General features: G+C 33.1%; 4 protein-coding genes across 9 annotated transcripts; 3 read left to right on the top strand and 1 right to left on the bottom strand.

Moving 5' to 3' along the window:
- The first annotated feature begins 4,897 nt into the window (after window positions 1-4,897).
- LOC120082657 (glycine cleavage system H protein 2, mitochondrial) lies at window positions 4,898-8,217 on the top strand. The gene is made up of 3 exons (XM_039037917.1): window positions 4,898-5,265; window positions 6,475-6,734; window positions 7,813-8,217. Exons 1-3 carry the CDS (start codon window positions 5,187-5,189, stop codon window positions 7,939-7,941), a joined length of 468 nt encoding a protein of 155 aa, XP_038893845.1. The 5' UTR covers window positions 4,898-5,186; the 3' UTR covers window positions 7,942-8,217.
- A 1,041-nt stretch (window positions 8,218-9,258) lies between these two features.
- LOC120083296 (chaperonin 60 subunit alpha 2, chloroplastic) lies at window positions 9,259-18,171 on the top strand. Of its 3 annotated transcripts, none has more exons than XM_039038981.1 (9): window positions 9,259-9,416; window positions 9,490-9,664; window positions 10,212-10,333; window positions 10,433-10,640; window positions 10,725-10,870; window positions 11,012-11,318; window positions 12,480-12,730; window positions 16,953-17,153; window positions 17,473-18,171. In XM_039038981.1, exons 1-9 carry the CDS (start codon window positions 9,351-9,353, stop codon window positions 17,758-17,760), a joined length of 1,764 nt encoding a protein of 587 aa, XP_038894909.1. In that variant the 5' UTR covers window positions 9,259-9,350; the 3' UTR covers window positions 17,761-18,171. The 3 variants fall into 3 exon arrangements, with proteins under 3 accessions (XP_038894909.1, XP_038894910.1, XP_038894911.1); XM_039038982.1 differs by having other exon boundaries at window positions 9,263-9,410; XM_039038983.1 differs by lacking the exon at window positions 9,259-9,416 and having other exon boundaries at window positions 9,638-9,664; window positions 10,212-10,343.
- Window positions 18,172-30,677: 12,506 nt separating this feature from the next.
- On the top strand, window positions 30,678-58,908 carry LOC120082970 (protein NAP1). 4 transcript variants are annotated; one of them, XM_039038426.1, is made up of 24 exons: window positions 30,679-30,968; window positions 31,402-31,839; window positions 31,951-32,025; window positions 32,338-32,418; window positions 33,336-33,416; window positions 33,561-33,643; window positions 34,161-34,245; window positions 36,681-36,806; window positions 36,923-37,030; window positions 38,558-38,602; window positions 38,689-38,831; window positions 43,847-43,979; window positions 44,637-44,747; window positions 44,823-44,901; window positions 45,680-45,873; window positions 46,518-46,663; window positions 49,246-49,327; window positions 49,457-49,567; window positions 53,922-54,047; window positions 54,169-54,308; window positions 55,023-55,119; window positions 56,671-57,662; window positions 57,851-58,063; window positions 58,260-58,908. In XM_039038426.1, exons 2-24 carry the CDS (start codon window positions 31,429-31,431, stop codon window positions 58,750-58,752), a joined length of 4,155 nt encoding a protein of 1,384 aa, XP_038894354.1. In that variant the 5' UTR covers window positions 30,679-30,968; window positions 31,402-31,428; the 3' UTR covers window positions 58,753-58,908. The 4 variants fall into 4 exon arrangements, with proteins under 4 accessions (XP_038894356.1, XP_038894354.1, XP_038894353.1 ...); XM_039038425.1 differs by having other exon boundaries at window positions 49,243-49,327; XM_039038428.1 differs by lacking the exon at window positions 58,260-58,908 and having other exon boundaries at window positions 30,678-30,968; window positions 49,243-49,327; window positions 57,865-58,025.
- Window positions 58,909-59,835: 927 nt separating this feature from the next.
- On the bottom strand, window positions 59,836-62,773 carry LOC120083365 (sulfiredoxin, chloroplastic/mitochondrial). Its single transcript, XM_039039096.1, has 5 exons — window positions 62,619-62,773; window positions 62,364-62,527; window positions 61,127-61,160; window positions 60,376-60,469; window positions 59,836-60,035 (listed from the first exon to the last, which is right to left on the bottom strand). Exons 1-5 carry the CDS (start codon window positions 62,758-62,760, stop codon window positions 60,020-60,022), a joined length of 450 nt encoding a protein of 149 aa, XP_038895024.1. The 5' UTR covers window positions 62,761-62,773; the 3' UTR covers window positions 59,836-60,019.
- Window positions 62,774-72,089: the final 9,316 nt, after the last annotated feature.

The following is a 72,089-nucleotide window of genomic DNA, read 5'->3' as shown; positions in this document are numbered from 1 at the left end:
CCACTGCAATAAAACCTTGCACGATAGTGCCATCGCACTATCAAATGTGCAACTTTTTTGGACAATCTCCAGTTCCTTAAGTCAATATCATGTAGTACGGTTCAGTTTTACAAGGCGATGGGACATCCTGCTGAAAACTGAATTGTTCTCATCACCCTGTCAGAAAGTGCCACTCACCAATGTGAAAACATTGAGAGGACTCATCGTCCGCCATATATTGACATATCGTACAAAATTAGGGCAAGTTATGCATAATAACATTTTATACGGTCCCAAATAACCCTGAAACGCAAAATATTATATTAGAGAATATTGGCTGACTACATGTGTGGTATCCATCACACAAATTTGTCTCTCCACCTAAATTTTTAAATTGATAATTTAGAATTTAAATTAACTAGTATCGTGATATAAAAATTAAATTGAATTAAAACAACATACCGATAACCTAAAGGCTCGTCCTAAGCTAACTGAGCGTTCATTTACATGTTGTAGCTGTGGAGTCATGTTGTTGAAATCGCTCCCAAGCCTTTAGTGCAAAAGTACGAGAGGCCCAAACTATCTCTCGAACCTCAGGTCTTGTTCTTTGCATAGTTATCTATACAACCATGCTAACATGTCACCTACGAATACCACACCCCCAATCATGAAGGGTAGCTAACAGTGGTAGGAACATCAAGTGAAAAATGACTTGATTTATTCTGAAAATAGACTTCCACCCATCATTTGTAGTATATATGCTCGCGCTATATTCTATGACAGTTTCTCGTCTGAATCATCTGTGAGCTCACGAAATTGTGTTCCTAACATATTAAACTTAACCTCAATCCTTTAATCTTTCGTAGTAGGGGTCATACGAGGTACATGTTGACAAACTTCTGACAGTCATCGTACATCATTCCGGTGACTGGCTCACCGTCAAAAGGTAACCCAACAAACTTCTATTCAGAGTGATAGTGCACTCTCCAACAAATATATGAAATGTATGCGCTCGGGCCTCCATCTCCTGACCAAGGCTTGTGATCAGATGCCAGTCCACTGAATAAATCTTAATCTGGCAATCCCATAGAATCCAGATGTGCGCAGTAGCGGTAGTATTCGAGGGTGGAGCAGGATAGTGCGTTGGAGAACTCCTCTCGACGTCTACAAGATATTTCTCCAGTAGTACGATCTCGCCATACAACAGATGATCAATGAATGGACTGGTTGTACAGTATCAACAGGTCCTGGGTTTAAAACCATGATCTGAAAAATATATATATATAATTTATTTATCAATTAAAAAAAATATTTGTTTTCAATTAAAAGAATAATGTACAATTTTAATTAAAAGAAATAATGTACAACTTAATTTAGAAGATATAATGTACATACTAATTAAAAAAACAATGTCACAACTTAATAAAAGAATATTTTAATAATGTTCTTTTGAGGCTAGTATAATTCCACAACTAAATTAAAAGAATATTTTAATAAAGGAAATTGAGATATACAATAAAAAAAATGAGGATCTCGCTCATAATTGTCTTCACTTTTATTTTATTTCCATAGGAATATATATATATATATATATGACCAATGAGAAAAAAAAAACTATTTTTTTTTTTTTATAAATTTCTTTATTATTACTTGAGTTATTTGGGGTTATGATTTGAATATTAAGGAATTAAATATTGATTTATTTTAAAAAGATATTTCAATTTTAAATTGCCAAGTGAGATTTAAAAATTTGATATATTTCCAATTATAATCAATTTTAATATATGTACTTTCATTAAAACTTACTCAATTATAGTTATTAGTTGTAACAAAATTTCGTTTTATTTTGTTAATTTTTATTAATGATTATTAACTTTTTTTTTTCCAGTTGGTATATATATATATATATTATATATATATATATATACTTATATTTCCTACGGGAAAGTAAATAAAGTGAAGACAATTATGAGCGATATCCTCCTCATGAGCGAGATCCTCAAGCATTTCTTTAACAAACTGTCTTCCTAGCGATGCTCACGAGATTCAACCCACATTTCTAGCGAGATTCTCTACGAGATCCTCATCACAAAATTAGCGAGATTTTTCTTTTAGAGCGAGATTCTTATCACAAAATTAGCAATATTTCCTTCACCAACTTTTCTTCCTTGTCGAGGGTTGAAGTTTCGACTTATGTATGTTGAAACTTCAACCTTCGACAACCCTAATATACATATTGTTTCCAAGTTTTTCTTTATTCGTCGAGTTCTCAACGTTAGACCTCTACATTAATCGAATCCTCAACCCTCGACTTCTAGCCTCGAACTCCCAAAACAACAATATTTCTCTAATAAGTTTTAAAACAACAATATTACTCTAATAAGTTTTGAAAACAACAATATTGATGGAAGTTAGCTAAGAGTTCAAATATTTACATTGGAAATATGAAAACTATGAGTAAGAAAATGTGAGAAGCCAAATACAATTTCCAACAACTAAAAATAAAAAATCAAGCATTTTCAAATGAGACCTAAACTTTTAAAATTTATTTTTTGTTTTTTGTTTTTGTTTTTTAAGTCCTCAAATGAGGATAACAATGACCATCCAGATATCTCTATAATGGTCTCAAACTTTATTTTTTTATTCACCCAAAAGACTCCATATCATTGGATACAGTTTTTCTCACTTATATTCTATAGATCTTCTCTTTATCTAGCCAATATGAAACTTTGGTAGCCACTTCAGCCAGACTTATGCATAAAAATTATTTGGTTTTACTATTAAATTTTTCTATTAGTCAATTAATAACACCCTCAATATATCTAACCCTTTTGTTTCTAAACATCTTTTGTTCAAATATCTATTAATCAGTAAAGCTTCTATTGAACAATCTATTAAATAGCAAAATGATAATATCTAAAATGGTTCTTCCTAATCAAAAGTTCAAAAACTGTATCACAATGTTTAAAAGTTCAATAACCTAAATAGAATAAATATGAAACTTCATCTTTCAAAGAATATAAAAAATAAATATGAAACTTCAGGATAAAAACATTTTAATTAATTTTTTGAATATATCATTACTATAGATATGAAACTAGTTCAAATGGTAAATTTCTTATAGGGATCACACTATTATCCATCTGAATAGTAAATTCCAAAAAGATATAAGTTGTTTCTTGTGAATAAAAGTATTGTTCCCACTTTTTTTTTTCTTGGAAAGTATTATTTCCATATTCATAGATAAAAATAAAATCAACGTAAGACCCATTAAAAAAATCAACCTCACCCGTTTTCAAATATATAAAATTGAACAAAAATATTTATAGATGATAGCAAAATATCAGTTTATTTATGATAGACCATGATAGATAGCAGATAGACTGTTATCTTGTGTAAATATTTTTAACAATTTTATCATTTTAAATAATTTTCCTAAAAAACAATTATTCAAACCACATTCTTAGTTTCTAACTTCAACATGACTATTTAAAAAAAAAAATCAAGTTATATTTGTCACTATGATGTTATATCAATTAAAACTCTAAATACATAAGTCTACCCAACTTCCTTTTAAAAAAAATCTGTCCAACTTAAAACGTGATGTGTCGATAATTGATCATGTGATATTTATCAAAATAAAATTTAATAAAAAGTGTAAATTGATGTACTTAGGATCCATTTGAATTCACTTAAGAAAAAAAATATTTTTTCAAAAAACTCATATTTATTTAAACACTTTTGATAAAAATTGATTAAAAAACACTTAAAAATCTATTTTAAGTGATCGTCAAACCTTTCAGTTTCTTCCGAAATGAGTTTGGGTTGACTTGAGAAACAAATATTTTTTTAAAAAAAAAATATTTTTATTCAAATACTTTTGAGAAAAATTATTGAAAATACACTTCAAAAGCTATTAGAGTGATTGTCAAATACTCCTTTTTTTTTTCTTTTCAAAATGACTCGTTTTTAAATTAAATACTTGAAAATGCATTCCAAACACACTCTTATATTTTAAATTAAACATTTAAAAATGTATTCTACACACATTCTTAGTAAACTTTATGATTTAAATTGATATGATTATTATTTTAAAATGGTAATGAATAAAGCATTAAAATAAATTTAGATATACATTTGACATTTTTCCTTTTTATTTTTATTCTACAACTTTTTTCTTGTTAAAATACGATTTTAATCCCTATATTTTGATATTTTGAAATTTGTTCAATTGTAGTTAATACATTTTCAATTGTCCAATTTTAATTTTTCGCACTTTCAATAATTTTTTAATTTAGTCCTCATTATTAGTATATTGTTCATTTTTAAAATTTTTTTTATTGTTTATTATCATTTTACTATAAAGTTTGAAAACATGTTCACATATTGTATTTGTTTGCATGAAAAATATTATATTCAATTTTGGTAAAAAAAAAATAAATTAAGATACTAAATTTAAGATTTATTGAAAGTGCGAAACTAAAATGGACAATCGTTAACATGACTATTTTCAAATAAATGAAAATGAATCAATTTATTTATAAATATAACAAAAATTTACTATTTATTATTAGTAATAGATCGCAATAGATATCTAACAATACTTATTGATACTGATATATATCTATCATAGTCTATTTAAAATTTGTATTAAGATTAGAATGGATCAAACTTCACGATTTAATATTGTATTTTAACCCAATTATTTAAAATATATTTTGAAAAAATCGAAAAGAAAGCCACAATTTTTATTATTTGCTACCAAACAAAGCCACCGATCACCAACAATCACTTTGTACGTGAAGTGGGTTTGTTGTTGTCACATTGACCCACCACCTTGCATCTTGCAGTCACAATCTTCGATGTGGGATTGCTTTTCCAACCTCTATTTTTCTTCATTTCTCTTCCTTGTTGGATTATTTTCAGATTAATGCTTATGATCCCATCCCACATCCAAAAAATGAAATGAAATTGGCCCAAAATACGTAAAATTCGAAGTATAAAACCCAAAAAATGAAATATAGATATATATACATTTTGTATACAAGCATCCCCACCAACCCTACTGCGCTGTGATCCCATATAGCTAATAAAAGCATTTCATGAAACTGTTCTCTTAGTTGCGACGGCAAGCCAAAAGCATTAGCGGCAAAATAAGCTTTTGTTCAGAAAAGGGTTTTTTTTACAGAGTGCTCTAAGTTTCATCAATGGCGTCCAGATTGGTTTGGGCTTCGAGAGCTGCTTCTTATCTCAGGATCTCTATTCCCTATAGAGGGTTTGCTTCTGGTGAGCCGAACCCACGTTTTTTTATGTATTGATTTTCCTCATTCTTTCTCGTTTTATATTAATTTGATGTTAGCGAAAACAAGTGAAACTGATCGATCTGCTTTTGACATTGAAAGATCTCAGTTTCTCATGATGGGTTTTGTTTATTTTTGCCGTTTGTTTGATCAATGGCAGACCCTTTTCAAGAATTGCAGGATTAGTATCGTTTTTTGTTTTTTGGTATGGCTGTCACGTCTCATTGTCTTGTGAATGATTGAGATGATTATATAATGAATATTTGTGGGTAGATCTTTGGCAGATGAATGGATGGTTTTTTAAAAAAAAAAAAAAAACAAGAAAAAAAAAAGTTTTCTTTTAGTATGTTTTCTGTCAGGTGTCTCCCCCATTGATTATCTAATGAATATTTGCCATTCTTCTTTATGATTTTTTGAAATTTGAGTCGGTTTTTTGGTTCACAGATGTCATCTATTCATGGGCATTTGTTGATTATGCATATCTTTTCACCTTCCATTTGAATTATGATGTGATGAATCTCAAATATTAGATATTATATTCTATTCTACTTGCCTTTTTTCTCTCCATTGTATTTCTTTATGTGTTCTTAATTCATTCTTGCCATTCGAACTAACATCTGTGCCTTAGTGAACTTTCTAGCTGCTTACTTCTTCCCTCCATGCACATACCACATTCCCAACAGTATTAATTTTCAATAACTTTCGGTTTGACTTCTATATCCAAAATGTAATAATAATTTTCATTTTCAGAAGTGTGCACTTCATATTCTTGATTTTTGCATCTACTAAACAATATAATCAAAGGGATGGGATGTAGAAGTATAAATCCATATGGGAAGCAAAAGAAGCACTTTTACATATGTACAAATACAAACTATATAGCATTGTCTTATGGAAAGGCAAGCATGTTTTTCTTTTGGACAACTTGTGGGGTGGGAAAATCGAACTAGAAGTCGGATAGTACAAATGAGCTATGCTTATTTTTGGCAGAAAGGCAAGCATGTTAACTCTTACAGACAAAGAAACTCGAGAATAAAATGTTTCATACAGTCACATGATTGCGAAAGGAAGTCCAATATTTCTATTCAAAATGCATTAATATTTATCAAAAAGAAACTATGGGATATCTAACCTTCAATTTTATGTTTAAAACTACATAAGTGTAGAGAAATAACTTGTACCTCCAATTGTGCAGTTGTGAAGGACTTGAAATATGCTACCTCTCATGAATGGGTGAAAGTAGAAGGGGACAAAGCAACTGTTGGCATAACTGATCATGCCCAAGATCATTTAGGTGATGTTGTCTATGTTGAATTACCAGAAGTTGGAACCTCTGTTAAACAGGATGGCAGCTTCGGTGCAGTAGAGAGCGTTAAAGCTACCAGTGATATTAACTCTCCTGTATCAGGGAAAATTATTGAGGTCAATGAAGAGCTCAGCAGTTCCCCTGGTCTGGTGGGTTCCTTGATCTAATATTCTTGCTCTTAATAATCACCTGATTATTGCTCTGGAAAGATTTAAGCTTATTTTCTTTCTTCTTTCCACTTCTAGATGCCTTAAGATGGATTCTATTTAACAATTGACTTGAGTCTTAGTTTTATTACCATTACCTGTCATGTCTTCTTAGAAGAATGGATATAAATACGAGACATGGACAGGACATGACACAGATATAGCAACACGTCATTTTTAAGAATCTAGGACATGGACACGACAATGACACATTTATTAAAAAAAATATATATATTTAAACATATATATCATTTTTATATCAGGAGAAAATCTAAAGTAAATGGATTGATGCATTTATATGTTTAAAAAAACAGTTCAATGTAATTCACACTCAAAATTTATTATTATTGTCAAATATGTGTCTTTTTAGTCTTCTTAACAAGTGCTCTATGCATGTCTAACACATTTGCTGCACTAACAAGTGTTTGATACATGTCCAACAAGCTTTGGAGTGTTTAAGTGTCCGACACGTGTTGGACACGGACACGCTAGCCAAACAAGTGTTTGTGCTTCATTAGCATGTCTGTGTTGGGTGATATAAAGAGATGCACTCGTTTCCTTTTCAGAAAAAGCTTAGAAAGATCTGGTTAATGTAAATGTGTAAGTGGATTATACAACCTTCTTTGACTATATTCCGGAGACAACCTGCCAATACCTTTGGATGTTTTCTTAACAATTACCGTTTCTTTTACTATCCTCCCCCTCTGAGACTATTGAAAACTTTTGAGTCATTTTGTAACTTGATGATTGTAAAATACATACTTACACAGCAATATTCTGGATCACTTCTGTAATTATCCTTTGTTCCTTGTTCTTTGTCCTTTCCTGCATCTTAATGAAACCTTAGAGAAGTTCATTTGTTTAAATCTAACTAAATAGCACTTTTTTTTAGTTTTCTTTGTTTTCTTTGTATATGAGTGATTTTTTTGTCATCAAATGAAAGCTAAAAAGAACCATCACTTAGTTTTCTTTCTGCCAAGCAGGGTTATGGTTGTTTTTGATCCATTTGTGTTAAATGTAGGTGAACTCAAGTCCATATGAAAATGGATGGATAATTAAGGTGGAGGTTAGTGACAGTGGTGAACTGAAAAACTTGATGGACTCTGAGCAGTACTCCAAGTTCTGTGAAGAAGAAGATTCAAAGCACTGAGAGTTCATAGAGATGTTTGATGAATTCAGCAGCTGGGAGAGAGAACTCTGCTTCAGATCAGTTTCTTTCTCTGGGTTGGCCAGAGAGTGCACATTTCTTCCTTTTCTTTTTCTTCTGTTTTCTGGATTTTCTTTCCTTTGTAAGACTCACGAAATTGGTGGAAATTTTCCCACCCAGATAAATAATTTAATCTCTTTGAGTCTGGCAATCTGCAACTAGTGGTGTAATAATGGAAAATTTTGAAAATTATAATGGTACAATTTTTTTTCATCTCCATTCAAATGTCCTAATATCACGGTTAGGTTGTTTAGGTTGTTTCAAATATAGTAAAATGAATTAATTTAATGGTGTCATTTAAAACAATTATCTGTATAAAATTTTATAATAAAATAACGTATTATTAGAACGAGTCAAGTCAAATACTCTAATTCTCTCTAATTTTGAGGGTCGTGTAATAGAAATATTTGCCTTAGTGTAATTTGTAATTATAAGAAAATTTTCAAAAATAGAAAAAAAAAATATATATATAAGGATTTTATCAATGATTCTTTTGTTATTTTGACTTTTTCTATCTTGAAAATTTTCTATATAATAATGTCCTAAAACTATAGTTTTTCTTTTTTCCAAAAAAATAATAAAAAAACCTTGATATTGTGGTGCAATGAATAAGAGATGTAATGGAAAATAAAAAAAATCTATAAAGCATTGAAATTTTAGAGCAAGAGGAAATATGAGGAAACAACCTAAATTTACAATTAAAATATATATAAATATATATATATAATATATATATAGTATTATATAGTCCGTATTTTTCACGGATGACCCGTTTTTGGAGTGTTTATGTTTTCTAACTTGTCTCTTAGAAACTCATGTGTTTATGACCTTATGCTTACGTCATAGTATTATGGTAGGGATAATATGTCTAGTCTAGCGATAGGGATGACATGAAGTAGAGGTACATGTTTATTCTACTTCAGATGGGTTCATGAGTATATATTTATTCATACATTGCGATGAGTTTTTAAAAATCGGGTCAGAATCGAGCTGGCATATCCATTTTTGACGCAAGACAAGGTTGAATGAAAAAAATTTGAAAAAATAAAATGTCGCATTAAACGAAGTGATCGTGTAAGAGATTTGTAACTGTCGAATTAGACATATCATTTCTATCGTAATGATGCCAATAAAAATATTAATAGTACGTTGGGACGTAAGTATAAGGATATAAAACATAGGTCAAAAGACATAAGCGTTAGCAAGAACGGAGTTAAAAAAAAGACTCATAAAAACTATCTCAAATCATGAACATACATATAAATAGATAAAACCCCCACTAAACCTCTGTTGAAAACTTGGGATGAACCACCATCATCTCTTCCTCTCTTCTCTACGACGCCAACAACCTCATGGAAGTTTATTCCCGTCTCTCCTCACCGCCGCCCTTTGCCCGAACTCTTCTCTTCCCTGTAACGGTAGCTCTTTTTCTTTCTCTGTTACCGCACATCTTCTCTATTCTGTCACTTTGACTTTCTGGGTGCTCTGCAGAAGCTTGGTGGGAGTCAAAGGCTATCTGGGTACGCGAGAAATTCATGGAAGATGAGAAATTTTGTCGTCAGGGCCGGTCCTAAGAGGATATCTTTTGGTAAAGAATGCAGAGGGGCCTTGCTAGCTGGTATTGATAAGTTAGCTGATGCTGTTTCTGTCACTTTAGGACCTAAAGGTTTGTAGGACTTCCTTTATTCCTTTAATTCTACACCATTTCTTGAGCTTGGATACGCTATTTCTTGCAGAATTCTGTTTTTATCGTGTGTGTGTGTGTGTGTGTATAGGAAGCCGATGTCTAATTCTTACTGTGTTCAATTTATTGGTTAAAATTGTGTGCTGGACTTACAGTGGTGAGGTCATGATGTTATTTCAGTAAGAAAATGAGTTTGCATTATATTTTAATTAATCAATCATTTCTATTTTGAAGAAATTTAGAATGAAATGTTTGAGCCTGTGGAAAGGAAACACAATTTTCTGGAGTTGCAAATTCTGAAGTGTATAGAGGAAAAGATGGGAAAGATTGGCCATTTCAGATTCTCTCATCGCGTTTAATTTCATTTGATTTGTGTGAATAATTTTTAATGTGGTTTTGACCACTTAAATCTGGAACCGTTTGGTAATTAGTTATTTATTATTCAATCTACCCTGTGAATGGTTCAACAATGATGCATAATATCTTATCCGTCTTAGATATTTTAGTTATTTTTCACCAAAATATGCAGGCCGCAATGTTATTCTCTCTGAACAGGGAATGCTTAAAGTGATTAATGACGGGGTTACAATTGCGAAAGCTATTGAGCTTTCTGATGCAATTGAGAATGCAGGAGTGGTTCTGATCCAAGAGGTTATTCATGGTGGTTAATTAAAATCTTACTTGTTTTGAACCTTGCTTGATGGGCTTTAACATCTGATAATATATTATCTTTGAGTTCTTGGCTTTCAGGTTGCTAGTAAAATGAACGACTTGGCTGGCGATGGAACCACCACCGCAATAATTTTGGCACGTGAAATGATCAAATCTGGATTATTGGCAGTTTCCTTTGGGGCTGATCCAGTTTCCTTAAAGAAAGGAATGGATAAGACTGTAAAGGAGTTAATCAAGGTCTTAAAGAAGAAAAGTACTCCTGTACAAGGAAAAGATGATATTAAAGGTTCTTTCTTCTCATCTGGTTGAACACTGGTGAAGTTTCATTTGGGAAGTAAATGGTGCTGAACTAGCCTTGTCCTTTGCGCAGCTGTTGCAATGATATCTTCTGGAAATGATGAATATGTGGGGAACTTAATTGCTGAAGCAATAGAAAAGATTGGTCCTGATGGTGTGATCTCAATTGAGTCATCCAAATCCTCTGAAACTTCTGTAATAATAGAGGAAGGAATGAAGGTAAATGATTTAGCTGCAAAGATGATTAGTTATTTGACAACCACTTAGGAAGTGCCTGTTTGATGTGCATCTGCAATATTCAAAATCTATCTCATTGTCTCTTCATTTTGCCTTATAGCTCCGTTGTATCTCTTTCTACAGATTGATAAAGGTTATATGTCGCCTCAGTTTATTACAAACCAAGATAAGTCTATTGTGGAGTTTGACAATGCAAAAGTCCTAGTAACCGATCAAAGAATTTCTACTGTCAAAGAAATTGTCCCTTTGTTGGAAAAGACCGTACAACTTAGTCTTCCTCTGCTGATAATCGCAGAGGACATCTCAAGACAAGTTCTAGAAACCCTAGTGCTGAACAAGGTACAGGGTTTAATTAATGTGGCCGTTGTAAAATGTCCTGGGCTTGGTGAAAGAAAGAAAGCTCTATTGCAAGATATTGCACTAATGACAGGTGAACTAAATACTTCTACGGACAGTTATATATGCTCACTTAAATGTTTGTTATATCGATGGGACATCTAAGCAATAAAATCTACTCAAAACTTGTCTTGCATTTGTACATTTGCACCAGAGTTTTGGAATAGAGGAGGTTTTCTGGTTCGGTGACATTATACATCAAATTTTATATAATTATATTGAACATTGTGATGGTACTGTGAATGTATCATTTTTTACCTAGATGACAGCTTTTGATTTGCAGTTCAGTTTTTTTTAGTAGCACTTAAAATAGCCGGAATATATTCTTAGGCTTTCAGTTCATCACTTGTACTGCTTTTTGCCGTGGGGTTGTGTAGCATACCTTTGTGTCAGTTTTCATTTCGTTGCTGGAAAAGATCCAAGAGTACTTTTGGAATGTGTCCAACTTTTCACACAGCTTCAAAGCTTTACCTTATTTAATTGAGATGATAAAAACTCTATTTAAATCTCTCAGGTTTATTTTTCAGAGTGTAAATTGAAACCTCAATATAGGTGTTTTGATGCTATCGTTTCTAATCTTCTTTTGCCATCGATAAGCTTGGTAAGCCTTTTGTTCCATCAACTTAAAATTTTGGGTTTTTGGTGGTGATTTACGTGATATGAGAGTAGGAGGTCTTGGGAACAAACCCCTACAATGTTATGTTTTTCTCCAATTAATATTGATTTCTATTTGTTGGACCTTCTATGGATTCCAAGCCCACAAGTGAGAAAGGACATTGAAATATTGATAATAATTAAATATATTGTAACCCATCAACTTAAGCTTGTGGGTTCTGATGATTTAACACTTGCTTTACAAAAAAAATTTGGATTTCAAAGAGTGTTTGCATTGCTTCAAGAGAAAAATTGGGCTTCACCGTTTTTCAGTTTGAAGGTTTACGTACTATTGATGTGAGTTTCAATCTCGGACAAATCCCTCTCTGAATCTTTTTTTTGGATCTGAAAGAACATAAGAAGCCTTCTTATATATTGTGAGAATTCCAGTGACTTAGATGGTGGAAAGCTTTTTATTTTATACGTGGTTTAAAGTCTAAAGGATCTGATTGGCTTAGGTGATCAACTGCTTTGTGACGTTATATTTCAGTATCTGACTATGTTACAATATAGATGGTTGACTTTATTTTAAAATTTGCAGGTGCTGATTTTCTCTCTGGAGATTTGGGACTAGGACTTGAGGGTGCTACTTCGGATCAGCTTGGAATTGCTAGGAAAGTAGTTATAACATCTAATTCAACAACAATAGTTGCAGATCCCTCGACTAAAGCTGAAATTCAAGCAAGAATTTCACAGATTAAGAAGGATCTTGTTGAAACAGATAATTCCTACCTCTCAAAAAAGCTGTCGGAGAGGATTGCTAAGCTTTCTGGTGGAGTTGCTGTCATCAAGGTTTGTGCTTTAAAGGATTACTTGGGGTTGCAGCTTTTGTGAGAATTCTCATAATTTATTTGACTACATGATTTTCCAAAAATGTCATACGCTGGTCCTGATTAACTGAAATTTAATTCTGATTCTTATTAGCTATGGGAACCATGGCGAAGGGTTTAATTCTTCCTTGTGGTATTAACTGAAAACATATTGCTTTTTAGTACAGTAGTTAAATGGAAGTTGAAGTATCTTATGTATCAAAGGGAGAGACCCCACAAAGGCCAAGGTTTACAAAAATCCTTTTCAATTGAATATAGGTGGTTAATGCAGAAAGAATTGCTCCATGATGAGACCACAAAGGCAACAGTTTCTTAAAGATCCTCCTTGTGGCCTTCTCCTTGGAAGGCCCTTACACTCTTTTTCCCAGTTCACTTCCCAGAGGAGAGCCTCGTTGCATTACACAAGAGGATTTTTGCCTTAGCATGGGAAATTTGACAGTCCCAATGAGAGAGGTTCTGTGAAGTGTTTGAGACCCTTGTGAAACATGATCGAGAAGAAAGCCTTGCACATCTTAGAATAGCTTGCCTTCCAATAGGCTCAGAGAGCTGAAAGTTAAATGCTTCTTGTTCCATCGTGAGCATGTAAAGGGGACCGGAAGTCCGGGACATTAAAGGAACATGAAGAATCGGGAAACCAAACTCTACCGTTCTCATTCAAAGCCAACTGGAATTACCCCCAATTTCTCTGATGAATTCTTCCAATTTATGGAATCTGTTTTTTCCTTCTTTTTTTTTCTCTTTTTTTTTTAAAAAAAAAAAATATATAAGAATAACAACTTTCATTTAGAAAAAAATGAAAGAATACACGGGCGTACAAAAAACCAAACCCACAAAAAAGGGAGAGTCCCAGTACAAGAAGGGACTCCAACTATACAGAATCGTGTCCATAGAATAATTACAAAAAACCTTCGAAATCGAAGTCCAATACGAAACATGAAAACGAACAAGAGACCAAATATCTCTAGCTTCCCTCTCAACCCCCCTAAACACCTTAATATTCCTCTCATCCTGTAAATCCCAAACAATAGCACAAACGCTCACAAGCCAAAGGAAATGACCTCTCTCCCTGAACAGTGAATTGAAGAGGAACTCCTCGATCATATCTTCAACATCTATTTGACGAGCACACATCAAATTAAACGTTTGGAAAAAGAGTCCCAAATGAAGCTTGCAAAATCACAATGCCAAAAAATATGGTCCTGGTCTTCCTCTGCCTTCTTGCACCGGATACAACAAAAAGGCCGGACCAACAAACACAACTTCCTAGCAAGCCTATCCAGTGTACTGATACGGCCATAGAGAACCTGCCAAGTGAAGAATCTCACATTTCTAGGAATCTTAATCCTCCACAACAACGAAAAGATAGACTTACCCTCAGGAGAAAGATCAACAAACACTGGAAGAAAGACTTGCACGAGAACCTTTCCAAAGGATTAGGATCCGAACTCTCACATCTCTCCTCCCAAGGCGAAAGGGGTGACTCTCAAGAATAGAAAGGAGGGCAATCACATTCATCGTTTCCCTATCGGAAAGAGCATGACGGAACCTAAATGAAAACGAACAAGATCTCTCGGTCCACACAAAAAAGTCGAACACAAAATGATTTTTAAGAGAAGATAAATGATACAGTCGAGGAAATAACCCCACAAAGAGGTCTTTCCCCACCCAAAGGTCTTCCCAAAAAATACCTCTCTCCCTTCGCCTATCAAACCCAAAGAATAAAAGCAAGGAGCTCTTTTGAAATATCTTTCCAAAGATTCCGGTAAGTTCCTTTAATCTCTTTAGCCAGCCACTCGAAAGAATGGGGACCATGTTTACTAGCAATAAGCCTATGTTATAGAGAATTGGGCTCAGAGGAAAAACGCCATAGCCATTTGGCTAAAGGGGCTTTGTTATGCGTCCTAAGGTTCCCAATTTCTAAACCCCTCAAGAAAACTTGTTTTATGATGACCTTCCAACTGATAAGTTGCGATCCTTTTCCTTTTCCTTCATCAATCCCTTCCTAAAGAAAGTCTCACATCATTCTCTCCAAACGTTGAACACCTCACCCAGAGCTTTAAAGAGAGAGAAGAAATAAACTAGCATGTCACTCAAGACTGATTTAATCAGAGTAAGACGACCCACTTTGGAAAAGAAACTTTTTTTTCCAAGAAGCCAACCTACTATGGACTTTATCCATCACAGGGTCCCAAAAGGAAACACAATTCAAATTAGTCCCAAGAGGAAGGCCCAGATAAGAAGAGGGAAGGCTTTCAACCTCACTGCCAATCCATTGCGCCCATCTGTTAATCTTATCCCCCTCACTATTGATGCCCAAAACGCAACACTTTCCCCTATTTATCTTCAAACCCGACATCTCCTCAAAGAAAGAAAGAATGTGATTGAGCATCAAGAAAAAATTTACATTTCCAGAGCAAAAGAAGAGGGTATCGTCAGTAAACTGAAGATGGGAAAGGGACACCTTGTCCCTACCCACCTCAAAGGGCTCGATTAACTTAGCGTCAACACACTTATGCACCATTCTACTTAGCACATCCACAACCAGGAGAAAAAGGAAAGGAGAAAGAGGATCTCCCTGCCTTAGACCTCTCGATGTTGTCACTTTACCTCTAGGGCTCCCATGAGAAAGGAGTAGCTCACATTCCTCAGGCAACCCCGCATCCACATTTGCCATCTATAACCAAAACATTTCCTTTCTAAAACATTGTCCAAGAAATTCCAATCCACATGGTCATATGCCTTTTCAAAATCAATCTTAAACAACACCCATTCCTTGTTTCTAGCTCTATAGTCCTCTATCGCCTTGTTAGCTATAAGGGCTTGGTCCAAAATTTTCCTCCCTGCCACGAAGGTCCCTTGCACTTCGGAAATAATCAACGGAAGCACCCTCTTAATCCGATTCGCCAACACTTTTGCCAAAATTTTATACACACTTGTGATGAGGCTAATCGGTCTAAAGTCCTACTAGTCACTGACTCCTTCGGGATCAAGCAAACATAGGTTTTCAACATAGAGTTATTTAAGATCCCCCTTTCGTAAAATTCCTGGAAAACTTTGTCAAGAGATCCTCCTTCACAAGAGACCAATTCTCTCGGTTAAAGGCTATAGTAAACCCATCCGGCCCAGGAGATCTTGAACTATCGCTTCCAAAAACAGTCGTTTTAATCTCCTCAACTGTAAAAGGCTCAGACAATCTGTCCTTATCCTCCTCAGAAATGGGGTTCCAATCAATCCCTTGGACAAAGGGTTTAGGTGGTACCTCCGGACCATACATATTGGAGGAAAAATTAATAACTTCCTCTTCAATCTTCTTCTCCTCCTTTATCACCTCCCCATAATCGGTGACCTAGTGGCCAATTCTATTTCTGCTCTTCCGGCCACTCGTCACCCGGTGGAAAAGCAAGGAGTTGCAGTCCCCTTCCTTGGCCCAAGCCGACTTCACTTTTTGCCTTTAACGGCAAGTTTCCTTTCTGACCACTTCTGCAAAAAGGACCGTAAGGGAATCCCTTTCCGCATTCATGGACTCATCCAAGAGACCCTCCAACTCCACATCATCAAAGACCTTAATCTTAACCAGTAACTCCTGTTTCTGTTATCCATGTTCTGTATTTGGCCAAGGTAGTACAGCTCTTTCTATATAGAATGCTGTACAGCCTTGGAAGCATAGTCCATCCAAAACTTCCAAAATTTCTGTTGAATCGCTGATAATAGATAGCGTGGGAATTCAGATTGCTATAGAATGGAAAGACCTCATCTAGATATAGTGAAAGTTCATCTTAACCAAGGCCTCAACTTGGGACCATCAGTGAAGTCTATTGTGTATAAAAAGATTGAGGATAATCTTTTAATACACCCAAGAACTATAACAGTAAAAAGTAATTACCAGAAAGCTCTGAAATTGTTATCTGACTGAAGGACATTTATGAAAAGAAAATTGTAGTCAAGAACTCCTCATCGTTCTGACATCACGATGAGCATCAATGACTAATCATTTAAAGGACTTCTTTGCTGTTTAATCTTTTCAGATTTGGGCTTTGAGTTGTCTAAACTAATGTTATTGTTCTTTTTGTTTCTAATAGGACACAGCTCATCTTATTTTCTTTATGAACAGCAAAACATCCAAGGAATAAAATTATTTTCTTCTACTTCTTTTTTATTGGATGTGGTAATGTGGTCAAAGTTAGGTCGGAGCACATACTGAGGTGGAACTTGAAGACAGAAAACTCAGAATTGAGGATGCAAAGAATGCTGTATTTGCTGCCATGACTGAAGGAATTGTTCCTGGTGGAGGTGCTACCTATGTTCATCTGTCTGAATTGCTTCCTACCATAAAACAATCAATGGAAGATCAAGATGAGCAGATTGGTGCTGATATTGTGGGCAAGGTATTGTGTATGCCCCTTTTCTCTGTCATGGTTTCCGCCTCTCTTCATTCTTTATTGGAAGTCGAACTGCTATTACTTTAATACCTCTTTGATATGGTGAAATGGAATGTTTGATTTGGGAACCAGTTTTTTGGTAGATGATCTATGTGTTATGAAGAAGATGAATGGTGAATTTAAGTTCAGGCACAATATTTCAGTTTTTCTTGGATTAGCAAGGCATACCATATATATCGTATATCGATTGCTTAGAGAAGTTCTCCTTTTATCAGAATTTTGTGTGCCTTTCAAAATTTTCAATAGATTTTGCAATAAATTGCAGGCACTTCTTGCACCTACAAAACTCATTGCAAGTAATGCAGGGGATGATGGAGTAGTTGTTGTGGAGAAAACTCGAGCATGTGATTGGCGACATGGGTATAATGCAATGGCAGACAAATACGAAGATCTTTTTAATGCTGGTGTAGTAGATCCTTGCCTTGTTTCAAGATGTGCGCTTCAGATTGCAGCCTCAATTACCGGGATCGTTTTAACGACTCAAGCCATTATGGTAGAGAAAACAAATAAGCCAAAACCACCCATTCCTCTTGTTCCTGGGATATCTCCATGAATGCAAAAGAAAAGAAAAATAGATAATCCCAAGAGTTGACATGAAACGATAAAAGAGAGATTGGCTGAACTCGCCATGGTTTATCTACTAAGCTTCTGAGCTTGAGTTGAATGAGGTAAAGAATGAAGAAGCTTTCAGGTTTTTATGAAGCATTAAGGACAGCTCCCATTTTCACCTGATAAAGGATGTCTTGCCAATTGCCAATATGATGAAGGAATTTAATTTATAGGAATTAGGTTAACTCCTCTGGAAAAAATCATTATTGCAAGAAAAATACTTGAGGCAGAAAAGTTTCTCTGTTTTCTTATTACCACAGTTTTGCAATATCAGGTTTTTCTGTTGTAAATATGAGCATTTTGTAATGACTATCTTCATATCCATAGAAATGATTCAGGTTGGATTGGCCCAAAACTGACATAGAATGGACTGTCCCAACCTAAAGTAGCAAAACTAATGACCAAGTTGACTAAAACAAAACATGTCTGATTGAAACCAATAAAAACTAAAACTATTTTGGGGTCGGTTTGCTCATTTTTTATTCTTATACTTTTGATTTTGGTCTATTTTAGTAAATGCATTTTAAAATGTTTGTTTTGGTTACGTCACTTTTATTTTTATTTCATTTTTTCTTTTTTTTGTCTATCATAGACTTTAGCTTAATGCTACACATTTTTTTAAGGTATGAATAAAATTTTAAGGTTTCTGATATGCAGTGATTTGTATTAGATTTTTGTAAATAAGGATCAAAATAGTTTTCTTTTTTAAAAAAAGATAGTATCATTGTTTTCAAAGTGTATGAATTAAATCGAACAAAAGTTTGAATTGTATGGACAAAATTAGATATTATAAAAATACGTCTACCAAAAAAAAGATATTAGATCTAATTAATTTTGTTAGTTTTTTTTTTCTTATTTTTATCTTCATATAGTAATCCTTTTTTTTTTTTTTGGTTAAAATATAATTTGGTCCATGTACTTTAAATTTCAATATATTTTTAAGTGTCTAATGTTAGTCATTGCTCATTAAACTTCTATTAGTTTAATTGTTGATCTTTTTAAAAAAAAAATAAAATAAAATGTCTCCAATAGCACGCCTTTATAAATGATGGAAATATATTCACATGAAATCTTTTAATTCTAGAGTAATTGTAATTGGTAGTATTTTTAGGAATAATGACTAAGTGTATAACAACATTCTTAAAAAATTGTAAATATAGCAAAGTTTATCAGCAATAGACGTCAATCACTGATACTCTTACTAGCGATATGATCTATCATTGATAGACTCTTACGAGTGATATGGTTTATTATTGATAGACTATCTAAATTTTAACATATTTGTAATCTTGTTTACATTATGTCATATATGCTAATACTTTTGGTCTGATTGTTACATTTGTAACTGTTCGTCTTATTTTATGAAACTTATTATTATTAAACCAATTTCTAAAAATATCAACTTTGAATAATTAAACTTAAAATTTATTAAAAGTATAAGGACTAAGTTTGTATAATTTAAAATTTGAAACTATATGGATTAACAAAATGAAATAAAACTTCTTTTTTTTTTTTTTTTTTGAGTTCATAGCTGAAGCAAATGGTAAGATTTACAAATGCAATAGTAGAATAGATCCATTAGAAGATAGAGACTGAAGTCTTAGTACCAACCTGCATTAAGATACAATAGTCAATAGCTGCAGCTGCTTTAAGTAAAGTATAATACAAGTTGCTTTGATCGGCCTATTTTTAGATAAAAAGTAGGGAAGTTTATATGTCAATTTTGGGAAATAAAGACACATTTATGGTAGATCAATCATCAATTGTAAGAGAATCAATCTAGGTTTACAAAATGTGTTTGAAAATAGGGTTTTTATTTTTAAAAAAATAATAAAATATTATATATTTTTAACTCTCCTAAGTTAGCCTAATGATCATAAAAGCTAGGCAAATAACAAAAAAGGTAGAAGGAAATAAGTTAATGTTATGGTAAGAGTTAATATCCTACAAGTTACTTCTGCAACCAATTGTTGTATAACTGATTTCAACACTCGCGAATATAAAAGAAATTAGGGTTATTTTCAAATATAGAAAAATGAACCAAAATATTTATAATTAATAGCAAGATATCACTGTCTAACTGTGATAGACTGCGACCAAGTTTCAAATCATACAATCAAATTCTAAGTTTGTTTTTATAATTATCATCATCTGCTTTACGTACCTAGCTATTTAATGAAAAATGTTAAATTGAACTGTTTTTTTTTTTAAAACGGAAGAAATTGATTGTATGATTTTGAAATTCAGAGATGAAATTAATATATTGCCAAAACCTCAACAGTCAAAAAGTAATTTAGAACTTTTACCCTAATTTGATCTCAATTATTACAAATAGAATTTAAGTTTTTTAAAAGTGTTTTTCTAACCATTCATAAACTTCAATTCTAGATTAGATGTTTTAACTTTTGTTTTATTTCCCAATATTCCATAGCAAGTTACCAACCTACAATTGTTTCAATTAATGCCTAGACATATAGCTCACTCATATGCCAATCTACATTATTTGCTTGGTCTAGAGACCAAGATTGGTGAAAAGGAATAGTCTTATAGCTTTGCTAATAAGAAACACATTTAGTAGATAATAAATTGGTTAAAACTTTCTGTTTTCGTACTATATGAAGCGTAATACAAAGGGTTAATTTTTATGTGAAACGATAATTTGTTAAGATTTGTCATAGTGAATTTATTCAACGGTAATTGACATTGAAGTTCGATTTCTTATCTTCGTAATTATCATACTAAAAAGAAATAATCTATTGAGATTTTGTTTCAAGATTTTAATTCTTGATTAGGATTTACTAACTTTGTTTGAAATTTTTTGAGAGAACAATTCTAGAGGAATATTATAATTTTCCGATTTTAAACGTATTAGAATTAATTTCTGGAAAAATAATTCTTCAAATTAAAAGAAACTTTGGTAAACCAAAAACATAAGGCTAAATTATTTATATTAAACAAAAAAAAAAAAAAAACACACAAAACCTCAAAATTTTCAAAAGTTCCCTTAAACTTTCAAAAATAGTTCAAAATGTCCTCGTTGTTAGTTTTGGATGGAAATTATTAAACTTTTGTTTCAAAAACACTCCTAAGAAGTTTAAAAAATACTCTTAACTTAAAAAAAAAAAAAAAATCAAAAATACACTCACCATTAGTATATGAACAAAAAATGTTAATATCTTGTTGCAAAATAACTTTAAAATTAAAAAATAAAAATAAAAGTGTTCATACCATTAATATGGTGATCAATTTATTTGAAGTTTTCTTAAGTTCGAAAAATTCAAGTTTAAAACAAGTTATACAGATGTCCTCATTTTTTTCATATAGATACTTTTATTTTTCTCTTAATTTTCCAATTCTTAGCTTACAAAAATTTTTCAGTAACCAAAATTTTAAATTAAATCATAAAATTCCACAAAATTCCAAAATCAAAATCTCCCGTTAAGATATACCACAACGATAAATAGTCAAACAAAAAAAAATGTATTTGATTATTAACAGACACTCGACTACTAACGCACAATTTTGTTAAAACATTTAAATTCTAAAATCCTCTGGTGCTTCCTTTATTCTCTTTCTTTTTATTATAGTCCATATATGAATATAAGTGTGCAATTTTATTTATCTAATTATTTTTTAATAAATAAATGTTAACAAAATGGGGAGTAAGAGGTATTGAAAAAGAGATGGGAGAAAAAAAGATGGAAAATAAAGAAGTAAGGCGATATTAAAGATTTTTGTTCATATAATGGTATGGGTATTTTTTAACTTTTTTTAAGCTTAAGGGTATCTTTAAGACTTTTGAAAGTTTATGAGTATTTTTTACACAAAAACACTAACGGATTCAATCCAAGACAAAGGTAAGGTTTTTGTTTTTTAAACTCATTTTAGAAGTTTAAATGTATTTTTGAAACTTTTGAAAGTTTAAGATTATTTTTAACCCATAATACAAAGTTTAGGAGTATTTTGTATGGTTTATCTAAAAAAAATAATATCTATATTTTATCACCATCATTCTAAATTTAGTTGTAAAAATTATAAAATATACGTTTCTTTTCACAATATTACATAATTGTTAAATAATATTAAATAATGTGATAGACGATGATTCAAACTTATAACCTAACAAAAAAACATATTAATATGTATCACGAACAATATCTATTATCTATTAAGGTTACGTTTGTTTAACAGGTTTTTCCATGGGATTTCAGAGAGACATTTAATATCTTTGTTTGTTTTATAGAATTACACTTTTTAAAACTTAGATATTATTATCCATGAAACTTTAAAACCCATATGACATAGGTTTTATAATACCGTGCAAAAGTGTGGGATTTTTATATCTAGAATATGAATAGTAAAAATATAGCTTAATTAATTAATAAATTGATATAAAGTATTCAATACTATTCATTTTAATTAATTACTAAATATAAATATATTATTTAGACTTAATAAATCTCAACTAATATATTTGTCATTAATATTTTACGCTATCTTAATTATTTAATATAAATTATTATTGTTAATTATCAATATTCTAATTTATTTATTTATTATTTTTAGTAATTAATCTAATTATATTTAATTAAAAAGTTTTTATTTATTTTTTATTTTATTAATTAAATAATAAATTAATTAATTTTAAATTTAATTCATCCCTTCTATTTAATTAAGTAATATACTTACTTTTAGTTTATATACAAACTATTGAATTGAATACAAATATTTAATTTTTAGACATTAATTATCCTGCACATCCAAATAATAATAATTATCTCAGACATTTAAAATCTAGACACTCAAATCTCATATATTTACTATTTATATCCATGAAACAATATCTACCATCCAAACGCTCCTTAATCAAATACATTTCATAACAGCTATTGGTTTGTTATTATCCACACTCCATTAATCAAATACTTTCCATAAAGCTATTGGTTTATCATTAATGACATATGCTAACCATTATCAAATCATATATATATATATATATTGTCACACTAAATCATTATCATGATCAATGGTGGCTGATGTGTTTGAAATCTTTTTCAGATTATTATCACCATTAAAGTGTGAGAGATAACAATCATGGTAGCTTAATGTCCAAGCTAAGTATGTCTTCCACTTCCAAAGTTCCAACTTACAATTTCATTAAAATTGAAGTAACCAAAAATAAACCAAATTTCTTTTAATATAATAACAAGGAAATGGGAGATCGAACTAAACTCACTGTGACAGCAGAGAGAACGTTGAATACATCAACAAACTTGTTTTGGTATAAAGAATGTTGAATACAACAACATAATTTTTTTTAGTACAAACATAATTTGATACTCGAGTTTTATTTGAAAGTATATGTCTAAAAGGATAAATTAATTGAGTTATGTTCAAACTGGCAGAGAGAATGTTGTTTGGTGTATATATATATATAGCTAATATAATAAAATGAGCCAAAAAAAAGTGGTATTGTGTGATTTTTTTTTTTTTTGATAAAGTACAAATTTAGTTTATAAACTTTTTAATTTGTGTTTAATAAACACAGGAACTTTAAAAATGTCAAATAGAATCTTAACTTTAAATTTTGTATGTCAACATATTCCTAACTCATTCAAATTCATTAAAAATTATTTGACCTATTAGATACAAAATTAACATTTATTTTTAAATGGGACTCTAAAATTTCAATTTTGTATTTAGTACGAGTGTGTTTGAAATACCTTTAATTTTTAAGTGTTTAATTTTTGAAAAATGTCATTTCCAAAAAAAATTCAAGTGTATGGCAACCAATCAAAACGAGTTTTGAAAAAAATGAGTTTATAAAATAAGTTGGTGTAGGATAAACACTTGAAACCAACTTTTAAAAAATGATTTTTTGGTATTTAATGATTAATCTCTCCTTAATTACTCACTTTTCACTATGTTGTCGTGGCTACCACTACCCTCCATTGGCCACCACCATTGACGACCTACTTCAGCGACCACCAACGTCAACCATTTTCTGATGACCAGTCGGTTATCGCCATCGAAGGGTGGCGAGTGCCGCCAGCAACCTACTGTCAATTCAGTCGCCGTTGTCGCTGTCCAATCTGGGCACCACAACTGACAGCCAATTATTGCGACCAACTCCAACAACCAGTATTCCAAATATTAGTTCTTAATGTTTTATAGTCTTGTATAGTAATTTGACATTAATAAAAATACCTTTAGTACATACAAACCAAACTTATATATATAGAGAGAGTTGCCCAACACACGTATTTTTATTTCTAGGAGTTTATATCAAAAGTGTATTGAATTTTTTAAAAACATTTTTCTAGGTCATCCCAAATAGGCTCCATGTATGTGGATTTTTTAAAATATTGAATAGGTCAATGATTTATTAGACATAAAGTGAAAATTCATAAACTTTATTTGTTATTCAATTGAAAGTTTAAGAATATATTAAATAACTTGATACACAATTACACTTTTGCAAATATTGTATCAATAAATACTAAAATTACATGTTTACATTCATCCAATATTTTTCTTATAAAATATTGGTTATATTTTGAGGTTGGTTAAATGTTAGTCCTTATACTTCCAATAAATGTTAAACTTAGTTCCTATGGCGTATTCCCTATGGATTGTTTCTAAAAATAGTTTATTATTTATTAGCATGTTTACTCTAAATATTGATAACATATCCATATATTATATTTCTTTGTAAGAAAATTATTATTATTATTATTTAGCTAATTTCGATAAAAATTAACTTTGAGGAATTAAATTAAATTTTATTAAAAATATAAAGATTAAAATTGGATATTTAAAAATACAATGACTAAAATTGAACAAATTTCAAAATACCGAAATCGAAATAATATTTTAACCTAAAATATTTCAAACAAATTCTATATTGTTATGGTTAAACTCTGCAACTAGATTTACCTTGTCTTTTTTTTTTTTTTTTTTTTTTTGAGCTCAATTCAAATATAATTTAATGAGATCAATTTTAATAAATGGAGATTTAGTTTAATGAGATGAAATTTAATAGTTGAAGATTCAAATGTCCATTGAAATATTTTAAAGAACAAAGTCAACTACAAAATTTATATCTATTTTTTAAAAAATAAAAATAAGAAGAATAAATGAAACTAAACTATGGAGCAGGTCATTCAGGTTCGTGTGTTCCACTAACTCTTGGACACGTAAATCTTTTTTTAAAAAAAAAAAAAAGAAAAAGAAAAAAAAAAGGTAAAATAGAGAAAAAAAACTCAAAGAGAGAGAAAATAAAAATAAATAAATAAAATAAACAAAGAGATATAATATAACTCCAATTTCTATGGAGGAAATGTATGTCAATCATCGTCGAATTAAACTCATTTTTTAAAAAATACTTCGATCAAATTCATATGCAAATTCGTAACAATTTTTATATTTATGCCTATTTTATCCTTAAATTTTAAAACGTATCTATTAAATTTTTGAATTTATTATGTCTAATAGATAGCTAAATTTTAGAAGTGTCTAGTACGTAATTGAAATAACAAGTTTATAGATCATTAAGTTATTTAACATTTTCTAAAATTCACGACTCTATTATACACAAAATTGGAAGAGACTCGTGTTAGGCATAAACTTTAATTTTTTGTCTAATAAATTAGTTGTTTAAATTTTTTAAATATTTTAGAGAGAAACAAAAGGTTAAGACACACTTTTGAAGTTTAGAATCCCATTAGACAAATATCAATTATTAGACACAATAAATTTTTTTTAAGGATTTATTAGATGAAAACTTAAAGATGAGGAAGTGAACTCGTAATTTAACCTAAAATATAATTGATACTAGTATAATTTGAGAATTAAGGTTACATAAACAAATCTATCTTTGAATTCATTATTCACCACATGATCTAAATTAAAACTTTTTTTTTTTTTTTTATAATATATAAGGTGGGGAGATTGTTCCTCAAACCTCGAGATTGATAAAAGAAATTTATACATATGATCTATATACTCATATTGGCCCATACAAACTTTATGAAGTTTGTCAAATTTAAACTTAAATTTAAATAATTAGTGAAATTAATTATTTTTCAAATTAAAATAGACAAATATTCATGGACCAATTAATAGCTCATATAAAATTTAGTTAAAAAGTAAGTCAATAAAATAAGTCAAAAAAATGTGTTGGCACTCTAATTTCGTCTGCATAGGACTTCATCGTGGGTCTAATCTTCAACTCACTTCTCCATGGTTTGGTTTCGAGATACTCTAAGCTGACCTGTGTAGGAGTTTATGAGATCCTCACACGATGTGATACCAAATTTACTTCACTTTGATGCTTATTTACGTTAATACAAGGAGTGTTTTGTTCAACTAAATACAAGAGAAATAAGGTTAGATCTCTTATTTGGAGATTACTTACTCTTTCATTCAAGGTGGTCGAACGAGATTAATTATAAGCCCTTTCTTTGACACATGCTTCTGATTATGTGCAACAACGACAATGTTAGGGACGTTTCTGGCGCTCGAGGTTGCAGGATGCTAGTCTGGGTCTGATTTTGTTATTTTTCGATTAAAATATATTTACCTATTCGATTGGTCAACCCAAACCTCAAGATATGGACATTTTCCTTTTGGGACGCGCGCTCCCTTATCCCACCTCTTGATACCCTATAATTTTAAGCCCGCCAGTGGACTTTGGACCATGCTTCGGACAACCCTCAACATAATATATATTTCTAAACATGCAATTTTTCAAGTTTCGCTTCAAAATTAAGCAGGAATAAGATCTCAAACTTTATAATAAAATGTTCAAATCCAACTAGAATTTATTCCAAACAAATAAAAATACACTACACGCTAAATTAGCCTCGATAGAGTTATAAGCTCGTAATTAATCACAATCTTTCAAATAGAACTACAATAAGGGTATTTGTATGTTTGTTTTACTTAAATGAACTTCAAAGAAGTGTTTAATATATACATGTGTGTGTAAAATTGCAAGTGATTTTTCTTCATCTCATCTAAAATAATTAATTATTATGATTTAATGTTAGGTTAAGGTGGAGAATGCTAGTTGCTAGCAATAAATAAAAGTAAGGTGTCTTCTATGCTACTAGAGTTATAAGGAAGTGTGACCACATTAATAATGACACTGTCTATACAATTTATTATTATTATTATTTTTAATAAAAAAAAAAAGAAAGAGAAAAGGAAATAAATAAATAAAGTTGTTTTTTAACCTTATTAATTAAAAGTGTTTTTAGGGGGACATGACTAGCTGTTGATTTGAGGTTGTGTAATCACTATACACATACACTTGAAAGTTGTGTAATTACCCGAACATAATAAATCTAATTATTTTTCTTAAATAAAAATATTGACATTTTTAACCCACAATTTAATATGAAGAAAGTTTCATAACTCGAGCATAATTAACTGATGAGAATAACTACCATTCTAGTGATTCTCGATTCACACCTCACAATATGGTTAACTAAAAAAGAAAAGTAAAAGAAATAGAAGAGATAGTTTTGGATTATTTATCTTATTTGGAATACGAAATAAGGTAAGTTTTAAATGGTAAAATTGCTGATTTTTTTTCAAATATAGTAAAATGTCATTGTTTGTCAGTGATAGATCGTGATAGACATTTATCGATGGGCGATAAACCGTGATTGATATCTATCAGACATGAATAGATATCTATTACGATTTATCATCAATAGACCAATATTTTACTCTATTTATATATAAATTGGTTCATTTTTCTTTATTTGAAAATAATTCTAAGAAATATTTTAAATAAATGTAATAAAAGTTATCTTTGGATGGCAACAGAAAAAAGGAAGGGAATGGGTCTAAACTTGCTTTATTGATAAGCATATTACAACCGGATTAAATACGTAATTTGACTTCAAATTCTAGAACATTCGACTAGTATAGTAGTGTTATATAAATATATTAAAATAAATTTTATATGAAAACAATATTAGAAACCAATTCATTTCAAGCATCCTCTTTCATTTGGGAATGAGAATGTGAAACAATGACATTTGATTGAAATTCATTCCGACTTGAAACTGTCAAAATCTTAATTACTCATGCTTCATTTGGTAATTTTTATTTATTTATTTATTTATTTTTTAAATTAAGCCTACCGACTCTACTTACACATTCTTCTTTTGTTATCTGTTTTTCGCCAATGGATTAAAAAATCAAATCAAATTTTGAGAACTAAAAAGAATAGCTTTCAAAAAGTTATTTTTATGTTTGAAATTTGACTAAGAATTCAACCATTGTATTTTAAAAAAATGTAAATAATTATAAAAAATGTAGATGAAATAAGTTTAATTTTAAAAAACAAAAATAAAAAATCAAATGATTAGAGTGCCTTAAAGTTTGGTTAAAAACAAGACATTTTATTTATGTTTTAATTTTATAATTTTAATATTTCAATATTTTATCTTAAATTTTTTAGGTCATATTTGGTAACCATTCCGTTTTTTCTTTTGAAAATTATGCATATTTCGTCCACATTTCTTACAATGATATGCATCATTCTTAAGTACAATAATTGAATTTTTAATCAAATTAGAAAAACAAAAACAACTTTTGAAGGCTACTTCTTTTAGTTCTCAAAATTTGGCTTAGTTTTTTAAACAAATTGTGAAAAGTAGATAACAAATGGAGAAATTTGAAATGAAAGTAGGTCAATAAGCTTAATTTTCAAAAACAAAAATAAAAAATAAAATAATTACTAAACGAGACTTAATATTTTTATTAGAAGTGAACAATTCAAATCGACCAACTTAAGAAACTTGCTGAAACAACTTTATTTGGTTGATTTATAGGCATATTTAATCAAGGTTCATCGATTTGTGATCTCTAACAATTATTGAAAGCATGCGAGTTTGTTCAAATGTACAAGATAATCAATGTTTTAAAATAAAATCACGACAAAATTCACCATTTTCCTTTGTAAGTAGGGACAATTTGTGACAATTTTATCTAACTAGGAGGATGTATCAAATCATAATATGAAATTCCAACTTTCAAACATATGCAGATTAAAGATGCGTTTGAAATACAAGTGTTTAATTTAAAAAACTAAGGACCCATTTAGATTGTCTTAAGAAAAAAACGTTTTTCAAAAAACTCATTTTTATTTAAATACTTTTGATCAAAATTGTTTAAAATACACTTAAAAAACCATTTTAAGTGGTTGTCAAATACTCTAATTTTTCATAAAATGACTTGTTTTTTAAATTAAACTTTTGAAAATGTATTTCAAACACACCCTAAGTCACTTTAGAAGAAATTGAAGTGACAACCACCCAAAATAGATTTTCAAGTGTATTTTAAACAGTTTTGATCAAACGTGTTTAAATAAAAATGAATTTTTTAAAAATATTTTTTTTCTCAAGTCAATTCAAAGGGTTCCTAAATTTCAATATTTTTAGTCAAATCTGTAAAATTTTACCAACATATGAATAATCAGCTCCCTGCCACAATATTTCACTTCTCTATATTTGTGTGAAATTGTAATGAATTTATTCTTTTAAGAGTAGTTTTGAACATTTTAAAATAAGTTAAAGGGTAATATTATCATTTTAAAAAATTATAAATATTTTTTAAACGAAAGACAAAGTTTATGAATATTTTTGAAAATTTTAATTATTATTACTATTTTTAATCGTTGTGAAAATAGCAAACCTACCTACATTTTTGTTTCATGAATAAAAACATAAATAATCCACTTCAAATTTATTCAATATTACGCAATTCATACGTAGCCTTTCCCAATAATCACATCACTTTTGTTTTTCCCATAAAATAAAAAAGAGACGGAAAAAAAGGAAAATGAAAATACATTTTCATCCTAATATTTTGGATCTGATTTCGGTTCCTACGTGCGAATGGTTACATTTTTAATCCTTAAAGTTAATTTAATTTCGATTTAGTGCATAAGTTTCAAAGATAACTATTTTATCATTCAGATTTGAATTTTGTTTCAATTTGGTCCATAAATATCAATATTCACATTTTAAACCCCAATTCATTTGATCTTAAGATCTTAAAATATTAATTCTTAAGTTTTGAATTTGATTTCAATTTAGTTTATAAATTTCCAAATTTTACTATTTTATCTATTAAATTTGAGTTTTATTTCAATTTTATCCTTAATTTCAATATTTACATTTTTAGCCTCAATTTTTTACCAAATACACACTTTGAGTCTTTGATATTAATGTCCATATGTTAATTTAAAAGAATTATAATTAATTAAGTTTCATCATTATTAAAACTAAATTCAAAGTTTTATTTCATAATTAATTTAAATAAATTCATAAACATTAATGCAACTAAAAATAAAGGTAAGATGTGTAACATTTGATATTTAGGATTTAGTTGAAATAAAACTTAATTTTTTTAGAGTAAAATTGTAATATTTTAAAATTTAAGAACTAAAATTTAAGAATTAATAATGTAATATTTTGAAATTTAAAGACTAAATAAAAAGGGAAGTTTTTAAAAATAGAAAAATACGAAAACCGTTTACACAAAATAGCAGAATTTTAATCTTATTTGATAGAATCTGATAGAAGTCTATCGTATCTATTAATGATAGAAATTGATAGAAGTCTATCATTGATGGACGTTGATAGAAGTTTATCCATGTTTTTTTTTTTGCTAATTTTGTAAATAGTTTGAGATTTTTTTTCTACGGGTGAAAAATTTCCAAATAAAAATTAGAAAAAAAATCAGAAAGGTATTTTTCAAAAAAAAAAAAAAAAAAAAAAGAGAAAAACCCAAAATTCAGTGTAGACTGTAGGGAGAGGAGTATAAAGAAAGATTACTAAGAATGAAGGGATGAAAAACTAAAAATGGAAGAGTTCATAGAGGACTGAGAAGATTCACATTTTTAGCTCAATAAAATTTCCCTGAAAAACGGCAGCGAGATTGATTCGAAAAGGAAAGGGGAAAAGGAAACAAATTCTTCAACTTGTTCTCATTTCTCGTCACCACCTTCATTTCACTTCAATTTTCTTCATCCTTCAACTACTCAACCAACTACCCTTTCAACCCTTTTCGCCATTTCAATCAGCTCTCGGATCTGAGCTCAGCTTCATGCTCTCACTTGAGCTTCTTTACAAGGTATGTGTTTCTTCTCTGTTTTGCTCTTCTCTTGTAATGCGCCTTAACACGGGAGATGAATGTGATTGTTGATTGTTTTCCCCCCCACCCAATTTAATTCGATGTGAGTACTGTTGTGAGGTAGCTGATTGTACCCTTTAAACTGTTCTCATGGAATTCAACATTTAGCTTCTCAATTATTGGAGCTTCTGTGCGAAACAAAAACATTGGTTTTACTTTTACAGAACTTAGGTTGAATTTGCTACATGTGGGGGGTGTTAGTTTTTGATGTATTGTCACCACGGTTGACTCTTGGAGCTGGAACGAAGAACAGAAAGCCATTAGTCACTTTTTTTCCTTTTATGATTTCTCTCTAGTATTCACAGAATGAGTATAGGATTTTGTTGTTATACTTAAATATTTGGTTTTCAACTGCCCCACTTTGAAATTGCAGATTTTCTAGGATTGAAGTTATTAATCAATGGCGAAATCGAGACAACGCTATTCAGTTCAGGATCCATCTCTATCACCCACCAATACGAGAACAAGGGAGGATGACCAATTGAGATGGACCGAGTACTTGGGACCGGATATGACTTCTCCAGTTGCAGCTCGGAGCACTAGGAATACTGCCCATGATGGCCAGAATCCCATTTCAGTTGGGTCTCTTAAGGGTTTGAATGTACAGTGGGTGTACCAGCTTATTGAAGTTGCAGATGGTCTTATGGCTAAAATATATAGGCTGAACCAAATCTTAGACTATCCTGATCCAATTGCTCATGTATTTTCTGAAGCATTTTGGAAAGCAGGAGTTTTCCCTAACCATCCACGGATTTGCATATTGCTCTCTAAAAAATTCCCTGAACATTTTAGCAAATTACAACTTGAACGTGTAAGATTTTATTTGTATTTGTCCTTTCCCTTGGGCACATTTGTTTTTTATCGGTCATTTATTTGTACAGTACTAATTAACTTGAGATGCTGTTGGAAAATATTGGCCCAGGTTGATAAAATTGCTCTAGATGCTATCAATGATAGTGCGGAACTTTATATTCAGAGTCTGGAACCTTGGGTTCAGGTAGGATTTGGTAGATCTTTAACCAGCTTTCATCTGAAATTAGCATGTTCATATGATTATACTGGCAGCTGCGTTTGTTTAGGTCAGAATCTAGATTTTTGTATCTGATATTAGCACGTTCAATAGTTACATGTAGATTTTCTTACGAACTCTTTAGACTCTAAATACTCATGACTTCACAATAAGTAGCCACAATCTAAGATAGAGTTTGCAAGTTGGTTGCTATGCGATTTCAAATGTTCACTTTTCTTTTCCTCAATTATATTTCAAGCATATACTATAATTTGTAACAGTTTCCTTTTTCTTTAACAGCTGCTGCTTGATTTGATGGCATTTCGAGAGCAGGCTCTGCGACTTATACTGGACATTAGTAGTACGGTCATAACTTTATTGGTGAGTCTTAAAGACAGTCACGTTAATATTTAGAAGATGTTAGCCAGCCAGAATGATATCTATATGTATAAAGTTAAGTTTGTAACTTGTATAAGTTTTCATAAAAAGGGATGACCTTGAAACCAACATATGCATGTAGTGGAGGGCTCTTTTATAGTTTCACCCTTGTTGAACATGCCAAGAAGGAGGGGAAATGAAGAAAAAGAAAAACTCTGGGACCTAGTCCTAACCTTGGTAATTGAATCAGGCTTTTTCCAGATCATTACAGACCAAATTATGAGATGGCTTTCTGAGTCTCCCACTGTGCTCTCCCTAAGAAAGTTCCTCATCACTTTTTTCTGGAATCTTAGGCACCCTTATAGGCATCTAAGAAACAAACAAAATAGACTAAATTATGAAAAATAACCTGTACTTTGCATTTAGGTTCAATACCTATGTTCTTTCAAAATTTGCAATATTACTTTTGACCTTTCATAGAGGTTTTAAAAAATGGCATTGCAGTAGAAATTTTTAGAATGTGTTGAACGAAAATTGGGACTTGGAATGGGAACTAGGACTTGGACACCATCACACTGTTCCAAGTCACTACACACCTCCTCCAGGTCCCAATATTTGACCGACATTCTATCGGGTTTTTACCTCAAGGATAGTTTTTAATGGTTTATGAAAGCCGAAAGGTCAAGGATAATATTGCAACTTTTAAAAATATAAGAATATTTTTGAAATAAATGTCAATGGCTTTGGCATTTATCTTATCTATATCCATGTTGATATCATATTGCTGAATGAGCAAGTAAAACTTGGTATATGTAGTATCACTACTTTTTTCTCATACTTTCCTGGTGTACTTATTGTTTGAATAACAGTGGCAGTGATTCTGTATATTATCTCTAATAACTTGTGACAGTATTTTGCAGCCCCATCAAAATTCAGTTATCCTGCATGCTTTTATGGATCTATTTTGTTCCTTCGTCCGTGTTAACTTGTTCGCTCACAAGGCAAGTCAACTACAAGATTTGCTGTTTTTAGTATTGTTCCCCGTGTTTCAATTTCATTAATATAAGGGGTTATCAACTATACATGTTACAGTATTTTCATTGACATCTTAGTTTTTGATTTTGCTGATAATGGTTTTGTGACAGTTGCCAAGGAAAATGATGCTTCAGATTTATAACCTCTTGCATGCCATGACAAGGAATGACCGAGACTGTGATTTTTATCATCGGTATGAGGCATAGTAATTCCTTAAGTCCTACCTCAGCCTGTCACTGTTTGTAATTCCAGAGAGAGAAAAATTATGTTCTTTATTTAACTGCATCATTTTTGCACTTTTGGACGGAAAACAAAATTAATTTTGTTTACAAGTTGAGGATTACCACGGCATTTAGCTGAAGACTTATTTTTGGATTTAGCATAGCTCCAGTAACCAGTCATTTAGGCATTTCTTCTTATTGTAGAGGGAGTTCCTTTCTTTTGTGGACTAGTTTTTTATATGCCCTTGTATTCTTTCATTTTTTCTCTCGACGAAAGTAGTGGTTTTCATAAGAAAAATTTAGGCATTCCTTCTTATTGTTAGCCATTTTCTTAGCCAACTTAATAATATGTCATTTGATTGGTGATGCTAAACTTATTTATTTTCATGATGACCTCTAACTTTCATAGTTTCAAAGCAAATCATCTTCTCAGACTGACAAATTATTCATTTTATGTCCTTTTTTTTTTTTTTTTTAAATGAGTTACAGGCTGGTTCAATTCATTGACTCATATGATCCACCTCTGAAAGGACTAGAAGAGGATCTAAATTTTGTCAGCCCACGTATTGGAGAGGTTAACCCCACTTTATTTTAACGAAAGTAATTTACAAAATGGCCTTTCTTTTCTGGGCATAATCAGAAACATAAATTATAGGTTAATTTATAATTTTTAAATTTGGTCCATTTAACAATTGTGTATAAATTATAATGGGTCCTGGATTTGGAGTCTATTAAGTCCTTAGTCTTTTACTGTCGTGTCTAATAAGTTGTTGAACTTTTAATTATGTATTTAATAGGTCTCTAAATTTTTGAGTTTGTGTCTAATCGTTTAATGATTTATGAAAACCTTTTTAAAGTGTAAATACTTTCGGACACATGGTTAGTTAAGGGACTCATTAGATAGTTTTTAAAATTTAGGAATCTATTAGACACATTATTAAAAATTTAGATATTTTTTTTTTTTCTAATTTTTTGATAAAATCAACAACTTTCATTGAGAAAAAAAATGAAAGAATACAAGGACATACAAAAGACAAACCCACCAAAACACCCCTACTAAAGAACGAGGTTTCAAATAAGTAAAATGTTATCAAGCGAATAGTTACAGAAAAAACTTCGAAACTGAAGCCCAAAAGGAAACTTTCCTAACTAAGGACCAAATCTCACTAGGGTCCCTATCCTTCCCTCTTGTTCCTCTCCCCCCAAATATCCCAAAGCACTGTACACACCCTTGCATACCACAAAAAACGACATTTCTCTCTGAAAGGTGAATGGAGAAGGAACTCGCCAATCGTAGTATGAACGTCTCTTTGGCCAGCTATCCGAACACCGAACTCCTGCAAAAAATAACTCCACACCGCTTGTGCAAACTGGCATCCCCATAGGAGATGCTCAAGGTCTTTCTCTGCCTTCTGACAAAGAATACGTCAAAAAGACCCCACTCGCGAGGTCTTCCTCCTAGTAAGCTATCCAAGGTGTTCATCCGACCTAGTAGAACTTGCCAAGTAAAGAATCTGACTTTCTTAGGCATTTTAATTCTCTAGCCCATATAAAAAATCAACTCCCTAGTGGGATGGGATCCAACAACAATCTGAAAAAGGATTTACAAGAAAATCCTTCACTAGGATTTGGACTCTAAATGTGAACATCCCTCTTTCCCAAACTAAAAGTACATGCCTCCAATAAAGAAAGGAGAGTGGCAACCTCTGTCGTCTCCCTATCGGACAAATTACGACGGAACCCGAAAGAAAAGGACATAGAATTCCCGGACCAACTCAAAAAATCCGAGATCATATGATTTTTGAAGGAGGACAAGTGATAAAGTTACGGAAAAGTAGAAGAAAGAAAGCTGTCCCCCACCCAATGATCTTCCCAAAAATAGCATTTACCATACCCACAATGCAACAAACCACTTTCCTCTTTTTTCCTCCCTAATATTTGTCAGCTTCCAAGGTAACTTGAAGATACCATGACTAATCTTATATGGCAACTACTTGGCCCTACTATATTTTGTTGCCAAGAGAGTTCGTAGGGTTTTTAATCCAAGGTAGTTCTAGGTGGCCAAAATGAGTTCAACCCATTCCTTCACTATTTACATTGACTTTTATTGATCACTAGGTTAACCCATAATAGTTAAAAGTTTTGGGACTTAATTAAACATTTTTATAGTTTATGGTCTTATTAAATACAATCATCAAAGTTGTGTCTTGTGAGACCAAACTTGTAATTTACCCAAAACTCTATATATAAAATTTGAGAAAGATGGAAGTGGTGCAAACATATAGTAGACATCTTACCAAGCAAACTAAAGAAAGGAGAAATACTTTTTCTTAGTCGATGAGGTTTGAGAAATAGTTCCCCTTGGTCCTCAAAGTTTTATAGTTCTAACTCTAGAAGATTTGAAAATGATCGAAATGGTGTTGTAAATTCTTGCAGCCAAGCTTTAATAGTAGTCTCAACTTATATAATAACAAGGAAAAGGAATATGGAAAAGAAAAGATATTTATCTGTAATAGTTATTTTGTTATTATTATTATTATTATTATTATTTTTGAAAAGGAAACAAAGACTTTTTATTGATAAAATGAAAAGAAACCAATGTTCCAAAATACAAAATTTCCAAGGAAATAAGGAAAGAAATAAGAGACTATTACGACTGAAGATGAATACAAGCTAAATCAAAAGCTTGGATAGAAAGCACCCTGAAGAATCAATGAGACAAACCAGACCAAAACGATCTGACCAACTATAACCCTATTCAATTTTCAAGACTGAAGCAAGTTTTCTCTGCTTTTCTTCTATAATTTTGAGATGATTGCACTAAATGGTTTTTAGCTAAATTTTATACAAATAAACGTTCATGATTTATTTTTACTGAGTAAATCTTGCATCTTTGGGAATAAGTATGACTTGTTCTGATGCTTTCTTCTTCTCTGTTCATTTCGGTATTGAATGAAAAGTTTGTAACTTGTGAAGAGTTGTAATGCAATCCTTAGTTTGCCATTTCAGGTCTTAGAGGCCGTGGGTCCTATTATTTTTCTGTCAACAGATACAAGAAAACTTAGAAATGAAGGATTTCTAAGTCCATACCACCCTCGATACCCGGACATACTTACGAACTCTGCTCATCCAATGGTAAACCTCTCTTTGGATAATTTTTCTATTTCTAATTACTGCTAATTAGAAACCTCTTGAAGTAGTGTTTTGTTTATTGTTTACTCTTGTAATTTATTCCTCCACTTCCTGTGCAGAGAGCACAAGATCTTGCAAATGTCACCTCCTATCGGGAATGGGTATTGTTTGGGTATCTTGTTTGCCCTGATGAGCTGCTTCGTGTAACCAGCATTGACATTGCTCTGGTACTTGCGTCTAAATTATAAGTCCCTTCCTTATTGCTTAGTTTTCATGTGAACTAAAAATATATTCATGTCCTACTCCTATCTATTGTAGTTGATATTTTTTGGTTCATGCATCATGTCGGTACTAATTTGATGTCATCTCCAGTTGCTTATATTTGGGTAAATTTACTGGATCGACTCTTCACAATTTTAGGCACTATGATTTAAAATCCTCCCCAGTGACTTGGACCCCCTGTTCATGTTATCTCTGGGCAAAAACTTTTATGGAGTGAACTATTTAATACCTTTTTTTCCCACAAAAAGGAGGTATCATGGTCATGGAGAGGTACAGGGACTTATTTCATAAAGGTACTGTGAGCAGAACTATGAATGAGACTATTACTTTTATTTCAAAGAAAGCTAATGCTCTAGAAGTCCCTAGGTTTTCTTTTAAGAAAATAGAAACAAGAACTTTTCATTGATGCATTAATTAGTCTCACAATTTGAGTCCATATGATCGTTGCCGAAGTCTTTGGTGAAGAGCTTGAAAATTGTGCTGTTTCCATATCTTCATATCTCAGGCTACTTTTACCATTATTGCACAAATTATTGACTCTAGTTGTGGCCAAGAAAGCAGTTGATGGGTGATGATGGAGTCTTGGAAAAACAAAGGAAGAGGTAGTCTTCCAATAGTCCACATAAAGGCCACAGTAATGAGGTAGGTTCGGAGTTTTAGATTATTTGGAAATGGTGGATGTGGGGTTGTATTTCTAGTCTTAGATTTCTCTGTTGTCATTGATGGGAAACCAAAAGGAGCTTTTTCGTTACAGGGGTCTCTCAAAAAGGAAATTTTATTGTATGAAGCCGCTAATGTGGCTGCCTCATAATAATAGTTGGATATGAATTTGAAAATCTGCATTTTCCTGTAACACTCGATATAATTTCAAGGTACTTTTATAGTTTCTTTCTCATACATCCAACAATGCGGAACTACCTGCCACATTATGGCATTCTCGAATAATTTCTCCTAGAAAAGGCATTCACTTTTGTTAGATCTTGGCAGAAGAAAGCAAATGACATGAAGATCAAACTTTGTGCTGTGATTCAGAAGTTGGAATTTCTTATCTTAATGGCATCCTATTCCTTTCTTTGTACGTAATAGTAGAAAAGCCTTAGCATTCTGGTGGAGTTTATCAACCTGTGGAAAGATATCTGTTTCTTGATTATTCCAACACATTGTTGAGTCTCAAATATTTTAGTACCTTGTTTGTTGGCTTCTTGGTACAAGCTACTTGGAGAGGTTTTCGCCATTTTCATATTATAGTTTTGTGCTTGTCATCCCTCCCTTCTGTTGCTTACTTCCCCTTCTCTATAGAATTGTTTTCACTTTCGTGGGGATGAGAGCGAACTTTTTTATTTCTTTTATGTCTTATTACTAAATCATTATCATTATTTCAATGAACAAGAAAAGCTCGGCATCATATATATTTCAATGATTTCTTATGGATTTTGTTCTCTTCTCTCTCATCCTCCATCCTAACATTTCAGGTCGTACTGAAGGAAAACTTAATTCTTTCATTATTTCGAGATGAGGTTAGAGAATAAACTTTGGAAGCCCGTATTTTAAATATTTTTTTAAAATTCATTTCTGTCTCATCGTTGGTTCTATTTACATGTAGTTCATACATCTACACGAGGATTATCAGTTATATGTTTTACCAAGAGTATTAGAATCAAAGAAGATGGCGAAATCTGGGCGTACAAAGCAGAAAGAAGCAGATCTGGAGTATAGTGTTGCCAAACAGGTTGAAAAAATGATCAGGTAAAAAGAAAGTCTCATATTTTGTACTGTTTCAACACGTAATCATCCTTTCTTGTAGGGCTCCCCCCCTCTTTTGAATTTCTAACTTTTACTCTAACACTAGTACATGAGAATCACGTTGGTAGGATATCATTATCAGTCGCTACCTGCAGTTCCCCTTTTCTAGAAAATGCCCTTTTTTATAGGGAATATTACCTTTTTAATCCTCAAGTTTTTATTAGTAGGTGCATTTGATCCCTAAGTTCTTAAAATGGATTCTTTTAGTCCCTCAGTTTTTGAAAATAGGCTTAAGTGGTCCATCGGTACTAAGGAACTGTTAAATTCTAACAGAGAGGTGACTAGATTTTTTTTAATTGTACATGTGGTTCTATGATTATACTACTGCTGGCTGGTCTTTGATTTAAATTAATAATAATAAAAAAAATTAAACATCACAATTTAACCCTAAATTCATAAAAGACCCAACTTACACAAATGAAGTGCTTTTTAAAGTTCAAGGCGCAATAAAGCGCAATAATCTTCTGGGGCTTAAGCGCAGGACGCAAAAAAAAGCGGAATTTTTTTTTTGAGGTGCACTATATATAAAATTATTACAATAAGAAGAGAAAGCATAGTTGAAGTGATGAAAAAAAAGACCCCTAAACACAAGAAATTTTACATTTAGGCTTAGTAAATTTGATCTTTTTAGGGAATAAAGAAAAAAAACCTTAATCATTGCTATTTTTTTAAAAAATAATGAAAAATACCCAAGGCCAGGGCTTTAAGCCTTGGGGCTTTACAAAAAGGTGCGCCTTAAAGGCGAGGCGCTAGACCTACGCCTTGAGTCGGGGCGTGCCCGAGAGGGCTTTTTAAAACACTGTCAAATCACACAAAATCTCAGAATCCTTCTTCTCTGCTGTAAATCACACTCCTTTTCTCTGAAGTTTTCTGCCACATTGATTGTATTTTGGGTGTTTGTTTCTGTTTTTGATGGGATTGGAGCAGTTAGCCGAGTAGTGGAAGAACAATTTTATAAATATATCACTCTCGTGACCAATTGAACTGACATAGTTTTCCCTTATCTCTCTTCAAAATGTCGTTAGACATTTCTTGGAAAGTAGCTTCTGGTGAACCCAAAGTTGAAGATTTCTACTGAGATGCACTTCCTTGGAGAAAGAAAAAAATGGTGACCGACTGAAGATGAGTTTCCTCTTCCTAAGTTAATAGAGTAGATTAATTTAGAATCAATTCATTTACCTTCTTCAGTAGATTACTTGCTCGGCGAAGAGATCAAGTGAGTTTGTGAGTTTTTTTGTGATTTGTGAGCAAAGAAAAGGGTTTTTCAATTTTGCTGTATGATTTGTGCTATTTGCATAAGTTAGGGCTAAATTGTGATGTTTATTTTTTTTTTTTTATTAATTTAAATAAAAGCCTAGTCAGCAGCCTTGATGTAAGAAGAATAGGGATTAATTGGGTAATTAGGTAATATTCTAGATTGATTCCCTTTTTACCCCAACTTGTAATAAAACTCTATAAATAGGAGCCTCTTCCCCTCTTGTATCAAATACATTATTCATTCTAATAAAATATTTACAATCTTGATTCTTGGAGAGAATTCTCCTTGTATCTTCTTTAGGCTACATCAATTTGGTATCAGAGCATCCGTTTGGGCCAACATTGGCTGCTGCTGGTGGAAGTCCGGGAAGCTCATGGTGATGTCGATCACAATAGGGAGCTTTGTGAGTTGTACTCCTTGCCGAACAACTCCCATCTAATTAGGGAGAACCCTTGAAATTCCAAGAAAGAAAGAAGAAACCAAAGATTTATCAAGATTTTGCAAGAATGGACTATTATATATCAAAGAGGACATCCAAGAAAAAAAATCAGCAGTTAGTATGGGCAAGAAAATCAAATTTACTTCCGAATTCTGACTCAAGTGATTCGAAAGAAGAATTCCAACATATTAATTTTGCCCATGCTCGATTTTCTCAAAAAACCTATCATTATCCACATTGGAAATTTGATTCTAGTGATTCTAGTGACTCCAATAATGTTTCTAAGGCAATTTGGGGTGGGATAAGAAGGCAACAATATCGAAAAAGGTCCAAAGATCCAATCAAACCCATGTTTCAAGAAATCAACGTAAAGATTGGGAGTTAGATGAATTAAAGAATCATCAAGAATGGATTTTTACAGCCCAAAAAGAATGTTCAAGACTCAAAGTCATTCTTTTGGTTATGAAACACGATCAAGAAAATCAGTGGATGAGTCCTATACCCACTATGAGATTAAAACATATTCAAGATTCCAACAAAATGACTACATTGATCCCGTAGCATTGGAGGAAATAAAGAAAACAACAAAAGAAATCCAATGTTCATTGGGAAAAATGACTCAACATATTGATCAACTATCAATTCATTTACAAGAGTTCAAGAACGGATTGATTTCATATACCGAAGAAAAAATAAAGGAATCATGGTTTGGAAATTTTCAAATAGAAAATCTTGAAGATAAAATTGAAGAAAAACAAGAATTTGAAGATGTTGCTTTGGAAATAGTTTCAAGTGAAGAAGAAAAATCCAACGAAGATGATGGAAAAGAAGTATTGAACACCGACCAGAAACTAATCTTCCCTGGTCTAAGGCAACACAACAAGAATAGGATGTGAGGCTTCGCCGAATGTGATTGTTATTTTTCTATATATAGCTGAAATAAACCTTCTTTTGAGAGGGAGAAAAAGTCCAACATTTACCTTCCCGCTGAGTAAGAAAATTGGCTTCTTATACTAGATTGCTCATGTTCTTGTATAACTGTTCCCACAGGACTTCCCTTCCAAGTAGTTAGTGTTGTAGTGAAGTCTTCTCCTGATGCCTGCTCCATTTTCCTTTGATGATTGAAAGTAGCAAGCCACTCCACCTCCCCCTTCTCTAATAGGGGAAAGTACAGACCCACGCCTAGGGATCGTCGGAATACATCCTGTCTTTTCACCTTAGTAGTCCTAAAGATCTCTAGGGAAACCGCTAAAAAAAGATTGAACATGTGGGAATCGAGTAAGAACAACGACACATTGATTGCGTTGGAAATGGATGGATCACCAAACTGTTGAAGAACTTGAAGCAAATGATAAAGAAGACGTGATTCTTGAACGATTCTCTTTGGAAGGTAATTTTTTAGTGATTGGTCCTTTGAATACGGTTTTGAATGAGCTTGAAGGAAACATCTTTTTGGGTTTATGGCCGATGGAGAAGTTCATTTTGGTGGCAATATTGAATTTTTTGTCCCAACTTTATCCCTTTGATCATAATATTTTTGTTCAAAACGTAGGAGGTTGGTTTGGTCATATTCCGTTGAACAAGTTTATTTCGTTCCTTGTTTGCTTCATAAAATTTTTCTTTTTAAAACTCGAGGACGAGTTTTCTTTTTGGAGGGGTAGAATGATGTAAGAAGAATAGGTTAATTGGGTAATTAGGTAATATTCTAGGTTAATTCCCTTTTTACCCCCACTTGTAATAAAACTCTATAAATAGGAATCTTCCCCTCTTGTATCAAACACATTATTCATTCTAATAAAAGATTCACAATCTTGGTTCTTGGAGATTTCTCTCCTTGAGGCTACTTAGGCTACATCAAGTCACTTTAGCATAATCATCAAACTATATATGCAATTAAAAAAGTCTAATGGTCTATCTGTTAGTATTTAACAGTACTGTTTGTTACGAAATCAATACGTAAAGAATACAAAAAATGTAAAAGAATAGAGAAGATCAACACACAAATTTACATGGTTCACTAACAATGTGTTAACTACGTCCACGGGATGAAGGGAGAATAATTTTATTAGAGAGTGTTACAGAATTACAGAATGAATAGCGCCTCTAAGATTAGAGAGTTTATATAGTGCACTTGTCTAAACCCATACTTGATCATACGAGGCGCCATATAATAAGTTCAAGACATTCCAACACTGTTAGTAATAAGGGATCATTTAAACCTATTTTCAAAAACTAAGGAGAGATTCTTTGGAGATACGCTACTCGGTCTCTCTTATGGTGCCTTTTGGAAAGAAAGAAATAGTAAAATTTTTTAAGACAAGTTTGCTTCTTTTGATTCTTTTTGGACTTTTGTTCAATATACAACCTCTTGGTGGTGCACAAACTACACCAAATTCTTTTGTAATTACAGCCGTTTGATGATTTTTAACAATTGGAAGGCTCTCTTGTATTAGTCTTCTAGGAAGGGGTTCTCTCAACCCATTGTCCTTAGGCTGTGTTCTTTTGTTGTGTTGGAATATATCTGTTTGTTTCCTACAAAAAGAAAGGGTCCATTTTAAAAACTTAGGGACCAAATGTATCTAATACTAAAAACTCAAGGACTAAAAAGGTAATTTTTCCCTTTTTATATACAATCATATGCATTAATTGTGCTCTGCTAGAGCTCATTATGTGCATGCTAATTTGTTAAGAAGTTCAAGCAAACTTTCTTGGAGGGTTGTAGTAGAATTCCTTCATTATCTCTTTCTTAAAAAAAAAAAAAAAAAAAGAGAGAAATAAATAAAAAGAATTCCTTCATTATTTGGTATTGATCAATAAACAAACATCAGCCACACGTTTGAATAATGTGGTTTGCTTGATGGTTCTGGATAGGAGATGGGTAGTAAAGTGCCTAGCATAGTAAACTGTGTAAGATTGTGTAGAAGTTAATCTGTTAATGTTAGGGAACCCATTCATGTGTGTTTTGTAAGTTTAATTCATGGGAGTGTTTTGTTTGAAAAATAGTAAGCCTTATTCAGGCAGGTTTGAATAAATAGTAGACCTTATCCGGAGGTCCATTCTTGATGGGAAATCGAAAAACCTTAATTAATTAATTATTATTATATATTTTTATGCTGAAAAATTTCCCTGATCTTGTCTTCATACATTCCTCGATGAGTTTTGAATTCTTTTACCCCCCATGCCCTCCCCCTCCCCTCCCCCTTTCATGTTTGTTGCAAACATCATGAAGCTGATGATGCAATAATTCCTTGTGCATTACAGTGAGATCCAGGAACAAGCAATAGTGTCTTGTGATGCCATACATCATGAGAGGAGAATATTTCTCAAGCAGGAGATAGGAAGAATGGTGATATTCTTCACTGATCAACCGAGTTTATTGGCCCCTAATATTCAGGTATTCTTCTCCCTTTTTTTGGATAAGTTAAAAACTCATTCTAAAATGTCTTCAAGTTAAATTGACAGACAAAAATTAAGGGCATGGCTTTGTATTAAATTAACCAAAAACATTATTGTTATATAGTGTACCTCGCACAGAGTGCACTAGTAACCAAACTGTGGTTCTCAAGCCCAAGTGTCGTTCATTTTAGAATACATTGACAATTGATCCCAAAAATACAAAAGAAACCTATAATAATAATATAAATAATAATGATAATAACTTAAAAAAAAAAAAAACCAAAGAATGAGATAAGGGACGAGAGAGAAGGAGTAATTAAAAAATATAAATTAAGATAACCTACGGGTAGGTTTGGTTTTAGGATGCCTGGACTTCCTAAGCCCATCCTCCAAACAAGGACTGGGCTTGGGAGCCTAACCCATCTAAGCTTAACTCTTGAAACAAACAGCTCCTTAGTGCTTCCTTCCAGCCATGTTATATATTTTCATATTTGAAACTTTCTGCAATCTCATAATGAAAAAAGAACCTTCTTATTTGTGGACCATTTTCACTTAAATAGCACTACACACCACTTAATCCAGATTTGACTGGTACTTCAAAACATACTGATGCATTAATTCTTACGTGTTTCGCTAATATCAATATTTATGACAGATGGTGTATTCTGCATTGGCTTTAGCACAATCTGAAGTGACCTGGTATTTTCAACATGTGGGAATTGCATCCTCAAGATCCAAAACTGCCAGGACTATACCAGTGGACATAGTAAAGTGCTTCAACCCTGTAAAATTCCTCTACCAAAATGTCAAGTGTTTGATTTCAACTAAATTTTGTTTGCAGGATCCTAGTGATCCAACTATTGGATTCTTGATAGATGGAATGGATCGCCTTTGTTGTTTAGTACGCAAGTATATTGCAGGTGGGTCAATGCATTATGCATCTGAACAGCTATTTTAAGTCATAGATTATTGTGAACAAAATGTATTACTCTCCACATAATATGTACCAAATATAGCTGTTGTGGTTAAATTGATTTTCCTACTGTTCATAAATAAATGTTAAGAAGGAATAAGCAGCTTACACCTTTGAGGTGAGTGACATTCGAATATGGTGTTGGCGGTATCACAATTAACCAAGCATGTTCTTACATTTTTTGTTCTAAGAAACAAAAAATAGTTTTGAATTACAATGGTAGGATTCCACTTATTTTTCATTCATTTCAATTGTAATAGTCACCTACTGAATTTCACCAATCAAACTAATATTCAAATCCATTGGTAAAGGAAAAATGGACTTAAAGATGATTAAATCTATCTAAGAATATGTTGGGATTATTAAAAATTAGAATATTTGAGATATATTATTTATTAGATAACAAGTTTGTTTGAGTTGAGTAAATGGAGGTAGAGAATCAGACAATAGATATATTATAGAAATGGTCTTTGGGGAGAACTAAGTTCTCGAATAGGTTGTAATTCTAGTAACACGTAGAATGGTTTCAATCTCTAGGTGGTCACCTATGTAAGATATTAAAATCCTAATGATTGAAGGTGAGGTGGTTGTCTTGGAAAGAGTTAGTAAGCAGGTCTAGATACTCTTAAGATAGATACACAAACAAATAGCTACCAATAATATAAGCGCTCTAATGTGTATTTTTTTTTTTTTTTTTTGACAAATTTATATATGTTTGTGTGCAGCAATTCGAGGTTATGCATTATCATATCTTTCTTCTTGTGCTGGTAGAATTCGGTTTTTGTTGGGCACTCCTGGGATGGTGGCTCTTGACTTAGATGCCAGTTTAAAGGGACTTTTTCAGCAAATTGTTCTTCACCTTGAAAGCATACCTAAACCCCAGGGTGAAAACATATCTACACTTACATGTGATCTCTCAGTAAGGAATCTTGGAAACAGCATCTGAACTTTATTCGTACATATTGTAGTAATCATAAAAAAGATGGAGTTTCTAGACATTTTTTTCCTAATATTACAGACCTTATTTGGTTGGTTATTTGGTAAGTGCTGGATTTTATTTTTATTTTTAAGAAACATAAGTGGCTGTGCGCTTTGTTAATAGAATAATCAAAAGGAGCATTTTGATGCAGCCTGTTCCAAAAAAGGCAGCAAAGCCTCAATAGCTCCACTCCTTGCATTTCCTCCGTAAATTGTTCTTATTTCTCTTAGCCACCATTTTTCTGTTGAATTTTCTATGAGTTTTTCTCCTTAAAACATTTTGCTAATTGTATTGAATAGGAAAAACAATTAGTTTAATGTCTAAGAGGTTAAATTATTTTAACTTTGGAGTATCACTATTTCTATTGGTTTGAACCTTCCAAGTGTTCTAAAGAAAAAAAAAATAATTTTAAAGAAGCCAATAAGATTAACCAGACGTATGGTATATACAATTAAGGTAATTTAAGTTGAATATTTTTTGTGTCTACAGTGCTTGTTCAATATTCATCATTCTTATGTGCTAGCAGATATTTATCATTCTTATGTGCAAGCAGATTTTGAAATGGTTGTTCTCTCCATTGATAGGATTTTCGGAAGGATTGGCTGTCAGTATTGATGATTGTCACATCTTCTCGGTCTTCTATTAACATTAGACACTTGGAGAAGGCAACTGTTTCCACTGGGAAAGAGGGCTTATTATCCGAAGGAAATGCTGCATATAATTGGTCCAGGTTCTCTATCTACCTATAACTCTGAATTGTAACTGGCTTGTAACCGCACCATTGTTTGAGTTTCGTTGATCAAAATTCTATTGAACTTTGAGTAATCTAATCTAACATTTGATATGTTCAATTTCTTGCATGATAGTATCTTTCTTAAGAGTGTCTTGTTGCGTGATTTTTTTTACAGCATACAAAACTGCACATAGTGTCAAGTTTTGACATAGTGAACTGTGTTTGAGTATTGTCCTTAGGATTGGCTTTCTAATCTGACGTACCGTAGTTACTAACCCTTTATTTTATCTAGAGAGCCTAACAGAAAAGTTTGATTAAACTAGAACTACTCATACTCCTAAGTTAAGGTGACAATTAGAAAAGATGCCTTAGAAAAGTGATTTTATGCATTCAACAATAAACTAAATCAATTAAATAGACTACTTTTATAATGCAATAAACATAAGCCAAGAAGATGTTATTATTGTTATTAACTTTTTCTCCCAAGCTAGTTAATTCTCCCACTGATTTGTAAAATCAACCTCCTAGTCTATTTCCTACGAACAAGCAAGGCATTAACAAAGTTTTTGTTAGCAATTCTTAATAGTATCCTTGATCTCTCCCATCTGTCACTTCAAGTAGACCGTTCCTATCTGTCACTATAGGAACTCAGGACTCTCTTTAGTAAAGTAATTAACAACTTCTACTAGAAAATCACCACTTCTGTGCAACATTTTACTTACAATCATGCATTTGTTGTTCTAATCTAAATTTCACCCTCTTGAGCTAAAACTTAAACAAAGTAAGAACTAAGAAGTTAATCTTTGATCAAGAAATTAAAAGCATTAAGCATACAAACACATGAATGAATTGTTGCAATTTGAAATAACTTATTAATTAAATCAAGAAATGGAAACGTCTAAAACAATACATCAAATCTCTAAAATAGAGTTTCTTCATTCAATATCACAAACAAAAACTTCCCTACAAAGTTAAAAGACTACTAAATTAAAAAGGGGAAAAAGAACCCTAAACGAAACGTACCAAGCTCGTTGCCATTATGGAGTCTGCAATCTTGAGTCTTGATTCCATTCCTTGGCTTTCAAGAATACTCTTTAAATCTTCTGAATTGAGCATAAATTGAGCAGGATTTTTTCCTCTTCAATTGGCCTCCACAAATTCAACAGAAAAATAAGAATATATAGAAGACCCTTAGCAACGTCTCGATGCTGTCTATAAAAAGTCAGGAATTTCCCTCAGAAAACACACGTGTGCCTCAACCTTGATTTTGTATCAACATTCCTAATGCCTCATCGCTATAGGCAACGTCTCGACAATACCCTATCGGGTCTAATGACTTGGGTGCTTGCATTTTTCAGCAAGACGTTGTGTATATCATTGACCCAATCCACTTGGGAATTCTTCTTACAACACTCTCTTATATGTCTTTTTAGCTCAATTTATCCATATTTTTTGTGCAAATAATCATTATTGCTCAAATTGCTCGAATCCTATGCTATAATATAAACAATTAAACTCGTGAAAGTATTGATTTTAATCCAAAAACTAGCTAAAACTACAGCCTAAAAATAACGTATTTTGTGTGCTATCATGTCTCATCGATAATATTCAATCTTCATTCTAAAGAATGGAGTTATAGTTAGGTTAAAGTTAAAAGTATTAACTTATCCTATTTTATGCTTTATGGAGTATAAGTTGTGAAACTAGAATACAACCTGTCTAAAAATCGGAGTAATGGAAAAATGGTGATAAGGCTGCAGAACTGGAAGGTATCTAAAATCTGTATGATCATGAACAATGGAAGACTCCAAATATCCTTGGTCAAAGAGACAGACACATGACCTTCCTTGAAAAATATATGTACTATATGTTGTACAATTGTGTCCTTAAGTTCCAAAGAGATCCATCCACAATACATTCTTTATTCTTTTTACTATTTTTAATATAAAATGCAAGGCACAATAAATTGTAATAACCCTTTTGAGTCAGTGTGAAGCACAAAAAGAAAGCAGGTTTTTTGGCACCCAATAGAAAAATGTAGATATTATATATATATAAGGATTAATGAATATTTTAAAATATTAGAGGTTTTGTAAGTGACTATACGAAAAAGAGAAGATTTCTGAAGGATATTTTTAACTTCTGTTAAAAAATTCAGAAAATATGAAAAGAAAACCCAGTGAGGTGTGAGCCTCATGTAAAAAATATGATTTGGCTAGAACATAATTGGAGAAGTTTTGGTATAAATTCCTTTTGATCAGGAGGTTGAGCTCTACATTCAATTTAATACCTTTGGGTATTCGTATGTTCTGATATGATTCTTGTATGAAGGTAATTGGAAGTTATTTGTATTTCATTCTTTCTTTGTGCTTCTGCCTTGTATGATTTTTTAGCTGGCCCTTTCTTCAGTGGAGTCGTATTGCGCCTCTTAGGCGTTAAGGCCACTGTCTTTTGTACTTCCATCAATTTTAATGAAAAACTTTTTATCACGTTGAACAAAATGAAATAAGTAACGGGATGAACATTATTCAGCCACTTGTAGCACAAAATGTTGATATTCATATTCTGTATCATAGCAGATGTGTTGACGAGCTAGAATCCCAATTATCAAAGCACGGAAGTCTTAAAAGACTATACTTCTACCACCAGCACCTTACAGCAGTGAGTTCTTGTTTTCAAGAACTGTATGGTTCTTATTACCTATATATTTGGAGTTATAGTTTGAATGTTATGCTTAATTTGTAAAGGCACTGATAATTTTCTAATGAATATGCCTCTATTTTTCGAAAGGTCTTTAGAAATACAATGTTTGGACCTGAAGGGCGACCTCAACATTGCTGTGCATGGCTTGGCATTGCCAGTAGTTTTCCCGAGTGTGCTTCACCAATTGTTCCAGAAGAGGTAATTGTTAAACACATCTTCCTTCTTATAAATCCTCCCTTCTGGGATTAGGGCAGTCCTTGACCCTTAATACTACTATATTTTCTTTGCTGTATTGTGGGGTATTTATCTCAAGAGGAATAGTAGAAATTTTAGGGGTTGAGAGGTTATGGGAGAAGGTCTATAGACTAAACTGAGTAAAACGGTGCTTTGTTTTACACCAGGAAAAAGCCATATATAATACAGAGTCCATGAAATGATTAAAGGTAGAGATCCATGAAAAAGATGTCTATTCCTTGCACCCCATAAACTCCAAAGAAATCATACAAGAGAGCCAACCAAATCAATTTCTTTGTACCATCAAAAGGATGACCTACCAACAAGCAAGCTAATGCATCAGAAATAGAATTAGGGCATGTGAAAGACCAACCAAAAGCAGGCAAAATAGTAGCCCAAAATTAGCAGCAAAGGAACAGTGAAAAAACAAGTGGATCGGAGATTCAGCTTGATCACAACACATGACACCAGGAAGGAGAAAGAGCCATATAAGACATGTGACGCTGTAAGTGGTTTGCAGTATTAATGACACCCCACCTAAGCTTCCAAAGAAATTTTTTAATCCTTTTTGGATAATTGTCTTTCCAAATGACTGAATAAAGATCAGACAAAATTGAATCCATGGTACCTACCAAATCAGCCATCAGAGATTTAATAGTAAATGTCAAAGAGGAATCAAGGAGCCATATCCAAACGTTAGGAGAGGATCAAATATTGATAGAAAGCAAATGATTGGACAAAGAGGCCCATTCTAAAATTTCCATTTTTGTAAGATGACGTCTTAGGCTTAAATCCCAGCATTAGTGGATGGAACCCACACATTAGCCACAGCGGCCTCCGATTGTTGAGTGATATGGTAAAGCCTCGGGTACGTTGTGGAAAGGACACCACAATCAAGCCAGGAGTCATGCTAAAAGGAAGTAGAAATACCATTACCAATCTGAAGACGAATACGAAAGGCAATCAAATCAATAAAATGACAAATAAACCTTCAGGGAGCTTTACAAGAACCACGATATATCGAAGTTGGCCAAATACACTTAGAAGAATAATATTTAGCCACAATAAGGTTTCTCCATAACATATCACGTTCAGATAAAAAAGGTTAAGTCTATTTCGCAAGAAGAGCAGAATTACGATGCTGAAAATTTCTAATACCAAGGCCACCCAAAAGCTGAGGATGCTAAGAAATCACCCAATTCACATTATGCATACCTCTATCACCACTGGTACCTTTCCAAAAGAAGTCCTGAATCATCTTATCAAGGCAGTTAATGATGGACATAGGAGCCTTAAATTAAGAGAAATAATAAATAGGGAGATTTGAGAGAGTAGCCTATATAAGCGTGTGTCTATGACCTTTTGAAATGTATGCGCACTTCCAATTATGAAGTTCATGTTGAAATCTCTCCACCACCGGATGCCAGAATTTCACAAAGCTAGAATTGCCACGCAATGGAAGCCCAAGGTAAGTAGTTGGCCAGAGACCCCTTTTTGTTAGAGTCAGATACATGAATGCGAAGAAGCTCACTCTTAGTGGAATTAATTCGAAGACTTGAAGCACATTAAAAAATACGAACAATATCAAATAAGTGTTGTATGGCCTGCCGATCAGCAACGAAAAACAATAGAGTATCATTTGCAAATTGTAAATGATTCAGAGAAAAATTTGAATTTCCAATAGGGTGAGCAACAGTAAGACCCAAGAGGAGCTATGATCAATAGACGACTCAGGCAATCAACAAGTAAAATAAATAAGAAGGGAGAAAGAGGATCTCCTTGTCTGATACCACGAGATGTAATAATCTTCCCATGGAGGAAACCATCAATAATCATGGAGTAATATGCACTAATGGCATAACCTCTGATCCATTGACGCTAAAGACAAACCAAACCTTTAACCGCAAGCACAAAGTCTAGAAAATCCCAATCTTCAATGAGCTCATTAGCCATCAGTGAAGCATCAAGAATTTTCCAGTTAGCCACGAAAGCAAGCTGATTTTTAGCTACAATAGAAGAGAGAACCATCTTAAGACGATTTGAAAGGACACGAGCCAAGATTTTGTAGGCACAAGGGATGAGACTAATTGGTCAATAGATTTAGAATCCACTTTCTTAGATATCAAGCAAACATAGTTTCATTCAACTTAACATATATAACCCCAGAGGTATAAAAATCATGAATCAGGTGCATCATATCAGATTTAATAGTGGTCCAAAAGAATTTAAAAAATTCAGCAGTAAAACCATTAGGGCTAGGAGATTTACTGGTGCCAAGAGAGGAGATAGCTAAGTATACCTCCTCTTCAATAAAGGGGCGCTCTAAATCAGCAGCTTGCGAGAAGGTAATTGGGCACCAATCTAGGTTGGTTGGAAGAAATCGCTGAGTTGTCTTTAGTAAAAAGAGATGAGTAGAAATCAAGAAATTCAGCCTCAATATCTTGAGCAGTTATTAAACTAGTACCACCCCTTGATAGAATTTCAGTAATTGTACTGTTAGACCTCCCATTATTAATACATATAAAAGGAGGGGTAGAGGGGGAATTACACCAAGGATAGGGAATTAAAGGGGCCTAACCGTATGGAGAGAGGAAGGGAATAATGAGGAAAATGGAAATAACAGAATGGAGAGAGAAGAGGGGACCACTAAGACTCTTTAAAAGCAGGGGTGATGAAGGCAAAGGCAGGGAACAATTTTGAGGAGAGCCAAAGCTGAGGCAGTTCTTGAAGGAGAGAATTCCAGCCCTCTCAAATTGGCTGGGTAGGTGTTTCTTTTTTCATTTCTTGCTGCACACCTCCTTGGTTTGCCGTGAGGAGATCTTCACTATCTTTTCTATTTTTCTACTTTGTGTTTACTGCATATTTTCTCTATTTCAATAATATCACTATCAGAGCTCTTGGTCTGTTCTTGTCCTATCTTGTTGGGTTTGCTGAAGTGTAGGAATCAGATACCTAACACGTACTTTTACCACCGCGGGCAGCAACAATTCTATGAAAGAAACAGGTATTTTCATCCCCGTCAAGCAGCCATTTTAACTTACATTGTTGTTGCCGATAGATATGATCTTGAACGGTCAAAATTTCAATCTGATCACGAAGCAAACGTTGTCGAATAATCTGTTCCTCATTTAGTAGAGCTCTATCCTCCATCTCATCCAGATGTGTTGATTGAGCAACAAGGGAGGGCAGATTTGAAGCTTCATTATGATGATTAGTGTTCCATTCATGAATAACAGATTTCAGTCCTTGTAATTTCATCATGAAACCATGACCAGGCCAATCAGTAATTGGGTGAAGGTTCCACCAATCCAATCCTCCACCAAAGTATGAAAAGATGGAATTTTGAGCCATGAATTCTCAAATCTGAAGGGACAAGGACCCCGAGTAATATTACCTCAATGGAAGCTTGGTTTCTCACTTCTACAACTATATAGATATGCCAAATGAAATACACATCAGAATATAAGCTGAATTCCGGTCCCCCCAACTTGGTGGGAACCAGCTTCATGATCACAGAAGAAGAATGGCAAGCCAGTTGTGTACATGGCTTAATATTATGATGTGAAGACTTCTGAAGGAAAGATTGGGGCATCTAATTTGAGAGCCCTACCTTCTGGCCTTCTCTAGAATGAAACTTTATGGTCTTTATACAACTTTCTCCATAACGAAAACTGATAGCAACTTCCCTTCTTGCTGCCTTATTTTCCATTCTTACCCTCAACTTCTTATGTCTTCTTATTATGTGTAATGAGAGGCCTAAAAGTAGCCCCTCCCAAGATCCCAACTTGGGGCCAAGGTGAAAGTGTGGGAACTGCTGTAAGTCAATGTGTGCCTGCTCTAACGTGGCCTTCTTTGTTTCTTTACTTTGCCATTGGAACTTGGAACAGTACCATACACCTTCAAATCCTCTCAACTGGAATGAGAAGTATATGGTAAATGTTAATGTACATATACAACACCGTTTTAAAATCTTGTGAAGGATTAACTGAAGGTTTGTTGGATTGAAGGTTGATGTTGATGTTTCTTTTGTAATAGAAACATTTAAGGTTGTTGATGTTGATATCTTAAAAGTAGAGAATGGGTGTTAAAAATGAGAATTCTTAGATTATTCCTCATTTCCAGATGGATATCTGTCTGTATATGTTAACAATATGTCTTTAGAGACATCTTGTAGTGGTGATGGGATGAGCCTTATGATGATTATTATCTTGGGGAGTTTTATTTGGTTCATATTCATATCCACCTACGATTTCATTTCCTTATTGCATACTCAATCAAATATTTCGTAGAAGCATTTGTGATTTGAAGTGCATGGCAGGTCACCAGAATTGGCAGGGACGCTGTACTCTATGTAGAATCTCTAATTGAGTCTATTATGGGTGGTTTGGAGGGATTAATTAATATCCTTGACTCTGAAGGAGGATTTGGTGCCCTAGAGATTCAGGTACTTGTATATTGTGATATCCAACATTTGAGGCACCATTATCATTTGCTTAATCAAATTTCTTTCTTCATTTATTTTTGTAAATAATCATTCCTGAGCCTAATGCTTTAAGAAATTTCAGCTTCTGCCAGAGCAAGCAGCTTCTTTTCTAAATTATGCTTCGAGAGCTGCAATTCCTTTGACTAAATCTCCAAAAGGAGCAGCTGGTTTTCCCTTGCCTGGCTATGAAAGCTATCCTGAAAATAATGGTTCAATCAAAATGTAAGCTGTTTTCTTTGTTATAACTTTGGCTTGTTCCTTTGTTTTAAAATTTTCAAGGAATTGGTGGTCTTAAAAAAATATTCCAATCCGCTGATGACCTAACTTGAAAGGAATCAATAAATATTTTACAGTATGTGCAATTTTGTGGCACAGTGGGGTTTTTGGGTTGAGAGAGAAATAATGGAATCTTCAGGGGGCGGGAGAGGTCTTCTAACAACATTTGGTCCCTTGTTACATTCTATGTCTCTCATTGGGCGTGCCAAAGCCCTTTTGTAATTAATTACCCTCTTAAGTCTTATTTTCTTGACTGGAGCCCCTTTGTATAGTTTGACTCCCTTTTGTGGTTTTTTTGTTTGTTTGTTTGTATGATTGTATATTCTTCATTTTTTATTTTCTATATAAGTTCAGTTATTCATGAAAAGAAAGAAAAAAACCCACATAAATTTGATAGACTTTATTGCTTTTGGGGTAGCATTAAAGATATTAACCTGTGAAGTGGTTTAGCAACGGATTCTTTTTGGCTAGTAATACATGATTCAAAGTTTGCTCAGTTTGGTGAATGATATTGTCTAGAAATTTTATGCTCTGTTTTTACTGTTTCCTATGCTCTGTGTTTCTTATGGAAAAGAAGGGGAAAAAAAACCATCTTTTGATGCGTTGTTAATTTTATCATTCAATCAAATGAAGTCAGTCTTATAACATTTCCTCTGACAGGCTTGAAGCTGCAATGCAAAGGTTGACCAATCTATGCTCTGTTCTGAATGATATGGAGCCTATATGTGTTCTAAATCATGTTTTTGTTCTGAGGGAGGTATGATATGATTGCTTTTCACATCTTTTCTTTTTCCTTATCCAGTTTTCCCGTCCTTTATAATATGGGAGTAATGTCACAGTTCCAACGAGCATTTAAAATCAGCTCCACGCTTCTTTATACCCTTTCTCTGAGAAAGCAGCCAAATTGGACCAGACAGCTTTTTCTAGTACATGGCAAAAAGAACAAAAGAATTTATTAATATTCTAGTCCATGCCCTACCTGGTATGATTGATTTTTTATTTTTAGACATTAAAGGACAAATTATATGATAACAAGAAGAATAACAGATTATCTTATAGTATACTTGATCTCATCGTGCTGACTGCTAAGAGATATATTGAGAGAGTACATGTTATTTTGGACGCTTCAATAAAATAACATCAGATTTTCTAAATTATTGACTAGAATGTCCTCGTCAGGAAAGAGTTCTTCTAAGTATATACGAAATTGAATCGACTCCCTAATTCATCATCTCTTAGTACGGGAATCTTCTGAATTTCTCCCTGAAGCCTAAGTCTTATATATCATGGTCTAATGTGGTTAAAGTCATTCTCTGAAATTTGGTTTGAAAGAAACCAACGACATGGTTTGATTGTTTGATGCTGCTCGAGTTAAAGCCTCCTCGTGGTGTTCTCTTTCCAAGTTTTTTGCAGAATTTTCGATTCAAGACCTATGTTTAAATTGGAATGCCATTATTTTTTCTAGCTTAGTCACGTTGTTGTATTCTTGCTTTGCTTTTATTTAATTGTATTTTGAGCATTAGCTACTTTTCATTAATTCAATGAAAAGTTATGTTTCTGTTTAAAAGAATAATAATAATAAAAAGAAAACAAATTATTTTCAGCACCGATAATATTTGATTGTTATAGAATTGACTATATTTGGTAGTCAATGAACTCATGAGATTTAATAAGTTGGTGATCGAAGGAATTGAAAACATATGGTTTAATAAGCCAAGTTGGCAATTTCCAAGGAATTGACAACATTTAGTAGTCAAGCAACTCGTGAGATTTAATAATTTGACTTTGAAACCATGACCTCAGTTTAATACAAGGATGCTCATGAAGTTTGGAAGTTTGGCTCGATAAAAATAATAGTTTTTTTTTAGAGTCCTAGGTTAGGTGATGAAGTTTGGGAGGTGGAGAGGTTTAATGCCTCCCTGTGGGCTTCGGTCACTAGGTTTTTTAGTATTTATGATCTTAGCTCGATTTTGTTGGATTGGAGTCTCTTTTTGTAGTTTTCCAAGGTTTCTTCTTTTGTTGGGTTTTGTTTTTTATTATATGCTCATGTATATTCTCTCATTATCCTCAATGAAAATTCGGTTTCTTGCCCAAAAAAAAAAAAATAATAATAATAATAAAAAATAAATAAATAAAAATAAGCTCATGGAGTTAATTTCTTTGTTTTGTTATTTATACTATTATCTTTTCTTTAAACGTTACTGCTTTTGTATAGTAAACAATGTCAATTTTGATGATTCCTTCTGAATTGTGCATTATGTGAGAGAATCATGCGACTTCATGCTAGCTTACAAACTATTTGTTGCAGTATATGAGAGAATGCATCCTTGGCAACTTCAGGAGGAGGTTACTTGCTGTAATAAAAACTGAGAATGACCTTCAGCGACCTTCTGTTTTAGAATCTTTGATTCGTCGGCATATCAGCATTATCTATCTTGCAGAGCAGCATATTAGCATGGACCTTACCCAGGGAATACGAGATGTTTTCCTTTCTGAGGCTTGCTCTGGTCCAGTTTCATCTTTGCACTCATTTGAGAAGCCAGCAGAGCAACAAACAGGATCGGCAGCTGAAGCTGTCTGTAACTGGTACATTGAAAACATCATCAAGGATACTTCAGGTGCTGGAATTCTATTTGCTCCAGTTCACAAATGCTTCAAGAGTACAAGGCCTGTGGGTGGATATTTTGCTGACTCTGTCACAGATGCCAGAGAATTGCAAGCCTTTGTTCGGATATTTGGTGGCTATGGAGTGGATAAGCTAGAGCGTATGCTAAAAGAACATACAGCTGCACTTTTAAACTGTATCGACACATCATTGAGGTCTAACCGTGAGGTGCTAGAGTCAGTTGCTAGCAGCCTGCATTCTGGTGATCGAGTTGAAAGAGATGCATCCATTATGCAAATTGTAGACATGGAGACAGTAATTGGATTCTGTATTCAAGCAGGTCTAGCTCTGGCTTTTGATCAGAACTTAGCTGAAGCAGCTGGAATTGTTCTCGAAGATAGTGCACCCTTGATTCATTCATTATTAGCTGGTTTTGTTAAACATATACCCGATGCATTACCTGAAAGAAAGGATATTAGGAGGATGAGAGAAGTGGCCAACAGTGTTGCAGTTATCTCTGATCATGATTCACAGTGGATAAGATCTATTTTGGAAGATGTAGGGGGTGCAAATGATGGTTCGTGGGCTTTGTTACCATATTTATTTGCCTCCTTCATGACTTCTAATATTTGGAATTCAACTGCCTTCAATGTTGATTCGGGAGGCTTCAACAATAATATTCATTGCCTGGCAAGGTGAAATGACATATTTGTTAATCTTACAACAACTGTTTCCAAGTTCAAACACCCGTGAACTTTTTTGACTACATCTTCCATCCTAACTCATAGTATTAGCTTGTTGTTCTAGCTCCGAAAACTTAGCCTTATGTTCAATCTGGATTCTTTTTTAAACTCTTGCAAAACTCAACTAAATCTTGTTACAGGTGCATCACTGCAGTGATTGCTGGAAGTGAGTACGTGAGATTGGATCGTGAACACGAGCAGAGGCAGTCTTTTCCAAATGGTCATGCTGGTGGAACATTGAATTCTGAAGCGGACAGTCCTACATCGGTTGAAGCAAGCATAAAGTCTACAATGCAGCTCTTTGTAAAACTTGCTGCTGGAATTATTTTAGATTCATGGAGTGAAGCTAACAGGTAATCTATTTTTGCATATTTATTTCTTAGCTTATGTTCCGAGGGCAACTGTTTGTTTGAATGTTAAAAACCTGCTCAATTTGAAGTTTTAAGTTTTCTCTACATTCAATTTAGAGTGCCCTTTAACGTGTAAGCATTTTCGGTATCATTAATCGACATCATATGTAGGTTGGGTACTAACTTCTTTTTCCAACAGATCTCATCTTGTACCACAGCTTATCTTTCTTGATCAGCTTTGTGAGGTCTCACCTTACCTTCCAAGAAGCTCTTTGGAGCCGTATGTTCCTTACGCCATTCTACGTTCAATATATAGCCAGTACTATGCCAATTCTCCAGCACCATTGGCACTCCTCAGTCCATCCCCACGTTATTCCCCTGTCGTGTCACTATCTCATGGATCCCCTGCACCACGCCAGCCTCGTGGCGATGCTACTCCTCAGTATGGCAGTAGTGATTTGAGTTACTTCAAGGGATCAATGATGCATAGTCAGAGTTCTGTCTATGATCATGATGGCGGAAGCTCAAGAAGCATTGAAACTAAACACCGGAATGCCCGTCGTTCGGGCCCTTTGGATTACAGTTCTAGCCGGAAGGCGAAATATGTTGAAGGTTCAACTTCAGGCAGCTCAGGTCCTAGTCCCCTTCCAAGGTTTGCTGTCTCAAGGTCTGGACCGCTAGCGTACAAGTAAAACTGCCTTTGCCAAATAGTAATACATAAGTTATCCTTCCCCCCTTCTTTGTTCCATTTTCTTCTTCTGCCATTGTAGTTTGTATGAATTTTGTTAAAAATATACTTCTGAAGTTGCTACAGGTTCTATGATAGATTAAATATCAATCAAATGAAGTAGTTCCTTCGATCTTACTACTGTGTTTATGATTCTTCAAAACACTTTTTATCATCATTTTACAAAACTTTTCATATGAAATTTTCAAATTGATCAACTTTGTTACTTCAATCCTTGATCAACTGAAACTCTTAATCGAAAGAAGATTGACAGAATGAGATAGACTCTTGAAATCAAAGGCATCTACTTTGTTCCAGGTTTGACTTATCCTCTTCAAACACATCTTTCATTACCTTTGATGAAGAGTGTTGATAGATTGTAGATGGGAAAAGTTATCATTCAAATGAACTGTTCTGAAGGAGCCCCCCCCAGTCCCCATTTGACCCCATACCCTCCTCGATTTGCCAACTCTACCCACACGAATAGGATGCGTGCTTGTATGATGACATTGTCACTTTATTTCGTAGGTTAAAAAATTACCTTTATTCTGAACTCGTGAAAGTAATCATTTATTAACTTTAATTGATAATTATTTTGTTTCTATACTTTAAAATTTGTAACAATTTAATCCTTCGATTTTAATTAGTAACAACTTATTTCATGTATTTTATAATTTATAATGATTTAGTCTCTATCGTAAATTTTTTTATCAAAATTGTCAATTTTATTTACATAAAGACCTAGTCTTTATAGTTATAAATAAGTTTGATTTTTGGCCAATTTATCAATCTACACGAATAAGAAATTTTATTAAATCATACTAATATTTTTCACGATAGAAACTAAATTGTTACAAACTATAATAATTGTTATAAGTTTGAAAGTATACGATCTAAATTGCAATTAAAGTCTAGAGACTAAATTTGTTAATTTCGTTCAAGGACCAAAGTATATTTTAACCTTATTTGGTTCTACTATTACATAAAGTTTTCTATATACCTATAATATTAATCGAGAATGATCGTTTGTTGGTAAGCGTTTTAGAAATTGAAATGGAATCTATAAGTAATGGTTTATTTACATGTAAACTTTGACATTGAAATATTTCCAATCATTATATATACACATGCTTGTTTTAAGAATCCAGAAATAACTTTTTTATGGCATTAAAATCGATAAATAGTTTGATAGAACTTGCAAATTTACTACCAGAACGCAACCTATTGAAACTTCAACGTAGGTGGTGCCTGCAAGATGATAAAGGACACAGAAAAACAATGCATTCCAATATGAGAAGGGGGAAAAAATTAAGAACTAGAAACTAACCTTTATAAGGACATGTATGAGGGCGGCTTTGAAATGATTTAAATCACTTTTGTCATTTTCAAAATCACTCTAAAACACATTTTTGATAATTCAAAGTCAATATTTGTGGTGTGAAAATCATGTTTAAAAGTGTAAAATCAAATATTAGATTGATTTTGAATGACTAAAAGATATATTTCGGAATGATTTTGAATACGACAAAGTGACTTTAACCATTTTAAAATCACTCTTAAACATGCCCTGAGTTTTTGTTAAACAAACCTCAAGGTTTCTTTGGTTCCACGGCGAATTTTGCAGCGGATTGTAGGAAGCCCAAGGCGTTGATGAGCTTCGTAGCGATGACAACCAGAGAAACCTACAAAGCCATGGGAAGGAAATCTAGTCATCAAAATGATAAACTAGATGTAACATTAACGTACTAAAATAGAAAATGGACTTGAAATTGGAATGAAAATTTTATTTCAGTTTTCCAAACATGCTTTGGAAATAATCTTTGCTGCTAAAATAGACCAGGAAATCTGTAATGGCATAATTGGAAACAAAATCCGAATTTTCTCTAACCCTACTATTTGGTTGCCAAGAAAACTCAGAGAATATCAAAATTCTAGATAGGTGGCCTCATGGCTTGATCCTCTTTGTTATTAACATGACCCTTATTGACCATTAGGCCAACCTATCTTGGTTAGACTATTCCATTTTAGTTTCTATCTTTCAAATATCTCACTTTAGTATTTGTACTTTCCATAAATCTCAAAAATTGGTCATTAACTTCATAAAGATATTCATATTATGTCTTTTCTTGAATGAAATTTTTTTTTATCAAACTCCATAAAAATAACTTCACAATAACAGTAAGGGCTAATTTTACAGTTTATTGAAAGTAGAAAGATTAAATTTGGACTTTTGGAAGTACAAAGACCAATATAGAATGAATTGTAAAGTACATGATAGTTTAACCTAGAAACCTTACTACAAAATGAAATAATATAAATACTGATTAGGATAAACATACCATAATAAACTCCATCAACTTCAAGTACATCAATCTGCATCCACAACAGAGAGAATCAGTAACATCCTAATGCCCTTCTGTAAAATCTTTAGGGCACATGTTACCACTACAGCATAATAAATATCAGCCATTCACCTGATAAATATTTATTTGATATGCCTATTAGTATCTTCATGATTATAACAGGTACTAACAAATCAACAATATCAAAAGTAAATGATCCCCGTAGAAGGAAAGGGCATCTAATGCATTTAACATATGGACTTTAGCAGGCAAGGATCAAGTTCCTGAGCAAAAAATTCCTTAGTGATTAATTCACTGTATCCTAATTCTCTCAGTCCATGAGTCATTTTGCTACGTTTCCCACAATATTTACAACTGTAAACTAATTTTAATAATTAACTGACAAAATGACTCCATCGTGAGTCCTGGTGTTCAAGTTTGCCTGAACAATTAATGAAACTTTCATGGGAAATTTAGGACAGCTTGAGGGTTAGTTAACTGGGTCATATCCAAGGTTCTTTTTCTTGATGACTAATTCCTATCTAATCAAGTTCAATATTTGGAATTAGGACCAAAAGGTAGCTTTCATTGATTCACCTAACCCCAGAATCTGAAGGAGTAAAATATGGCTATCCACTATTCAACTTTTGAATATTTAAAATCACTCATCAGAAAGTTCTTGATAGGCTGATACCACATTGAAAGTTTCAGTCGGAAAAAGAATAAAGCATATGAATTCATCAGCAGCAGCTAAACGAATGAATCTGCAAGAAAACTATATGTTTCTATGAATACAAATTTGAACAGTTCTGAACATAAACTCATCAAAAAGCACAAGTTAAAATTGCTACATTATCCTCATTCTTCCCATCAAATTCCAAAGCTAACAAAAATTGTCACATTATAATCATTCTTCCAATCAGATTCCACAGCCTAAGTTAAATTCTTTTACAACCCTGCAAATGCCTCAACTAGTTGAGACGATAATAACCTCTACCAAAGATGAGAGGTTCGAATCTCCAACACACCCGGTGTTGAACTAAAGGGAAAAAGATTAACAGAATGCAGAATAATTACAATTGATTTCACTTACTCAAACCAAGCGCAGTAGAAAACAGCAAAAGAAATCATGGAAACCCAATATTATGGCCATTTCAGTGCATTGAATTTCGGGAAACAGAGTAAAAAGAAGTTCAATTCAGATATGATGAAGTGAAGAGGAGAAAATGCTCACGGGTACTTGAAGCCCAATTTCTTGTATACTGTCCATAAGTTCTTTGACTTTATCGGGGTCATTAGCTCTTGTCCTCATTAGAGGTCTACGTATCTTCTCCAGAGGAAGCTCCAGGATCATTGGGCCACTGCCGCTGCCACTCCCTGCTGATAATGGATGAGCACCTGCCATTTCATCGTCATGATACCCAATTCATCAACTGTTTAAGTGAATAAGGGAGGGGAAAACAATCAGATAAAAGATAGAGAGAGGAACCATTTGATGAAGCTGAAGCAGAGACAGTCCTTAAGCTGGAACTGAAACTTGGGAAGTTGAGAATGAAAAGATTAGCCATCAGCGACCGACAGTGCTTGCTCTCTCTCTCTGAGTCTGGACAATATGGAGAGAAGAAGTACATGGATCGATATTAACAGATCCATAACCATGGGATTAGAGAAAATGGGCCAATAAATCCATTTTTGTCTTCAATAACTGAATTTTGGCCCAACCCATTTTAGTAAAAGCTTGTGTGTTTTTAGAAAAATAAGGGTGTTTGGCTCACTAACCTGAGTTAGTTGAATGTTTAGTCCACTAATTTTAAATGTGGGTGGAGTTGAATTGGTTTATTTTACCAACTCATCCCAATTTATCTCAATTCTACCAACTCACTTCAACTCTCATCTTTCATTGTTTTCAATGGCTCCACCCATCGACCGTTGTCGGTGACTACTGCTGCCACACTTTGGGAACCAACTCGGAGCTCCAACAACAACCTTTGATGACAACTCGGTGACTAACTTCGACGATCACCTTAGCACGACCAATTTCAGGCTCCAAAAATTACCTTCGACAACAAAATTCAATGACCAACTTCGACAACGACCTTCGTGCGACCAACTCTAGGCTTCGAGAACGACCTTCGACTACAAACTCCAACAAAAATCACATTCGATGATCAATTTCAACAACCACCTTCGTGCGACCCACTCTGATAACCAACTTTGGGCTCCGAAAACCACCTCAGATCCAATGACAAACTCCAACGACCAACTCCAATACCATCTTCATGCGACCAACTTCAGACTTCGACAACCACCTCTGACTACAAACTCCGGCAAAAATTATATTCAATAATCAATTTTGATGACCACCTTCCTACAACCAACCCAGACAAAATAACTTTGCAACCTAAACACAAACATATGAACTCCAGACATCATATCTCAATTTGTGGGATTGGTGTCCTAATCTCCCAGAGTCTCGTAATTGTAAACTTTGTACACATTGTTATTAATAAAAGAAAAGCTATTTTATTTGCATTTACTCATATTCAATAAACTAAGATTCGTGGTTATTTCATGTAAACTTAAGCATGTATATGAGATATACAAGTGGATCATGCCTTAAGTAATAACCTAAAAGGTCTGTAGTATAAGGATAAAGGAGGGATACCTTATCCTTGTGACACTACGGATATGACCCACTTTGTAGAGGTTTACAAGTGTTGTAAACTACTACAGATGGTATGATCCTGACCATTCATGTGGAGACATGCAAGCGGGGGTATCCTATATAAAGAGTTTGTATAAGACTGGACCACGAGATGATTAGTCTCTTTATATAATATCGTTGATAATTTAGACTTACATCTCACTATAACGACCATAAGTGACATGACCTTAATCCTGAATGTTTTGAAAACTCCTGTATATGAGAGGGTCCTTTGATTAGTATGGGTGAGAATGACCAGATTGCCAACTCAACAAGCCTATCCTTTTGGGGATTTATCTGATTGAGGAGCTGGGAACTCAGTTACACAAGACGAAATTCACTCCTTCCCCGAAGCAGAGGTAAGTAGATAGATTGCTCCCTTAAGGTCTGATTCCAGGTCTTGAACATAGTGGCCACATCAAGAGAGAACATTGTCATAGTAGGGCTATGACTTATTGTTCATTAGAAGAATCAGTGGTACTTAAGGAGTTGGATGTAATTACAGGGGCAAAATGGTAAATTAGTCCAGCTGTGAAGGGTTATCGCACTGTTGATTGGTTAATATGGACACCGAAACATATCTGTAGTGAGAAGAGTACAACTGTCGGTCTTTAGTAGAGTGCCCGACAGTTAACGGATGGTAGACCTTGTGATTAAAGAGTTTAGTCATTCATATCATTGGAGTTTCAAGCTACAGGTCCATAAGGTCCCCTTGGTAGCTCAATAGATTCAAGTTGAGATGTTCTTGGGATTAGTTTGAAGTGTTCAAATTAACAAGAGAAAATTCAATTATATATGATTAATTGGTGTGATGTATGAGATACATCAAGTGGAGGAATTAATGTAAATATGATTTACATTAAGTACCATAAAATAGAAAAAGGATTATGATTTATATGTTTCATGAGATGAAATATTAAAACTATAGGTTATAAATATAAGTAAATTGGTTATCATATTTGTTTATAATATATTAATTATATGATAATTAATTTCTTTTTCTCTAATAATCGATTGAATGAGAGTTTATTGGTGGTTTTATGGTAACCGTGAGATAAAAGGAAAATTGTTTTCCTAAAATTAGAAGTTGCCTCATTCGACAATTTCTTACAATGATAAGCTATCAAACGAAAGTGTTTCACTAAATGATAGTTGTGCAGAGACTAAATGATCGTGGAGCTTTGACTATACAATAGTCATTCAGCTGATCGTAGCTAAACGATCGAGTGGCTAAGTCTATATGATAGGCTGCAGTTTACTACACGACCGAACACATCGTCTTTACGATAAACAACATCTTATCTCCCACTTGCTTGATCGTCTACTCGATCGTAGTTCTCCAGTCTCTTCCTCAAGCCAAGATCATACAGAGCTCACAACTTCTAGATTCTCACACCGAAAATACCAAGGTAACCATTGTGGTGGTGTCCTCACTCAGTTCGTGCTGTTGGCCGTTCGTTGGGTTCGTGTTTGTTGGTTGTACCAGTAGTTGCATTCGAGTGTTGTTCTTGGATGCGCAGTGACTGATCAAGGGATTCTTGAAAAATGTTTCTTCAAAGGTATGCATACTCTATCCCTTGATATTCTTGTTAGCATGCTGTAATTTCGCGTTGTGCATGACCTTTTAGTTTCTGTTTTGAGACTGTAATTATTAGTGTTCAATTCGAATGGAATTTGGAACGATCTTTTTCGCTGCTCATGGAAATCCCCATGTTTGATTTCCTTCATAACTCACTATCCCAAACAACCCTATAAAGTGTTTTTTAATCTTCATAGATTTTGAATTATTTTGTTGGGAGCTTTTAGTTTTAATTTTGAAAAAATTTAACCTTTTCACCACTTTTTAGTGGAAAAATATAATTTTCTCTCTTATTTCTCTCATTCAGTAGGTCAAGAATATACTTCATCTGGTTAACAAGAATACCACTTTTAAACTTGGAAAACTCCACACCTAGGAAATAATTTAAGGTTCTTAAGTTCTTAATTTGAAAATCATTAGTAAGATTTTTCTTCAAGATATTCAGTCCTATCTCATCATTACTTGTAAGAATGATATCATTAACATACACTATCAAAACAACCAACTTATCATTTCCAGTATGTTTATAGAACATAATATGATTAGTTTAACTTTGACTGAATCTATAGCTTGTGGCTGCCTTTCTAAACCATTCAAACTATGCTCTGTGAGATTGTTTAAGCCCGTATAATGATTTCTTTAACTTACAAACTTAGTTAATCCTGAGATCCATCCCAAAACTAGGTCCCAAGTCCATAAAAACCTCATCTTCAAGATCCTCATTGAGAAATTCATTCTTAACATCAAGTTGATAAAGAGGCCAATCAAAATTAACTGCAACAGATAACAGGATTCTAATAGAATTAATTTTAGCTATTGGAGCAAACGTTTCTTGATAATCAATGCCATAGGTCTGAATGAACCCCTTAGCAACCAATTTGGCCTTGTACCTTTCAATACTACCATCAACTTTACATTTTACAGTGAACATCCATTTGCATCTCATTGTTTTCTTATCTTTTGGCAGTTCAGCTATGTCTCATGTGCAATTTTGTTTCAATGCATTAATCTCTTCCATCACTACTAATTTTGAATGAAAATCATTTAGGGTTTCCTGTATATTCCTAGGAACAAATAGGTTGGTTATTTTGGATGTGAAGGCTTTATGATAGTTGGACAATCTATGGTAAGTAAGATAGTTTTCAATGGGATATTTGGTGCATTTGTGAGTACCTTTCCTATGGGCAATTGGAATATCAAGATTAGAGACATCAGGTCAAGGATTAGAAGATAAAGAACTAGGAGAAACAAGAGTAGAGTGTTTAATACCTGGATCTTCATGATCATTCATCAGAGTATTTGATTGGTCCTGTGATAAGTCAACTGTCTGATCTCGAATTCTTTGAGTCAAGTTTCTTCTAGTATAAACGTGAAGTTCAGAAATTCGACTTGTAGAGTCATTTTGTAGTGTTTCTCCTATTGAAGAAGAACTCTCCATACTTGGCATCGAAGGACCAGGACTCATAATTTCAGGACCATTGATATTTGGGAGAGATAAAATGTCCCAAAAATTATCTTCAAGTTTAAATGTCTCCTCTTGAAGAGAATTTGAGCCAAAAAAAGGTTGATCTTCCAAAAAAGACACATCCACACTCTAAAAAATACTTGTTGGTCAAGGGATCAAAACATTTGTAAGCCTTCTTATGAAAGACATAGCCCATGAAAATGCATTTAGTGGCTTGAGAATCAAGTTTAGTTCGAGAAATGAGAGAAGTATGGACATAAACAGTACATTCAAACAATTTAACTGGTAAATCAGAAAACAATTGGTTATTAGAAAAGAAAACTCAAAGTGATTCAGAGGAGTTTTAAAATTCAAAACCTTAGATAAAATTTGATTGATCAGATATGTAGCAGTAAGAACAACATCACCCCACAAATATTTTGGAACATTTATAGAGAACATAAGGGCACGAGCAACTTCAAGTAAGTGTCTATTCTTGCGCTCAACAATACCATGCTACTGTAGTGTATCACGACAAACAACTTGATGAAACATGCCCTTATCTTGTAAAAAAAAATTGGTTAATTATTCATTGAAATATTCAATATCGTTATCAGATTGAAGAATTCAAATTTTAGTTTGAAATTGAGTCTCAATCATAATTTAAAATTGAACAAACATTTCTTTTACTTCAGACTTTTTTTGTTAACAAATAAAGCCAAGTTAACCAAGTATGGTCATCTATAAAGGTAACAAACTAACGCTTGCCACAGTGAGTTAAGACTTTAGACGGACCCCAAACGATGATGTGAATTCAACCATTGAACCATTACATGTACCTAAATGACCAATTATAAGAAGTAAGACAAAGAAGATTCAAGAGGCATTCACATTACATCTTAAAAAATTAGTAAATTCACTAGAACTGACAAATAATTTTGAGACCAAAGTTTTATATAATGTTAGTTCAATGAGTAAAGAGACATGAAGATGACACTAGAAAAGTCCTATAGTTTGGAAGATGACACTGTGGTAAAAAATGTGCAGATTTTGTGAAGAAAAGACTGTCAAGTGTGCACTGCATGGGGAAATGTGATATCAAACCTAGCCAAACATGCACATCTACTTTGCCGCCTTCTAGAGGAGATATTTAAGGTAATTTGAAGACTTTATTCATTTCTAGTTTTGCATTTTGACTTATAATTTAGTATGCAATTAAGTTTAAAGTTTCTAGGTGTTATTTTCTACAATTTGCAATTAATTGTATTTGAATGACTTTTGAGTTTCTTGGTCTATCGACGACCATGTGGCCTACAAAATGGCTTGTATTGCTCTTCAAAACTTAGATTACCCATAGTAAAAAATCTTGTGCTTATTCAACCTTTTGGTGTTGTCCGTTTCTTTCAAATCTTGCTTTAGATTTGATGTTTAAATCAATTCATTGGATTAGTCTTGATTAAGCTAATTCTAGAATGAGTTGTCTGAGGATCTAAGAGTGACCATCATAGATTCTAAGTTTTTATCTAAGTTAGCTTTCTTTGTGAGTGTTTGCAAGGATCCTAGAAAGACCTCTAGCGTTGCATCCAACAAGCATCGCGGGCGCTTATCATTTGGTATAAGAGTATTTTTTCATCGTTCTTGGCCGACTTTAGAGGTGTTATCTTTACTTTATTTCATTTTTTTTCTCCAAAGCAATTTCTTACATCTTGTACTACAAGACATACTACAAATTGTCTTGAAAACTTCTTCAAATCAGCTCTTGGATTATTAAAAAAAAAAGTCAACAAGAAAAAAAATAAAAAAAAGCAAAAAATAAAAAAATAAAAAAGAAGAAGAAAAAGAAAAAGAAAAGAAATCAAAGATCCAAAGCACATGAAAGTTTTTTGTCATTCATTTGGAAAAAAAAATTCATATTTGTATTTTTTTAGCATAAGTTTAGTGTTGGGATTGGTGTCCTAATTCTCCTGGAGTCTCGTAGTTTGTAATCTGTACACATTATTATGAATAAAATAAGTGTTATTTTATTTGGCATTTACTCATATCTAATAAACAAGGCTCCATGGTTATTGTATGTAAACTTAAGCATGTATATGAGATGTACAAGTGGATCATGCCTTAAGTGATAACCTAAATAGGTCTGTAGTATAAGGATTAAGGAGGGATACCTGATCCTGGTGACACTATGGATACGACCCGCTTTGTAGAGGTTTGCAAGTGTTGTGAACTACTACAGATGGTAGATCCTGACCATTCATGTGGAGACATGCGAATGAGGGTGTCCTATACAAAGAGTTTATATAAGACCAGACCACGAGATGACTAGTCTCTGTATATAGCGTCGTCGATACTGGAGACTTACATCTCACCTAAACGATCATAGGTGACATGACTTCAATCCTGAGTGTTTTGGGAACTCCTGCCTTTGAGGGCGATCCTTTGATTAGTGTAGGTAAGAATGGCCAGATTGCCAACTCAACATGCCTACCTTTTTGGGAATTTGTCTGATGGGAGCTGGGAACTCAGTTACACAAGATAGAATTCACTTCTTCCCCAAAACAGGGGTAAGTAGATAGATTGCTCCCTTAAGGGCTAATTTTGGGACTTGAACATAGTGGCCACCGCTTCTCTTTGGAAGAGAGGACTCAGTCATAGTAGGACTATGACTTATGTTCATTAGAGGGATCAATGGTATTTAAGGAGTTAGATATAACTATAGGAGCATAATGATTATTAGCCCAGCTGTACTTATGAGCAGTCTGTGAAGGGTTATCGCACTGTTGATTGGTTGATATGCACACATAATATATCTGTAGTAAGGAAAGTTCAACTACCAGTCTTTAGTGGAGTGCCTGGTAGTTAATGGATGGTGGATCCCGTGACTAATGAATTTAATCAGTTATTCACGTACCGTTGGAGCTTCGAGCTATAGGTCTATAAGATCCCCTTGGTAGCTCAATAGATTCAAGTTGAGAATTAGTTCTTGGTGTTGATTTGAAATGTTCAAATTGACAAGAGGTAATTCAATTATACATGATATTATTGGTGTAGTTTATGAGATACATCAAATGGATTAATGTCAATGAGATTTACATTAAGTACCATGAAATAGAAAAAGAGCTTTAGTTTATATGTTTCATGAGATGAAATATTAAAACTATAAGTTATAAATATACTATGATAAGTTAGTTATCATATATATTTATAATAATATTAATTATTGGATAATTATATTTTTTTCTCTAATAATCAATTGAGTGGGAGGTTATTGGTGGTTTCATGGTAATCGTGAGATAAAAAGAAAAATGTTTTCCTAAATTTAGTAGATTTGCGAAAATTGTTGAATTGAGAGTTTCTTTTCTGGGAAATTACTCACGGTTGGCTGTCAAGTAGATTAGATTCACTAAACGATAGCTGAAGAGAGACTGATCATGGAGTGACACTATGCAATAGTTCACTCAGCTGGCTTTTAGTTAAACAATTGCGGAGCTTTTGCTAAACGACCATATAACATTTGTTAAACGATTGGGCATCGTCTATGCGATAGACCTTTGTCATCTCCCACTTGCTTAATCGTTTACACGATTGTTCTTCCTTCGATCTCTTCCTTTAACCAAGTTCACACAGAGTTCACACTTCTGGATTCTCACATCGAGAATACCAAGGTAGCCATTATGGTGGTGTCGTACTCAACTCGACATAGTTTGAGGTTTTTGGAGGCCGCTCGTTGTGTTTGTGATCGTGCTGTGTTGCGGTCGTAGTGTTCGAGCATTCGTGATTGCTGTTTTGCTGATTGAATGAGCGTTCAGGATCAAGGGAGATTGAAGATGAGTCTTCAAAGGTATGTATATTCTTTCCCTTGATCGTATTATGAAGCATGCTGTAATTTCATTTCGTGCATAGCCTGTATGTTTCCATTTCTTGATGTAATTGTGTATGTTCAAATACGAATGAAATTTGGAACGATCATTCCGCTGCTCATGAAAATCCTCATGTCCAATTTCCTTCATTTAGTTACTCTAGTCTATGTTTGTGAGAGTGATCATTTTGAATTGGTTTTTATCAAACTTTTAATGAGATTGCACAAAAAATATAAGTCAACCCTTACATCTTTGACCTAGTACCAAAAGCCTACCCTTGAGTGATAAACACGAGTGTTCTTGAGTGAAATTGGTGAGAAGTGTGGTGAGGTCCTTTTATTACTAACTTTAAAATGTCACAAGGTGAAGGAGTACCACAAGTACAAGATACTACTATGGCTATTCTTCAAGCCATTCAAGGCATGATGGAAATGATGAGGGAAGATAAGAAAGAAAGGAGGGCACAAAAACAAAGAGTCTTATAAGAAAATGAGGGAGTAATTGACTTAGTTGAACAAGAAAAACAAATTGGAGGAAGAAGAAACATGAGAGGAAGAGGAAGAAATAATATGCACCTTAGACGAGGAGAAAGAATCCATAAAGATAGAAATAGTGGAGTCAAGCTCAAAATTCCACCATTTTTTGGAACGTCGGATGCAGAGGCATACTTGGAATGGGAAAGGAAGATAGAACATGTGTTTGATTGCAACACATTTAGTGAAAATAAGAAGATGAGACTTGCCATTGCCGAATTCACTAACCATGCGGGAAATTGGTATCAACATCTTAAATCCGAGAGAATGAGGAAAAAAGAGGATCCCATTGAAACTTAGGAAGTACTTAAAGAAGCCATGAGAAAAAGGTATGTTCCAAAATATTATAAAAGAGATTTGAGAACTAAATTGTAAGTTTTGAGGCAGGAAATGAAAAGTGTAGCTGAATATTGTCAAGAGATGGAAACTTTGATGGAAAGAGAAAATATTCGAGAAGAAGAAGAAGAAGACACCTTGTCTAGATTCCTTGATGGTTTAAATCGAGAAGTTGCTCATCTAATAGATATCCACAACTATACTTGGAACATATGTATCATTATGCAATCAAAATTGAAGAACAACTGAAAGAAGAAAAGGAACATTCTAAGAGATATAATTCTAAAGCTAATACCTTTTCAAATTTTAATATTTGGAACAAGGATGGTTTTGTGAATAGGGTGCAACAAAAGTGAAGTTTGTGGCTCTTAAAAGAGTGGAAGTTGGGAGCACCTATACTAAAAAGAATGAAGCTTTAAAGGAGGAAAGAGAGAAATCTAGTTCTATTCAATGTTGGAAGTGCAAAGGATTTGAGCACATGAACAAAGATTATGTCAATAAAAAAAT

Source organism: Benincasa hispida, chromosome 8, assembly GCF_009727055.1.
Source record: "Benincasa hispida cultivar B227 chromosome 8, ASM972705v1, whole genome shotgun sequence".
Lineage (NCBI taxonomy): Eukaryota > Viridiplantae > Streptophyta > Magnoliopsida > Cucurbitales > Cucurbitaceae > Benincasa > Benincasa hispida.
This window is presented reverse-complemented; position numbering and strand designations above follow the sequence as displayed.

Excerpts from the sequence above, each read along its gene's own strand:
- LOC120082657 (XM_039037917.1), top strand. The coding sequence starts at position 5,187 with ATGGCGTCCAGATTGGTTTGGGCTTCGAGAGCTGCTTCTTATCTCAGG. Across the intron at positions 5,266-6,474 it reads CTATAGAGGGTTTGCTTCTG|TTGTGAAGGACTTGAAATAT; the intron begins GTGAGCCGAACC and ends CCAATTGTGCAG. Across the intron at positions 6,735-7,812 it reads TCAGCAGTTCCCCTGGTCTG|GTGAACTCAAGTCCATATGA; the intron begins GTGGGTTCCTTG and ends TGTTAAATGTAG.
- LOC120083296 (XM_039038981.1), top strand. The coding sequence starts at position 9,351 with ATGGAAGTTTATTCCCGTCTCTCCTCACCGCCGCCCTTTGCCCGAACT. Across the intron at positions 9,665-10,211 it reads TGTCACTTTAGGACCTAAAG|GCCGCAATGTTATTCTCTCT; the intron begins GTTTGTAGGACT and ends CAAAATATGCAG. Across the intron at positions 10,334-10,432 it reads GAGTGGTTCTGATCCAAGAG|GTTGCTAGTAAAATGAACGA; the intron begins GTTATTCATGGT and ends CTTGGCTTTCAG.
- LOC120083365 (XM_039039096.1), bottom strand. The coding sequence starts at position 62,760 with ATGTACTTCTTCTCTCCATATTGTCCAGACTCAGAGAGAGAGAGCAAG. Across the intron at positions 62,528-62,618 it reads TGCTTCAGCTTCATCAAATG|GTGCTCATCCATTATCAGCA; the intron begins GTTCCTCTCTCT and ends ATGAAATGGCAG. Across the intron at positions 60,470-61,126 it reads AGTTGATGGAGTTTATTATG|GTTTCTCTGGTTGTCATCGC; the intron begins GTATGTTTATCC and ends ATGGCTTTGTAG.
- LOC120082970 (XM_039038425.1), top strand. The coding sequence starts at position 31,429 with ATGGCGAAATCGAGACAACGCTATTCAGTTCAGGATCCATCTCTATCA. Across the intron at positions 31,840-31,950 it reads GCAAATTACAACTTGAACGT|GTTGATAAAATTGCTCTAGA; the intron begins GTAAGATTTTAT and ends ATATTGGCCCAG. Across the intron at positions 33,644-34,160 it reads GACTGTGATTTTTATCATCG|GCTGGTTCAATTCATTGACT; the intron begins GTATGAGGCATA and ends AATGAGTTACAG.